This window comes from Leiobunum rupestre, chromosome 5 (genome assembly GCF_980474605.1).
Source record: "Leiobunum rupestre chromosome 5, qqLeiRupe1.1.hap1, whole genome shotgun sequence".
NCBI lineage: Eukaryota > Metazoa > Arthropoda > Arachnida > Opiliones > Sclerosomatidae > Leiobunum > Leiobunum rupestre.
The window spans coordinates 11,294,612-11,366,700 of NC_143388.1; the positions used below are offsets into that span (position 1 = coordinate 11,294,612).

Below are 72,089 nucleotides of genomic sequence, written 5' to 3' on the forward strand. Positions count from 1 at the left end.
CTATTTATAACTATTTACAATTCATTTCTTAACATGAAATACGTTATATTTCGACTTTATATAAATGCTATTTCGATTTCGTACATAGCATTCTCAATAATTTAAAAGGTACAGCGGTACGATTTCACTATTACTATTTTGTAAGCGTTATATTATATATGAATATAGAGTTAAAAATCCGGTCGGAAAGTAATTGGTACCACAGATAATTCATTTTGTAGAAATTTTTGTATTTCACGAATTAAATCTGGTTGGGATAAGCCTTAATTTGAAAATTTAACCTGATTTTTCCAAATAAGTGAGAAAAGCATTTATCCATTCTAGAATTGTTGTAATGATTGAAATAAGCAGTTGGTTTAAAAAGAAAAAAAACAATTAATATATACTATAAATTTAATTATTTAAAATTTAGGATGACCATAAATTCAAAATTATTTTTTTTTTATTTAAGATTGGTTTTTCCTATCGAACTATTTAAACTTTTATGTGAAAGTTAAACGAGTAAAAAATGGTAATACCTTTTTGCAGAAATTACTTTCGGACAAGTACTAACTTCATCGAAAACGAACAAAGAACAAATATACGGACCAAAATCGGTCTTTGTTGTAGTTATACACCGAATAGTGCTATCAAATATTAACTGTTGCATTCTTATAGATTTATAAATATTATTAATACTTTTGGTTTGAAGATATATTTACATAAATGGAGAAGGTTAATGGACCCCCGCGAAAGGATCGTTAATATTTATATTAAATGTTGTCCAGATGGATAAGGTAAATAAGCGCGAACGCGGCCCTTCTCTTCTCCAACGCGTTTCCAAAACTAATCACTCGGGAATAAACTTTGAGAAGAGGAGGAGCCAGTCAAACGAGCCGAAGAGCTCCAATCGAAGATCAACAATGCTCAACGGAGTTTGATACAAATCCAATCACTTTGTTGGGATTACGCGCAAAAGCGTCGAGGCAAAGCTAGACATTGTTAAATTGGGTTTGAGTTTCGCGAATAAAATTCTTGTACGTTGACTGGATTATACTCTCTTTCTTTAACTATAGTACATTTTACAAATTGGTAACATCTAGTTGACCGTAACCACCTCGTTCGGAACTACTTTGGTCAGTCGTGATGTCCTAAATATCACGAAACGCGAACTTGGAAAATTGAAATATTGATTAGAGTTCGGTTATCTTTGACACCTCGTTAAGAAGAATCAATTTGCCATGGATTTGCTACTAGCTTTAAACAAGTACAAGCTGAGATCATGTGTTTGTTTACACCGAGCTGTAGCGTCGGTTAGATTGATGACTTAATAGCTCTTCCCCGAGGAGAGTTATCATGAAAAGTTAAGATCATAAAAGAATACGTTTAACACGTTCGCAGCGGAACACGGATCGTAAGCGAAACTCCAAGAATATTTAGTGGTTATAGCTGCAGTCTGGTACTCTTAAGGTAGATGGATGATAGTTTCGGTGTTGGCCTATTGTAGTTTTTAACACGCGGGGTTAATGTTCACGGAGTTGTTACACACCGGCCCGCTGGATGGCCTAATTTCGGCGTGTTGAGTTTCTTTGTGTCGTCTTAAGTCCACTTTGCGTTGGAAAGCGCGGCCGCAAACTTCGCAAGAAAACGGTTTGAAACCCGTATGTTTCCGCGAATGCGTGATCAGGTTCGAAGACTGAGAAAACGCCTTCCCACATACTGTACACTTGTGCGGTTTCTCACCTGCCAACAAATAAAACATGATTTGTTAGAACATATACATATATGGTTTACTATTATAATTTTACCCTTAACTAGTTGGCATTAGCCAGGGTGACAAAGTTTGCGATCCTAAAGAACTTATTTTTGAAGGTCGAGATGACCATTCTCAAGGTCGAGATCGCCATATTTATTCTAGTTTATTTTTATTACTAGATTTTAAAATATAATTGACATAAGAATTTTGAATAATAATAATTAGTCAAATATTATAATCTTTATAACCAAAGAGTCAATTTTATGTACTGAATTTTGAATCTGAAGATGATTTTAGAAGTGTGAAACTGATTTTGAGATTTTAAAGCATGATTTTCATTATTATTTTGGTTTTTTAATGTTGATTTCGAAATTTTAAGATAGAATTTCAAAGTAATTTAAAAAAATTGGAAATTATTTTCTGTACCTGAGTTTTACGAATATCCGACCCCTCACTACATATTGCAAATTTTAATAACTCTTAAATATACATTGACAGTAAATTTCTTGGATTAATCAACACGATTAATATTTCAACAAACATCAACCACAACAGTGTGGATTTAATTAAATGACCATGAAGGTAAAGTAATGGCGGGAGTTACGAGTTTAAGCAAAAACAAGACAAGTGGCGCTGTGTTGTTTCATAATATTAAGCATCCACTTTGTCGCAAACAAGAGGACGAAGTCCCGCAACATTGGCGTTGGCCTAAACACTCGAAACTACAACAAAGAGGGGACGTACACTCTGGCTTCAACAATAGGCCCGAGACAAATCAAAACAATGCACCAATTATTAAAGCAAAACGAATAATTACATTACAAAACTGTGTATCTTACTGGGTCTGGTGTGTTTACAAGAGTTTTCCGCGTAATGCCCTAAGCATACAAAACCCCAACCAGGATAGATCCTGGGTCTTTAGTCCTAGGACCACAAAACCGACGTAGAAAATCGATACGCGAGGTATCTTTATGTTAAAGACCATGACGGTGGCGTGAGTCAAAGACCACAATGCTCCCTGTCGGATTTTATAGGCTAAAGGGCCAATGTAATTAAGTGCCAGTGTTTTATTTGCGAGTATCGAGCGTGGGTAATCACTCGCGCCGCATTCTCGGCCTCCATTGACAATCGCCGGTAGACGGATACGCAACCAGCGACGCGAGCGGACTTTTGTTTGCCAGTTGCCAAAGCCCGGCCATAGACTCGTCTGCCCTATTACCGGGTTTTATTGTGCCGAAATAACCACGCCATCTATGATCAAAAGGTTGACAATGCAAACCCCACAAGGTATACACCGTGCTTTTATCGTTCACATAGTGAGCGACAATGAGAAAATGGATTTATAACAGCTAATGGACTATGACGATAATCACCCATTCTTGTTATGTTACGCGTGAGTATTCAAACAGAAAATCATGTAATACCACCAAAACAGTACACACAAATATTAAATAATCTAGTATCGGGTCGGCGAAACTAGTCGTCTTATTTTAGTAATTAAAAACTTTTTATTATACAATCAGTAGAATTTCATTAAGTCTTATCTTAATCTAGTATCCATTTAAATTAAAACAAATTTAAATAAAGAAGATAGCGTTGGTATACCCCATCTTTAAATACCGAAAAATTAAATAACTAAACTCAAAAAGCAACTTTTTAGCTGAAAAAGGCTTACGTCTAATAATGATCGTACATTTTGCATATATTTAAACTAAAATAAAATGGATTTTTTTCAAACGGAAATGATTAATGATGTGTACCACCTCAATTCAATTAAGTCCTTTCCTCCAAGTATTCAATGCATTTTTGTGGTGAAAACATACTGTTCATATTTTAGGTAGCGCCATCTAGATATTGGTTTCTAAAAAGCGCACGAAATATCGAAAATAAAACAATGTGGCAGCAAATATTATAGAAGTAGGCGCGACAGGCTTAAATTACTTTTTAAAGTGACCAAATATTGAATATTAAAGTACAAATTTTCAAATAATATTAAAAATCAAAATTAGCCTACTTATTAAAAAAATATACTTTTTTGTATTGAAAATATGGTTTGAGTCTATTTGATCGATTCCCAAATGATCGAACGGGTCCCATTTGATCGAATTTCCATTTGATCGAATTTCCATTTGATCGAACGAAATTTGGTCGAAAGCTACTGTAGGGTAAAACTACTAGTTTTTGGGAGTAAATCGAAAAGGCAACATCTAGTCAGAATGAGATACAGTATACTCTATGAATAATAATTATTTCTTTAAACTGTACTAAAGAAAAATAACCATAGTACTTCTCCATAATAAGAAACTAAAACAAACAACAGAAATATGCATATTCAAATTTAATAAATTAATTAATTTGTTTACAATTTAACCACAAAAATTCAAAAAAAATACAGAAAAAAACCTGAGCGCAGTGACGTAGAAAACAAAATATTATCTCAGACATAATTAATAGAAAGACCTATTAAAAAAACGAACTCTGTACCTAATTTTTAGCAATAGAAGGGCCGTGAACGTGGTCAGACCACTCGTATACAACGGTGCATACGCGCCTACAGCGCGCGTACATCAACCTAACCTAACCTAACCTGACCCTATTTATATATATCAAAAACAACGGGCCGTTATCGTCGATGTCATAAAAAATTCCATCATATAGTGTATAAAGTAAAAATCTCTTCATCTTTGTGGCTTAATACAGTTAAAGCAATGGATTATTCCATCATTATTCCTTCTGCACTTAAGCAATGAATTATTCCATCATTATTCCTTCTGCACTTCATATTGACATTCGGTAAAATAAAAACATACCAACTGGTACTATAAATACTTTGGAATTCGATCAAATAATATTCGATCATTTGAAGGTTCGATCTTATGAAACAAATGACAAATGGGATTCGATCAAATGGAATTTCGATCAATTGCAACGTATAATGATCGACTGTCGATCACATATTTTTCGATCAAATGGACCAACACCGAAAATATCATAAAACTTATTTTTAAAAAATAATTTTTAAATTGAAATTTTTTTTAAAATTATTTAAAAAAATATTTGCTTTACTGAAAAAATTACAAAAATTATTTTAAAAAAATTAGTTTTTGTAATGAAGAAATCGTAAACGTACTAAAACGTTTAAATTTTTCCGAATCGTACTAAAAATATTCAATTTTACCGCCCAGAAAATTATCATACCCCCCCAAGGTAAATTATGAAAAGTAAACAATTAAATCGATTTTACGTGACATAAGGCGAAAGTAATTCTAACTCGAAATCACTAAAGCCAATGTTATTTTACGACGAAGTCAAAGTGTAATCGGCCCGAGTGACAAAATAAAGGAGTCGCGATGTCGTCTACAATAACAAATCGAATCAAACCCGACAACTGAACGAAGAGAAGGGCCCAAACAAATAAATTTCAACACGAAAAAATCCGGAGCCCTAGGAATGATTTTTAGAAATCTTGGACAGAGAGAAAGGAATTCAATATAAAAATCCCTCGATTCCAATACTCGAGCACTACAACTCGAGACTGACCGGACAATTTATCGAAGGCCAAAACGAGGGTACAATCGTCGACGAGCTTCGTCCGAACTAACGCGTCCTCTGGCCACTCGAGTCGACAGAAGCCGAGAATGGAAGCTCCTAAATCTTCCAAGGGTCCTAACTCTTGATGTTCCAATAAAACAAAGGCTCGTCCCAGGGATTGCAGCGCCCCCCAACGACCAAAAAAAACCCCGTAGCTTCTCTACAATATACGTACGTAGCCAGCAATTCCAATTTTTTGCAATCGTAAATAAATCAGACCCCTTTTGGGGGGGAGGAAGGGGAACCAACTACGACATAGTCGGGGCTAACGCGAATCGAAATTGGGCTTTCTAAATTTCATTAAAGTTCCCCCGAGACGTTTAGGAGGACGATTTGCCAATCTCTGGAACTTTTCGGGGAGACGCAACGACTGCACTTTCGCCCCCACATCGCGAGAACTCCCAGTTTCGAACTCGTAAAATAGGGGGGTCCCAGTTTCTCCGTACCTTATACCGGTACGTTACGCGGATATACGTTTGGCTCTTCTTTATATTTCCGAGATAAAAAAAAGCCTATTTGTAAGGAGTCCAAGATTGGCCTACAACGAAAGAGCTGAGACTGTAAAAAACAAAGTTTTGATTTTCTGTCGGACATTTCAACCTAGCTGTCCCGTGGAAAAACCTCGTAAATACCAATTTTGGGAATTTAGAGTTGGTAATAAATTCAAGTATCTAGGCGAATTGTACACTAAATGTAATTCAAATCAAAATAAAAAACGTAATTATAACGACTTTAAAAATGGCTATTACAAGGTTTCGTCATGGGACATTTTTGGGAATTGCTTAGCCCCTCGCAATTATCTTAAGCTACATGAGGTAAAATTAATAGAAATAAAATGTTAATATTATCTCAAACTCTTCATTTCTACAGAATATACGATTACCCCTTACTACAGAAGATAAAATTATCCCAAACTGCAGAATATAAAATTATTCCAAACTACAGAATATAAAATTATCATAAACTAAGGATACACAATTATCTAAAACTACAGAATTTAATTAAAATAAATTGTGAATTTTAAAACCGTTTTAAGTCTCTTTTATTTTAGTTTTTTCACAATGTGATTCTCTTCACTTCTACAGAATATACGATTACCCCTTACTACAGAAGATAAAATTATCCCAAACTGCAGAAGATAAAATTATCATAAACTAGGGGATACACAATTATCTGAAACTAGGGGATACACAATTATCTGAAACTACAGAATATACGATTATCCCAAACTACAGAATATACGATTATCCCTAACTACAAAATATACGATTATCCCAAACTACAGAATATACGATTATCCCAAACTACAGAATATACGATTATCCCAAACTACAGAATATACGATTATCTCAAACTACAGAATATACGATTATCCCTTACTACAGAATATACAATTATCCCTTACTACAGAATATACAATTATCCCTAACTACAGTATATACGATTATCCCTAACTACAGAATATACGATTTTCCCTAACTACAGAATATAAAATTATACCAAACTACCCAAGATAAAATGGCTAGATGACTTGGGCCTAAAGTTGTAGCTGATTATTATTTTATTATTAAAATTACGGATATACAACTACCCGAAACAACATGAGATACAATTATTCCAATTATATTCTAAATTATTTAAATCTACAAGAATTAAAGTTTTTTAAACGACCTTTCTATACTGCTTGAGCGTGGCGTTAATATTTGACTGTTAAGATGCTCGCAAAATCTGCCTATAGACGTCCAACAAGGGCTATCAGGGTAAACCCTATAAAATCAGAAATGAGGGAAAGTAAAAATGAAGAAATATTTGGGATTCCAGAGGCGCAGTGCGGGGCTAAAATTCGCTGGCGAGGGTTTTGCCATAGGCCGAGATTCCTGCCGTTTCTTAAGATTCCCGCCATCATTGGATCCGCTGGAAATTGCTTCCGCCAAAGGAATTATGTCGCCGAAAAATCCCGTTCTCTCTTATTGCCAGCCAGCTTGCCAGGAAGAGTGATTTTGCAGTTGGCCCAACGTATACCCCTTCCCCTTTCTTCGCTGCAATACCCCTTCAATTCCCGAATTTAATCTGCAGCGTCGATTTGTCTCGCGCCCGGAGAAATCCCATTGAACACGCCCGGATATAGGGACAGAAAATGGAAAGCGAATTCTTTGAGATTCGAGCGACAATACCTATCTCGTTATTAGCCTCAACCTTTTTCGTCCGCTGTTCTTGTAAGCCGTACGCTTTAGGATTCGGTACTATGGATTTATATTTAGGGAGTGTGACTATTTTGAGTTTATTTTTAGAGTGGCACCTAGGAGCAACAAACACAACACCCCACACAAGGAGAACGCAACCCGTCAAAAGTCGTGGATTTTCTTGCGTACATTTTTCATTGGCTAGACGCTTTAGCGCCTGCTGCCGTCGGAAGGGGAAAATTCGGAAATTGTCTTCCCCCTGCCCGTAAAACGTTCAGCGTAAAGGCTCGTGACGCTCGTCCAATGAAATTCGTACACAACCCTTCGTTAGCGTGTTTAAAGGTGAGCTGCGTTCTCCTTGTGTTTGTAGCTCCTAGATGCTCGAAAACTAAGCTCTTTTTCAGACCCGGACTGGTCAACTGGTCGGTGATCACCGAGGGCCCCAAAATTGCTTATAATAAAATATTCCTAAAGGTCCTTTTAGACGCGTTTGATGTTTCAAATTAATGCGCACGTAGAATATAGTACACTTTAAACGTTATTTGTTGTCGTAAAAGGGGGAAATTTGACCACAATGACCACGGACCCTTATTTACACGCGTTCTTGGACAATATTATAGTAATTCATTGGAGTTATAGTATCGTTGCAATTACAAAGATGAAAAACTAAGACTTAAAACGAAGTCTAGCTGTACTTTAGTCCAAACAGCGTATTTCGTCGTCGTGTACTCGGCTTTACTCAAAAATTAAACTTGCCAAACTAAATTGCTGTCAAGAACTGCTATAAGCAGACAGCGTGAAAGGATAGAAAAATAATCATTAGGAAATTATGAAAGCAGAAGCTATAGTTTTGGCCACATACTATCTGTTAATTCTAATACATTTTTTCAAAGCCTCAAATAATTTAAAAAATAACTATCAAATAAATCTAAGTACTTAATATCTGATAAAACCAGCTCCATTTACGGAAGATGCAAAAACAAAATTTCATTAATTTCGTTGTAAAATTAAGTTTTTTAAACGTTTTAAGCTAAAGTTATGAAACTTTTTCAATTAATGAGATAATTAATTATCAGGCGTATTTGAAATAAGCTCAAAAACATTAATCGTATCTCTATTATTTAACACTTATTCCAAGCATTCTATAAGTAACAACAGAATATTGGTAAGGTTTTCAGGTTGTAGGAAAATTTAGGTTGGAATTGAGCGTAGAAGCGATAAAAGCGTGGAACGCAAAAAGCTTGAAAAAGAAAATGCTCCGTAGAAAAAGCAAAAAATACTATTTATACGAAAATCTTTCTGGCTTCTAAAGTATAATCGACTTTCCCTAAAAAGGATGCAAAAGTCGGAGATTGGCCTCGGCCCAAAGCGGGGAAAAAGGTCGACCGGAGACCTCTCAAAGTATGGCTACAAAATCTACGAATTCAACTTTAACAGGGTATGCTAATGAAGTTGTGATTTCCTATGGGGGTGGGCCCCTCGTAAGATGAGAATGCGGGGGCCAAAAGCGAGGGGGGGGGGCTAGGTTGCGCCCCTTAAAATACAGAGGGGGGATGGGAAACGCTAAAGAAGCGAAGCAAAAAACCACAAGGGAATACGCGCTGACAACTTACTCGGAGCCCACGCTCGCCATTTTTGAAGAATGACTCTGCAAAAATCTTCAGCAGATTTTAGCCTTATAAAAGTAAAAGGCAAAGGCCTCATTTTTAGCTAACACGTTCGTCTAGTAAAGAATAATAATTTGAAGGGGGGAAGAGATGAAATACTCCAACGCTTTCCGCGGAACTTGCGGGAGAAGATGGGTTCCGGAGGAGTAGGATGAGTAGGCGACCGGGGATCGGAACGCGAAAGGGGCGAAAATATCGTTTCATTTTGCATAATTCGGGGGCCTTTTGGAGCTCGGGCAGTTCCCCAAATTTCCCGAAGGTGCTATTAAAGCTCAACGAATGGCGTTCAACTGCTAGAATCGTCTTTCGCTGGGGTTCGCGCTTTTTGACTTTAATACTCTGGCTCGCCTCTTTCTTGGGATAACACTTCTTTCTTTCGACGCGAACGTTTCTTCGCCGACGTTTCTTATCAAGGGCGACGATGAGGTAAAGTGTATATCGCTAACTTAATCCCCGACTGTAAGGTAACTCGTTGAGGGGTAGGTGACCCCTTCTTTCATTCAACCCCCTTTTCAAGATGAGCTTGGATTATATATATAAACATCAGTCTTTTAGATTTTTAGCCCGTCTTCTCGTTTCCCGTTGCGTAATAAAACTTTTTGAACCTTTTTGAAAGTATCGAAATGTCTATGGTAGTACTAGGGGGTTTAGAAGGGAAGCCGAAGAACGGGGGATGGAAGCCAGAGAATGGATCGTACTTTCGGGTACTCCCGTTTCATCACTTTGTTTTATAAATTGACCCTTCTGGGGGATATGTACGTGATCTGATCTAATTGGTCTGACCTTTGAGAGTCGTAAATAAAAATTCCTACATGATAGATTGTCTTTTATCGGAAGAACGGTCGTCGACTTACGTATTTTAACAAGGGAAAACTGACAAGCGAGAGTGTACGTAGTCCCCGATATTAGTTTTTGTTGCCTCGTTGAGATAAATTTCAGTCGGTTGCTTTCCGTGGTCAGATGAAAAGTGTCTGCGGTGAATTGTTTTATGGCTGGTAGAGTTCAACTAATTTGATTGACTGAAAATGATTTTTGTTTGTTGAATATTTCTTAAGGTCCTTTATCGTTCGTATTTGAGAAGTCTAACAATTTAATATTTTATAGGAATTATTTTGTTCTTTGAAACATTTATGAGGAGTTCGTTATAGTTGTTATATTCAACTTCGAAAGGCTTGTATGTACTGGAGTGGAGGAAACTTGTTTTTTTGACGTTGGCTTAAAGGTCACCGATCTTAATTTTGGCTAACATTCATTTTATCACGTTAAGTTAGGTAGCCCCATGGTAACGGGTAGATTTTTAAATAATATTTTAGCTTGAAGGTAATCACAACAGATGGCGCTTTCATGCAAATAATTTACATGACGAAATGATTTGATTAGTTTCCGTTTTTACACATTTCGACCTATTTCCGCTTGGTAGCTTACTTCATTGTCGTACTAGTAGACTTTTAGTCAAGCCAACTTCCAGAGTTTAAAGCCATTTAAGGTGGAACCAATAATCGAAATAAAATACAGGTAATATAAATATTTTTGAAATGTTACATTTTCATTTAATTAAAAATAAATAGGGTATTTCATTTGCGTGCGTATTTATAACAAATTCCGAAAACCCAAGCACTAGGGTGGCACGTGGGAACGATATCTTTCTCTGAATAAATTCATTTTATCAAAGTGGTGGTACATGTATTTTCCCCAAATCTATCCAGTGTTAAGTGTTATATTTGAATTGTACATGGTCGCAATATTACACTCAAAGAAACACGCTATTACATAATTCGAATACTATTTACAACACAGAGAAATCGTCTAGCAGTCTAATGACAGTAGAAAAAAACCATATCATAAACTCTGATTAGTAAAAAGGAAATTTTAGTCTATTTTTATCGTATCTTAACTTAGAGTTGAAATAGTAACGCTTGTAGAATTCGCTAGGTGAAAAAACAAGGCCCTACACTACGTAATTTGGGTCTCGCGGAGCATTTGCCGGACGGGGCGATTTGATGTTTGGAGGCGGCCGGTCGAGTGAAATGAGGCGATTCGAATGCCGTTTGGCGTGGCCGCAATAACTCCCCTTTGGTCATTTCGATCCCAGCGCGGCCTTCGAGCGCGAGCGACGCGCTTTCTCCTTCTTACGACCATTGACGGTCCGAGCGACGCCGCCGCTGCCAAGACACAGAGGGAGCCACGCTCGTAGCGAGCTTCGCCGTAAAACCTAAAGTACAGGCGTCTAGCAACACTAGCTAGTCTACTTTCCAGCGTTAAGGCTTCTTTAATAGGAGGACTATGGCCGTATACGCGACGGAGTTTGTATGGGAGGCCAACTCTTAATAGAATTAAGAGAGTTAGTGTCCGAGGAATCCCTTCTCTCAAATGAAATTTTTATGACTATGAAAAAGCACGGAAAGTTTGGATTTTTTGCAAACCTGCCGTTGCGGAACCAAGAGAGATTTTTAGAGTATGCTTGTAAAGCATCTTACGGGATTAAAGGGAGTTTGAGTACCAAAGCGAAGATCCGAAAGCCGTTACTAAAAGCCCTACGCGTACGGTTCTATATTTTTCATCAATTTCAAACTAATTTCTATAGTACTAGCGACTTTGCTCTACAACATTTTAATTCCGGGGTGGTAGTCTTCTCAATTAAATTTAATTACCCTTGTTCCTAGACGCGCCTAGGTAATAGCCTAATGGACGAAACCAGTCAGAAAAAAACAATGGCTTGTATGGGATATTCTCTAACTTTCTATAAGGTCAAGGTTACTTGTCATTTAGGTACCTTTATTTCTAAACAAAGCGCGGTGATTTAAAGGCCGAGTTATTCGGTTTACTCTGTCTTTCACTGGAAGCTGGCTCGCTGCACGACACGTATGCTATGCAAGCAGCCGACTGCCAGTGAGAAACAGTAAACCGAATAAATATGTAGTCGGCCTTTAATGTACCTGGATAATTCTCAAAATTTTGACAAAGTATATCTCAATCAAAATCAAGAGTTGTCTTACTTACTCAGGTAGATTATTTACATAAGTGTATAATATTGTTACATAAGTGTGACACTTCCTATTCTTCACATGCAAACGTTTTACTGAGAGTTATTAACAAGACAGACTGCATTACGGTTTTTTCACCGTTTTGCGTTCGCTTGCTAACGCGTTACACGTAGCCTTTGACAGCGCCTCACTAGGGGTAGATTTTCTTCTTAATGGCGTTACTCCGTTAGTAGCTCTCAGTAAAATATTCCCCAAAGTGACAAACTTATGGAACAATATTATAGACTTATGGTATTTACTATAGAACTTTCAATGTATTAATGTTTTACTTTTAGTATCACAACTCGCAATTATATTATCATCACACATTCGAACATACATTGAATGATCAAATCAACATAAGTCACACCAATATTCAATTAAATCTAGTATTTAGCTATGGCAACTTAAAACAAAATTATACGTGTATTTTCTGATGCAGCCTCCCCATTTGGAACAAATAATCTTTTTCCATGATTTTAATTTTAATCACCATTTTAGTATCTTATAATAGTCAATAATTTATCAAATCGCCTATTACTCGAAGGGCAAGAAATTGACACATTTTAAACCATTATTCCCGCCTTCGTTTGAAAAGGTTATTAGGTTATGTTGGGTTAGGTAACCTTATTTAGCTTGTTGTTTTCACTAAATGAAAAATATTGGTTTCCATGTATCATTCCAATATCCAAATTTGGATCCAACTGGAATCAAAACAAATCCAGTTTGAATACAATTCGGTTTGGATCAAATAATTTAGATCAAATTGGAATAAAGTTCCATTTCATACATTACAATCAAATGTAATTTTCTGCCAAATTTTTTTATATACTTTTGGAATCAAATTTGATCCATCATTTTTGTAAGGGTATTGCCTTACGAAAATGCAGAAAACTAATTAACTATCGGTGACTTATCAAATAAAATTTAACTTTTACTTTGATATAACATTTATAAAGTAATATAGAAAAGTGTTTTTTTTAATATCAAATCCTTTAAGCGAATTAATAAAAGACTTAATCATTATTTCACCAGAGGGCATTAAAACCGCGGCTTTTTGTCGTTCCATAAATAAACGATACGACAATCTTAATTTAACATTGTCAAGATTAAACCTCATTCTAAATAATGAAAATTCTAATTGAAAGCAAAATCCTATTTTCGGCTCGCAGAATGGGAAGAGAAACTTTACTTCGACACAAACAGCCGAGCGCAAAAAGGAAATTAGAAAAACATAATTTTCGAGTCGGGCCAGGCTGTTGCAATTCCTCCCGAGTACGCGGAGGAAAAATGGTTAAAAAAATCAGCCAAGGATGAAAGAAGGGCCTAGCGAAGTTGAACGCGTTGAGATTAGGGAAGAGCAAGAGGTTGGAAAGACGCGAAGAGCCGATAAGAGAAAAAAGCGGCTAGCGCGTAGTCTAATCTGACCTGAGGGGATTAAAAACCAGAGATGGATGGAAAAAGAGGCATTTATGCTTCTACGAGAGTTAGAATAGGAGAGCGCCATCTACCGACGCCATGCCGTGAGAGAGAGAGAGAGAGAGAGAGAGAGAGAGAGAGAGAGGAGAAAAAAAGCTTAAAGTCGTAATTCAATTAGTTGGGTCCTACAATAACAATCTGTTCAGCGCCGATGCCAGGATTAGAAAAACAATCTAAAGGATGGCGTCCGGCCTGCACCTACTGTAAATCTCCCGCGCTTAAGCCTTTGCCAGAGTGAGGCCTCGAGGTTAGCGGACAGCGGGCTCGAAGGAAGGGTAGACGTACTTCTCAATAGGGCGTCGACGGAGTGGGAATGTCCGGTGACGCGAGACGCCGATAGCAGACTTAATCAGGCATATCCGACTCTGGTAAAACGTCGGCCACTTCGGGAAGAATCAGGAGTATCGAGGACGGAGTCATGATTATTAGAGACAGATCGGAACGTGGCAGCCTCGGGCCCATCTGGCTTGGTCCACGGGCCTGGCACCGATGACCGAGGGTTCGGGACCCCGGGGATTACCTATTAGTTGAAAGAGCGAGAGATGGGCGGGATTGGGTGACGTTCTCTTCGTGGTAGCTTTGTTTTTGGTAACACGAGGTGACCCATTCGGGGTTGTTTACTTAGACGTTACAAAGGGCTTTATATACCCCGATTTTCCGTAGTTGAGGTTGAAGGGGAGTTTGGATCTCGATAGGAGTTGCCCGCTCTCTCTCGGATAGCCTACCTCCGCGACCTGCCGAGAGATTTAGTGGAAAGGGGAGATAAGAGGAGAGGCGAACGATAAACTAATAAAAGGATTTACATGTTCCGGCCGCGAGTTTGGTGCTCGCGGTTTTGTAACTAGCTCTCGCTTATGTCAACAAACGCTTTCCGCGGGTCCATACTTGATCTATTCCAGCGGGTACAATTTCGGGTTGACTCCAAGTTTTTGTACCTTCTATTCTAAATAATCCTTTGGATAATATAGGTTCTAAATAATACGTCGGATTATATAGGTTTTGTAAACCTGGCATTCTAAATAATACGTTTTGTAGTATAGGTTTTATAAACGTTGCATTCTAAATAATCCATCGGGTAATATAGGTTTTATAAACATTGCATTCTAAATAATACGTTTTGAAATATAGGTTTTATAAACGTTGCATTCTAAATAATCCGTCGGGTAATATAGGTTTTAAAAACCTTGCATTCTAAATAATACGTTGGGATATAGGTTTTATAAACATTGCATTCTAAATAATACGTTTTGAAATATAGGTTTTATAAACGTTGCATTCTAAATAATCCGTCGGGTAATATAGGTTTTATAAACCTTGCATTCTAAATAATACGTTGGGTAATATAGGTTTTATAAACCTTGCATTCTAAATAATTCATTGGATCATATAGGTTTTATAAACCTTGCATTCTAAATAATACGTCGGCTAATATAGATTTAATGAACCTTGCATTCTAAATAATACGTCGGCTAATATAGATTTAATGAACCTTGCATTCTAAATAATACGTCGGCTAATATAGATTTAATGAACCTTGCATTCTAAATAATACGTTGGGTAATATAGGCTTTATAAACCTTGCATTCTTAATAAAACGTTTTGTAATATAGGTTTTATAAACATTGCATTCTAAATAATCCGTCGGGTAATATAGGTTTTAAAAACCTTGCATTCTAAATAATACGTTGGGATATAGGTTTTATAAACATTGCATTCTAAATAATACGTTTTGAAATATAGGTTTTATAAACGTTGCATTCTAAATAATCCGTCGGGTAATATAGGTTTTATAAACCTTGCATTCTAAATAATACGTTGGGTAATATAGGTTTTATAAACCTTGCATTCTAAATAATTCATTGGATCATATAGGTTTTATAAACCTTGCATTCTAAATAATACGTCGGCTAATATAGATTTAATGAACCTTGCATTCTAAATAATACGTCGGCTAATATAGATTTAATGAACCTTGCATTCTAAATAATACGTCGGCTAATATAGATTTAATGAACCTTGCATTCTAAATAATACGTTGGGTAATATAGGCTTTATAAACCTTGCATTCTTAATAAAACGTTTTGTAATATAGGTTTTATAAACATTGCATTCTAAATAATCCGTCGGTTAATATAGGTTTTATAAACCTTGCATTCTAAATAATCCGTTGGGTAATATAGATTGTATAAACCTTGCATCCTAAATAATCCATTTGATCATATAGATTTGAAATACCTTGTTTTCTAAAATATCCATTGGTTCATATAGAGTTTAAATATCTTGTACTCTAAAAAATCCATTTGATCATATAAATTTTAAATACCTTATATTCTATATACACTTTTGGATAATTGAGATTTTAAACACCTTGTATTCTAAATAATATATCAGTTAATATGTATTTTAAATATATTCTAAATACATCTTCCGAAAATTTAGATTTGAAATACATTGTATTCTAAATGTAATATAAATTTTAAATACCTTGTATTCTAAATAAATCTTCAGATAATTGAGATTGGAAATATCTTGTTTTTCATATTACCCGTTGGGTAATATAGATTTTAAATATACCTCGTATTCTAAATATACCGTCGGATAATTTAGATTTTAAATACCTTTCATTCTAAATAGTCCATCGGATAATTTAAATTTTAAATACCTTTCATTTTAAATAGTCTATCAGATAATTTAGATTTTAAATACCTGGTTTTCTAAATAGTCAATCGGATAATTTAGATTTTAAATACACTATATTCTAAATAATCCATCGGATAATTTAGATTTTGAATACACTGTATTCTAAATAATCCATCTGATAATATAGACTATAACGACTTAAGTAGTTTTTGCCTAATTCTATAGATTATCTTCTAGACTTATTCCGAAGTCGTTGCAACGATATTAAGTTAAAATTATTCTATGAAAATGTAGTACTGTACCAGCACTTAAGCCAAGACGCTGTAAGTCGATTTCCTTCATTTGAAAAATTGTCAAATTGAACTGAACTCACCAGTATGTATGTAGGTGTGTTTCTTCATGTCGGATTTTTGATGAAAGCGCTTCCCGCAGTACTGGCAGGGGTAAGGTCGAGTGTCGGAATGAATGAGGAGGTGCGTGGACAACGTCGAGGACCTTTTGAAAGACTTTCCACATTGCTTGCATTCGAAGCTGCGTTCCGCGCTGTGCACCGCTCGATGTTGGCTCAGACTGACTTCGTGGCCGAACGTCTTGTTACATAACTCGCAGGCAAACGGTCGCTTTCCTGGAGAGGAAAAATACAAAGAAGACCCTTCTCTCACTCATTTCATCTACTCACGACAGATACAGTTTGCACGGATCACTTAGTAATCACTACAATTTACTCTCAAATTTAGTACAGCTCATTTCAATTATTCAGTCTGCACGCGCCTGTATACCACTGACCCGTAATATGCCAAGAATACGTGAAGAGTACGCGCAGGAAGATTACGTTAAGTACACGGATAACGCCAAGATAAGGCTAAGAGTACGAGCAGTAAGATTACGCTGAGATTTCGCTGAGATTACGCGAAGAGTACGCAAAGAGTACGGACAGAAAGATTACCCCAAGACTAGGCTAAGATTACGCGCAGACAGATTACCTCGAGATTAGGCTAAGAGTACGCGCAGTAAGATTACGCTGATATTAAGTGAAGAGTACGTGCAGTAAAATTACGTCAAGTACGAGGGTAATGCCGAGATTAGGCTAAGAGTACGCGCAATAAGATTACACTGAGATTTCGCTGAGAGTACGCGAAGAGTACGGGAAGAAAGATTACCAAAAAACTAGGCTAAGATTACGCGCAGAGAGATTACCCCAAGACTAGACTAAGATTACGCTCAGAAAGATTACCCCAAAATTAGGCTAAGAGTGCGAGAAGTAAGATTACGTTGAGATAAGTCTAAGAGTACGTGCAGAAAGATTACGCTGAGATTACATGAAGAATACGTGCAGAAAGATTACGTTAAGTACGCGAATTACACCGAGATTATGCTAAAAGAACGGGCAGTAAGAGTACGTTGAATTCCCCTCGCGTTGATTGGATCGTTTGCAAATTGGTGAATAACATAAATTACAGCAATTATAAACAATATTTTTACATGGGATATATAATTTAGGTTAAATCCCACTAAATAGAGTATGAGTTGTCTAACTATAATACTCTACAACGACTCTCTGACGACGTTATCATTTGGCTATTTTAAATTTTAGTTCCTTGACATAAATAGATGGCACCATGCTCTCCGGTGAAGTAACGTTTTTCGAAGAATCGGATAGATTCATGGCCATCTCTAATAACAGGGGCCTTTTCATAATACAGGTGGCAATGATAGAGCCAACGTAGATATAGTAAATAGAGAAAGTTGAATATGATATTTACCACTATGAGATCGTCGCGCGTGGACCTCCAATCCGTGCGGCGTGCTGAAAATCTTGTCGCATTTGACGCAAGAGTAGACGTCGCCGACGGGTCGAATCATGGCCTCGGCTGAAGAGCCACCCAGAAGTCCACCTCCGCCATTGGGTGAACCCAGAGGACCGTGCACTTTTAAACCAGGAAAGGGGCTATTTCCGGTTCCGGCGGATCCGGAACCTCCCAAGCCGTAAAGCGATAAGCCGAAACAACCGGTTAACGTCGTTGGGAAAGGTCTGAACAATTTATCAGGCGAATCCACGTACCCCAAATTCTAGACGAGAGACAAAAAATACACAGAAATAAGAGAAAAAAAAAACAATATATCGAAAGTGATTTTTCAGAGTGGTTTTTAGCTAAATTGATATGGACCACGGTACGAGTCCCTCCCAAAAGTAATTCCGTTATAATTGTTTTCGTCTATTTTTTGTCGCGTTTTTTGGTGGAAGCTATTATCAAAGGAAGATAAATATATCGCGAGGGTTTTTAGGAAATACAAGCTTAGGGTTTTTAATGGCTCGCTCCCCCCATAAATTTCGTTTGAAAGAAATTACCGCTTCACCGAGAAAAGCGCTTCTAGCCTCTATTAGCAAATCAGCACTTTTCCCTATGGACTACTTGTAACGCATTATGGTTAAATAATAGTAATTAAAACGCGATAATAATGTAGAAGAGCCTAGCTGCATTTTCCCGGGGTGTTTGCGTCGTTAAAAATAGCCCGTATGTAATCTGAGTTGCTTTGTTGCATTTCAATATTTTTACGAAGATTTAAAAGGATCGGAGTGAACGTGTTTTTCGGGGAAGGAAGGGATACTAGGAGTCAAACGCTGAAAATAGCTCACCGGATTCGGCCTGAAGAAGGGGTAGGCCGCGACAGTAGCCGGGTCTGGTAGAAAAAATGGCCTCCTTAAGTCCGCCGTCCACGACGTGTGAAGGGTCAAAGGTCGGTAGTCGTTGGAGGGAGGCAACCTGGTGTTATTGGAGAGTGACGTGGAGGTCGGACTAGAAAGGTCGCTACTGGAACGGGCCGGAGAATCTTTGCTCGAAATCGGTGACGTCCGTTGTCCGAATGTAACTGGACTAAGCGGTGATACTGGAGATCCTCTGGATGAATCCGCTTTTGTGCCTGAAATTAAAATAATTAATTTACCTTGGGAAGCTCTTTCCGCCACTGTTCGAAGGGTTTTTCTTGTCCATAAAAACTTGTTAGGGTTAACGGTAATAGTTAGTGTAGGCAGGGGCGTAGGAACCAGGGGGGCAGGGGAGGCAATGCCCCTCCCTAGTATTTTGCTGGGAGGGGCAACTAATGTTATTGCCCCCTCCAGATTTTTGGTCTGTGGAAATCTTCAAAAGGCTCAAATGCTCATTTTAAACGCATATAAAGCTTATAGAACCACAACTGTGTTTAAATTTCAGTTTTTTCCCACCAATTCACATAGTAGTAAAAAGTACATATGCACTCGGAGAAGCTACACTCCATTAAAAATTCAAAACCATTCTTCAGACCCCTATTCGATTTTCTTTGGCCCCTCCAACTTCTAGAACGTTCCTACGCCCCTGAGTGTAGGGAACTGTAGGCTCGCGTGGCATGAAGGGCCAGCAGATTTCAAAGGCATTAAAAGCAGGGTTCGAATTTAAAAAACCCGCTTAAAAAAACCCCCTTAAAAAGTTTCAAAAATGACGAAAAAAGTTTAAATGTATAGTTAAATAATTAAACTATATTAAACTATATTAAAGAATTTAAAGAATTAAACTTTAATTCTTTAAATTCTATAATATTACAAAAATATTGCTTTTTTATAAAACGTATTTACACAAAATACATTACCAGTGTTTTGGTAAACACTAATCTAACAGTAGCAAGTTAACAGTGTTAACTAAACAGTAAGTTTTAAACTTCTGCAACTTTCAATCAATATTTAGCAGAACATGGAGCAGGCGATACTTTACGTCTACGAAAGATAAGAATAAGGGCGAGAAATAAGTAGTGTTAAATTGAAAATAAAAATAAAAATGAAGTAAATCATCGATTTAGGGTATCATTTTAGGTAAAAAACCCAATAAAACCCAAAAAAGCCCAAAGGGCTGGTTTTATTTTTAAAAACCCTGGTTTTTTTAAACCCTGATTAAAAGTCACTAGATGACTTGGGTACTGACCTAGCTGATTATTAACTTATACATTTATAAGACAAATAAAAATAAAATGAACTTAATCCTGTTTTATTATTGGATTTATACGTTACATTATCTCAGAAACCCAAATTAAAATTTCCTTTGGAATAAACCAATTATATAGACAATAACTATTCAGTTTACTAATGGTAAGTAAGCGTAAAGTTTGGGAATAACCAACTTGGTATAATTCAGAAATACTATCGCTTATACAAAGCGAACGCAAATAAGGTCAAAAATTTGCTCGCATTCGGATACGTAATATATCCGTCCAACTAATCAGCGAAGCAAAGTATTTCCACATTTCGTCCTAAACTTCAACTCATTTAAAACTAACAAATGTTACCTAGAAACTACGAGGAAAGATATTGGGAGGTTGGGGCTGGGAGTGGAGCCAGGCTCGCTACTTTGTGTGGAATATAACTGGCGCATCGAACAGGGTGGAAAACTTAATATGAGGTCCCGGAAAACTTCAAATGCAAAACTTTTCCGCGAGAGAGAAAGCTAGCGTTTCCCGGGACTTTCATATTCTGTAAATTTGTAGATTAATGTTTGCAGGTGGCGCGTGTGAGGCCGGCGGAAAAGCCTTAATAGGAGATGATATAAGGCCCGAAACTCGCCAGGAATGCGAGCCCAAATCCCGAACTCATTTGCATATAGGAAAGGCCAAATGGAAAGGCAGAGAAAGAGGAGCCGAGGGTCCGGCGGGTATCTCTCTCTGGCAGCAACGGTGGTAGCGTCTCCGGCTGAGTTCAGCCACAAATCAAAGGGGAGAAGCGAGGCACGATCTCAACGCGTTTGACCTCTGTGGTCATAAATCAAGGTCCCCTTTTAGAGTTCTAATTATATTTTGCCGAATATTCGGGCCTTAAATGGGTTTGGAGCTGAAGCCTATTGAGAGAGATTATTGCCATTGGCGACGATGAACCACCCCTACTACCCCCCCCCCCCCCCCCCATCGCGTTCTCCGTAGACAAGCCTTTGCGGATTATAGACGACAGTTCAATTCTAAAGGCAAGGCAGACTTTACCATTCACCGTCGCTTTGATCACTCTGAAAGCGAGATCTCCCTCCTGAGCAATATGCTCGCGCTCGGAATTGATTTCGATATCATGACTTGCCCCGGAAAGATTTGCTATTCCCCAAATTAATCGCTGACACGCTTGATATTTCAACTATTTCAAACGCACGTCGCGTCAATCATCCACTACAGCGTGGAAGGACGTGAGTATCCAATTTGATCACGGTTTCGATAGGACAATCATAAGTACTTTTTATTAAAAAAATATAATGTAAAATTTATATATTTTATGTTAATTTTTAATTTTTTCTGATAACTGTGATTACCAAAAGAAGGGTGTCTTCATTTGATCGGCCCAGGCATGTTTCTCAAAAACTATATTTTATAGAAATGTGAAATTTTCGGAATGTACTCTCTCGGTGGAGATCGTTGTTATTTGTGAATTTCAGAAAAATCGTGAAATATGTCACGTTTTAGAATTTGTAGTTTTTGAACGCTAGGTGGTAGACGAAAAGTTTCAATGAGTAAGTTGTAGAGCATACTCGAAAACATTTAATGGAGTTGGTGTGGTCAAAATCGTACATTTTGTCACTGAAATAGTAGGTAAAGAAAAATAACAAGCTGGTACTACCCAAATGTTTTTACGCCTCAATTTATTGTAATGATTGTCTGTGAAAAATGAACATGTTTTGAGCTAAATCATTGTTTTACTTTTACAAATTAAGCGTTAGAACAAGTGAAATTTTATAAGGAATTACTGTAGGACCCCGCACACGTTCTCTAGGGACAAAATGTTGTTGTTTTTTATTAAACAAGAAAAAGTAGTTTTTAGGGTCTACAAAATGTCTAATTTATGCCAACTGAAATTCCGAAAGCTTTTTTTGCACTTATGGTTCGATTAAAATGTGTGTTTTTGAGAAAAATGCCTGGGCCGATCAAATAAATACACCCTGTATAAAGTGTATATGATAGCTAAACGCTAAAAAAATTATGCTTCAACCAGGACCATAAACATTAAATACTCATTTATATGAAACTAAATAATAAAGGATAATAGATTTAATTTTTTAAGGTATTAAAATCTACAAATTAACTTTCTCTATTAAATTTGGTTTTATTACATTGTCATAATTCATTTATCAGTCGTTTCAGGAATCCATACCTCTACTTGGAATGCTTATCCTGCCGTATCGTGTATGGTAAGATCACTCTGACGGCTTTGGCCCCGCCTACGATAGAAAAAATCCCCTCTGCGCGCGCTCCCCTTTCACGTTAGTGCCGTCAAAAAAACCGTCAGAAACATTGAGACGAAAATCGAGTGGATGATCACTATCCGTCATCGGTGTACAACCCTGTAGCTTTGACTGCACTAAAGTGATTACGTAATCGATTACAGAATTAGCACTACCAAAGACTGTACTCGCTGTAATCGGTGTACGAAATTTGAAGAAGTGGTTAGCACCTCGGTCGCGATAAGCATTCCAAGTAGAAGTATGGATTCCTGGTCGTTTTTGATAAATGAAATCATATTCTTCGGCTAATCATAAAATATTTATTTTAATTATTTATCTTATGACAAAAAATTTCTGAATTAATTTAAGTAACCCCCTGTTTAAATATTAATTAATTTACCAAATGATATTAAATTAATTACGCGCACTGTATCTTCAATATCAATCACGAGAGGGCGATGTCTACGTAAATTTACGTTTCGATAAAACTTGATAAAGAACGCTCTAAAATAAATATTCTCTTTCTGTATATATGGCCGGGCGCATTAACATTTCCTTCTATATAGAGAAATGGAAAATAGAGGATAATGTTATTGCTGTCGATAGAAGGAAACGGCTGCCAGCGCGAATCAGAAACGCCCGAGGCGCCAAAGTTCGCGCAACGAGCTCGAACCCATTGGCGCGCTCGGCCGAAGACGAAAAGCGTCGAAAGGTGCCCGTTTTCTCACGCTCTCATCCCAGCCTCTCGCATCCCAGCCTCTCACGTCCCACCCTCTCTCATTCCGGCCTTACTTTCCTTCTTAAACCCCACAGCCAACCATCGTCATTAAAACGCACATGATCCGAGCACCTAGTCTTCCAAAACCACGATATACGACACCAATTTTTCTTACCGCAACGAATCAGATAACTTCATAATTAATTAATTATTTAATTTTGATTTATTTGAAATAATAGTAATTATAATTATAATATTTATGTGTAAAATAAACAAAATTTTGCTGGTAATTATGAAAACACAAATTGCTAAAAATTTAAGTTTAAAAAAAATATAGGAATATTTCAAAATTTAAAACAATATTTGAAATAAAAATAAGATATTTTTAATTAAATTTAGAATAAATATATAATTAAATTAAATAATTAATTAAAACTGTCGGAAAGAAAAATGGAAACCAATTGTTTGTAGGTCCCGGTATTCTGCAATACCTTTGATTTGTATTATATTTAAAGTCCATTTAAAGGTCTGTGATACCGTGGAAACTGAATTTGCTTTAAATAATTCCTTTAAACATAAATATAATAATTCATTTAATATATTTTAATATTAAATAAGTTTATCGTGGTGGATTTAAAAATGTAATTTACCTTTTGGTACTAACGAAGCGCTATTGAAATTTAAAAATCCCTTACATTACAGTTTCCAATTTGTAAGGTATTTACCAGTGGTCGAAATTATTTAATTACTGTTTAAAAATATATTATTTAGAGATTGTCAAAGAAATTGCCCAGTTAAAATATAAAACCTAAATATGTTTTGCGGTGAAATCACTTAAAAAAATATAATAAATATATCCTGGTAATTTACAAGATTTCTTAATTTTATCAAAATATATTACTGATTTAACTTTTTAATTTATGTATAGTAATATTTTTTATTGAAATTTATATCCAGTATTTAATATATTAACGAAATTTTCTTATTCGACGTTAACGGAAAAATTAGTATTTTATCAAAATTATCGGTATATGACGTGATTAAGCTTCGATCATTTATCTTATGGTGGTTTTTTAAATTAAAATAAAATAAAATAAAATAACATTAAATAAATTAAAATTAAATAAAATTTAATAAATTCAAATTAAATAAAATTAAATAAAATTAAATAAATTAAAATTAAATAAAATTAAATAAATTAAAATTAAATAAATTAAAATTAAATAAATTAAAATTAAATAAATTAAAAATAAATAAATTAAAATTAAATAAATTAAAATTAAATAAAATTAAATAAAATTAAATAAATAAAATTAAATACATTTTTACACAGGATACCAGCCAGTAAATTGGATTTTAGAAAATTCAAAAATTATTTTATCTTTAAAGACCTGTGGTTAAGATACTGAAAAATATAAATATATCAATGGCAATTTACAAGATTTCTTACTTTTAACAAAATATATTATTTAATTTTTAATTTTTATATTGTAATATTTTTATTGATATTTAAATCAAGTATTAAATATATTTACGAAGTTTTCTTATTCAACGTTAACGGAAAATTAGTATTTTCTCGAAATCACGTGTTAAGTTAATTTATTTTTAAATTAATTTAATTGGCCTTTCTATAAAGTAACATTGGCCTTCTTGTTTAGATGTATCGGGCGCGTCACTCGTGACGTAGAAGTGACGTTTCACTATGATAGCCAATAGACGCTAGCATTAGCTCTATTTATGTCTTATTCAGCTTGTTTAAAGTTCCACGCGCGTCTTGATATTTTAGGGTAAACGGGCTCGAGCGATTTCGCTCGTGCTCCCTGAAATAAAATAAAAACGCACGAGCCTTTTACGCTAAAATATTAAAGAGCGCGTGGAACATTTTAACAAGGTGAACAAGACACGAATTAAAATTCAACGAGTCGCCCTTTTTATAAAGATCTAAACTTCGAGACTGAACTGAACTCCTACGTATCTCGTGACGAAAGCGATACATTAAAACAAGTTCGGCAAGCGTAATGACTTTATAGAAAGGCTTAATACGTTTTAGAATTGAACGATTCGCGGGCTGGTTGTCGAATCAATGTGCGTCTTAGCGTTTTCCATACACGCGTAAGGGAAGAGAGACGGATCGTTCTCGGAGAAACAGAAAAGCTCTGAATTTCGAACGAAGCGAAGAGACTGAAGCATCTGGAATCGGGATTTGCTCCGAAGCTTCCATTTAGAGGCTCGCAGCTATTGACACAAGATTTGAGATAGGAGAAGCTAGGAACCCCAAACCACCTTCCCACACGCTCAACGTGGTGCGAAACACCCGACACTTACGCCAAAGGCATTGACGACCTTACAATTTCCTAAAGCAACCTTCTCCAATTCGTATGTAGGTGTTAAAGCAATAGCGAAGGAAAGAATGGAGGGGGGTCGAAAGAATAAGATTGAAAGGTAGATTGTAAGGCCAGCAGAGAGACAGATCAGGGGGGGTTGCGGAAATAAGAAAGCGGATCCGGGTCTCTTGCCCTATGGGGTCAATCTATTCGCTTCTAATCTCGAAGAATGAATCTTTCTTGGGCAGAGCGAGAGCGAGATATCCCGAACCGTTTTCGAGCAAAGGGATAAGATTTCCCGAGCTGCAAGATTGATTCGAAGCCTGAGAAAATATTCGCTACATCAAGCATCGTATCAAAGATTGAACGGAGACCGTTTGCGAGTACGGAATTCCAAAATACCCGAGGATCAAAATTTCCCATTGGCGTCTTTTTCCATAGCTCTCTTTCGCCCCTGGAAGATTACTTCTCCCTGAACACCGAAGCGAGGTGGATGGAATACTTCTACAGGCGTTTTTAGACCAAAAATAGGCCGGATCGAGTTACGAAGGTGCGCGTGATTTCGGTGGTAAAAACGTATTCTTTTGATTTTACCGCGGAGGATAGCTACCATAGTTATTAGAAAACGTGCGAAAAGTTCCAAAACTTAGTTATATTAATATCAAAATGAAAAAAATTAAATATAACTGCGGAAATTTTCAGATTTCACCATAGCCTGGTAAACATACCATTGTTTCCACATACTGTAAATTCAATACTGATTGGATCAACCGTTGTACTAAACCACCACTATCTTTAGATTCGTTGCTGAAACACAATTTCAGTAAACAACAGTTTCTAGCTATGAATCTAAGTATGGTTCTACGTTTTAGGCTGCTGTACGATAGATATCAAACAATATGGAAATTTTATTTTAGGGTAGAATTTTATTCAATTCTATACCAAGAATATATTTAGTTATACTTACAAGGGGAGTACCCGAGGTGTTTATTTCCGATTTTGTTCAAAGTAAGGCGTAATGTAGACCTATATGAGATATGAAATTTCCCAAAAGGGGACGTTGTACTATCCATTAGATTTGCCATGGCAACTGAAAAGGTTTTTGACCACTTAAAACAAAAAAATCTCCATTTAAAAAAGCATGGGATTTTCTCGGTTTGAAAATCACGAAATGGGTAATTTGGGCCACATTTAGGTAAATTTCATCAAGTTTGGGTAAATTGTAACAATTTTTGGGTAAATTGGAACCTTTTTGGGGTAAAATAGTAACAATTTTTGGGTAAAATACAGAAATTGAGATTTTTTTGTTTTAAGCGGTCAAAATCATTTTCAGGTGCCATGGTAAATCGAATATGTAGTGCAACGTCTCCTTTTGGAAAATTTCATATCTCATATAGGTCTACATTACGCCCGACTTTGAACAAAATCGGCAATAAACACCTCGGGTACACCCCTTGTAAAAGGCTCTTTGTTGCGTAATAACTCTGGAAATCAGTTCGGTCACAATTTTTCCTAATTTTCATACCTATTTGTATTATGCTACTTGTGGTTATACCTAAAAGCCATTTTAAATATTTTATATTTATATCGGTATAAAAGGAACTTAAACAAGCAAGTTCTTTCCCCACTTGTTTAAGGGGCTTTCCCCCGAGCTCTTCGGTTTCCCCTTCCATAAAAACTTGTTGAGGTTAACGGTAATAGTTAGTGTAGGGAGCTGTTGGCTCGCGTGGCATGCAGGGCTTGCCACCACCCTCCTACGCGTTGTAACCCGGCCACCTGAATTAAAGGCTTCAAAAGTCGCTTGATGACTTAGGCCTAAGGTGGGGCCTTGGTTATTATTATTATTATTATTATGGTTATTATTACAATATTGGCTCTAAGTTCCCAAAAATATGAGAAGGAATTTGAAATGATCAGACAACAAAGCAATCAACTCTTGATGCCTGGTTTGCACTCTGCAGGCAAGGATTCCAACATTAACTGCAAGACTTTAAATAGTCCTTTCATTTTGTTTCAGACCGATAACTTTATGAATTTGACAAATCCCAACAGCTGCTCGGGTAAGTTGTTAGGTAGGATGACTATTTTGCGACCCGTGGGCAAAATGCTAGAATATTCCCTTGACTGAAGAGGGGGGAAGGAAAACCGGTACCAACGTATTCTTCAAACGCGTCGGAATACGTCATTTTTAGGCAACCAATGACATACCGAGCTGATTTGATTTAGGGGGAAGGGATCATTGAATTGGGAATAGTACCGCTTGAATGACATAAGCGCGTTCTGGAGTCGTGGTTTCGCGAAACAAACTCTGAAATTTCGAGTCGGCTCACTCAGCCGTCAACTCTACCATTATATAGTGCCATCTATAACTTTCAAAGTACACTAGTACTATTAATTCAATTGTATAGTATATAGTTCCCACCGCTAACAGCGGATGGCGCCACCGACAAATGATAGAGTTCTCAATTACGAAAAATTTGTTTCGCGGAAGGCAGATAGAAATTGTCATTCTAGCGGTACTTTCCCAATTCAACTTACTCTTCGAGCCCGAGGGGTATTAGCAGAAACGCTAAAAATCATGTCAAAATAGTTATTATCCCTAAATACAAATAAACATGGAAATTTTATAAAATCAATTGATTTAATTTAATTTTAAAGATCCAACAACGAAAGTAATGAAATACAAAGAACTTACCGGTGGGTGTGGTTGAGGGACTATCCAGCAAATGATGGTAAGCGGCGAGATGCGCCTGAGACGAAGAATTGGCGGCCACATGATGAGGAGAGACGAAGTAGGGATGATGGGGATGAGAAGATGATGAAGAGGAGGAGGGGGCAGGCAGGGGGCCGTGCGCCGAGGCGGGATGCGGCGGAGGGAACAGCGAGAATAGCGGGAAGGCAGCCGGCTCGAGGGTGCACGTGCGGAGGGCCAAAGAGCTGCACCAAATTGACGAGTAATAGGCCGGGAAATTCTCCGGACTTAACAAGGGCAGTTGGTGGTGAAGGGCCGACTGCGAGGCCGACAGGGCCCCGGCCGTTCTGACGGCGCCGCTCAAAGGGCTGCTCGCTCGAGACGGCGACTGGATTACCACGGATCCTTCCGACGAGTCTGGAAAAAACACCGTCCTCATTAGAATTGCAAATCAATGTAAATAGCCGTAATAAAATATAGTATATTTGATAAAATCGTTTGGAGTTCAAAAACTACACACTATGTAAATTTTTTTAAATTTCACATGAAATTTTTTTTTTTAAAAACCAGTTAAATTTAGCGGTTTATCGTTTTCAGAAAGGAATATTCGTAATATTTGAAATGATTTCTATTAATGAAAGATAATTTTTAAAAGTAGACATCTTAACGATAAACAAATACATTATTTAGTTTATATTATTGAAAAAAGGATGTATTTAAATTTTCTGGTTCATAAACCAATTTTCGTAATATTTGAAATGATTTCTATCGATAAAAGTTAATCTTTAAAAGTAGACATCTTAACGATAGACAAATACATTATTGAGTTTATATTATTGAAAAAAGGACATATTTAAATTTTTTGGTTTGTAAACCAATTTTCGTGATATTTGAAATGATTTTTATTCATAAAAGTTCATCTTTACTTTAGAAAAATACATAGTTGAGTTTACATTATTGAAAAGCAGACCTATTTAATTTTTCTGGTTCGTAAACCAATTTTCGTAATATTTGAAATGATTTCTATTCATAAGAGTTCATCTTAACTTTAGAAAAATACATTATTGAGTTTACATTATTGAAAAGCAGACCTATTTAATTTTTCTGGTTCGTAAACCAATTTTCGTGATATTTGAAATGATTTCTATCGATAAAAGTTAATCTTTAAAAGAAGACATCTTAACGATAGACAAATACATTATTGAGTTTAAATTATTGAAAAAAGGACATTTAAATTTTCTGGTTCGTAAACCAATTTTTCGGACACGAAATATCATTTGATCGTGATACATTATTTGTTGTTCCTTTTCAATCTGACACAGAAACCACAAGGGTCACTAGGTTTGGTCCTGAGGTTGGGAAGAAACACAGCTGGTAAGAATAATTCCAACGAAACGCGGGTGTCTATAGCGGGATCACGCGAAACCAACCACGATCTATTACAATATCATAAAAAAACCCCGCTTTTATACGAGCAATAAATCATTGACTGATATGCCCACTTGTATTGGGAGTCGGAGAGAGATTTTTTTATCCTATTTACGAAGCGCATTGATGTCGGAATAGCGTATGCAAAGTTATAAATTTTTAATGACCCTTCACGAACTAACGTGACCCCGGATCACGCTGATTTATTTTTAGTTTTTTTGCCTCATTTTAATATTTATAAAGTTTAGGTAAACACCGGTCTAAATTATTTTTCGAAGTTTATCCGTTCTTTGACGTGGGAAAAATGAAGTTTCAATTATATGGATATGAATTTGAAATGAAATTCTTTTGTAGAAATTTAAGAATTTTAGATTTAAAGCGAAATTTAGGGACATTTATTTGATAAATATTTTTACCATGCCTACACAAAATTAGGTGCTTCTTCACTTCAATTTAATAACGCACGCCCCGTGGTACGTTTCAATTAACACTTGACACCAAACGTACGTCGCGCGCCGTCACAAATAAATACTAGAGGGTAAGCCCCCCTCGTGAGACGGAGTAAATATCTTCCTCCTTGTATTTTATATTTTATTTTAATTATTTATAATTTTTTTATTATTTTTTATTTTATTTTGTTTTATATTTTAATTTTTTTAATTTTATTTAATTTTAAATTTAAATTATTTTTCATTTTATTTTATTTTGTTTATATTTTAATTTTTTCAATTTTATTTTATTTTAAATTTTAATTATTTTCCATTGTAATCTGTATTATATTTTAATTTTTTTTCAACTTTATTTTATTTCAAATTTTAATTATTTTCCATTGTAATCTGTATTATATTTTAATTTTTTTTTTATATTATTTTATATTTTAATTATTTTTCATTTTAATATAATGGTTATTTTAATTATGTTTTAATTTAATTTAATTTAATTTTTTAATTATTTTTTAATATAATTTTATTTTATATTTTAATTTTTTTTATATTATTTTATATTTTAATTTTTTTTATATTATTTTATATTTTAATTATTTTTCATTTTAATATAATGGTTATTTTAATTATGTTTTAATTTAATTTAATTTTATATTTTAATTATTTTTATTTTATTTTATTCTATTTTGTTTTAGTTATTTTTTAATTTTATTTTATTTAATATTTTAATTATTTTTTATTTTATTTTATTTTATTCTATTTTGTTTTAATTATTTTTTAATTTTATTTTATTTAATATTTTACTTTAATTTTTAATTTAATTTTATTTTTTATTAGGTTTTTATTTAAAACTTTAATCTAATTTTTTTAATGTTTTTATTTAAAACTTCAATATATTTTCTAATAATCGTAAAAACTACGGTTATATTCCAAATGAAAGAATACTATGTAGACTTTTATGTAAAAACATAATCCTAAAAATCAGCAGTGTGATTGATTAAGTGCTGGTTGTCAACATCATCCCAACCATAAACCCCTTCAATTTAAAAAAAAACACGAAGCCATCCTTTAATCTATAATAAAATAATAAATATCTCGGGGGAAAAAAATCCTAAACTATAAAGGTGGGCCAAAAAAAATGAAATCTACCCGTCCATTATTAATCAAAGTAGAACGTGTGTCTTTGGATTTGAAACCGCACACTTCGAACTGAACATCCCCCGCCTTCGAGGGAGCTACGAAGCTTCCAGCGCCGCGCGGTACACAAAGCCGAAGGAAGAGAGACGAGAGATCTAAAGAAAGGAGCTGAGGATCACGGGTAATATGATTAGAAACCGCGAAACGTTGGCTTCGGAGCGCCCCCTTTGATCCGGAAGGAAAGGCAAAACTCAATTAATTTGAGGAGAGGGCGCAATATTTCCTTTTTGCCGCCATTTCAAAGAGCGCGGCGTCCCCACCCAAATCGGCTTACCTTTCAATCTTGGGGAGCCCGGCGAATGGGCGGGCGCGAAGGAAAAAGGGGCGTGGCTCCCGAGCCCAGCTTTTAAAGCGAAACTCCGGCAAACTCCGAAGTCGCTGGCCGCTGTAGGAATTATAAAGCGGGCGCGCGGCGGGGGGCGCGTTGAGAGCCGCTCTCGACGGCTGAGAGGCGCTTATTACGATAGTTTCAACGCGCCAGAAAGAGCCCTTTCCCTCTTTAACAAGTCCTTCTAATTAATTACCACTTTTCCGTAACTCAAAACGCATTAGTATGCCAACGCCGAGATGGGAAAGAGAGGCAGCCAAATTTGCGAAAAATTGAAGAGGGGTTCTCGCAAACCAAACTTTTGAACTCAAATTATAGCAGTCGTTATCGCTAGGTTGACCGCGCTGTGGTTAGGAGATATTCTGAATTCTTAATAATTGGAAAATACATTTATCATTTGAAAGAGCAGTACGATACATTTTGCTAAGACAGTAAACGTCTATTACCTAATTGTAGTGGTTCCCAAGAAGAATTTTTAAAGTTTCGCAAACTTCACTCGGTCTAAGATATTCAGATCTTAGGCCTAAAAGTGTGGCTTGTCTGATCTCACCAAATTGACAGATATATTTGAAACGTGCTAATTAATTTACTTAATATTTTTCAAAGGGTCGTAGATTCCCATAGAACTTTAAATTTTAAACTCGAGTATCGCAAATGATTTAAAATTTGCATTCGCTGGTATATGGGATTGTGGAGTGGTTGACACTTTTGCCTCGCAGAGAAGTTAGACGGGTAATAACTCCTTCTTCGTTGAGTTTGTAAAGAGGTTTTCACTCGAGTTCCATAAAAATTTGTTAATATTAAAAGTAATAGTTAGTATAGCGTGGTATGCAGGGCATGATAACCCGGCCAGTTGAATATAAAAGGTATTAAAAGTCGCCAGGTGACCTGGATCTAAGGTGGTGCCTTTATTTACTATTATATAGTTATGTCCCAAATCTCATTAAAATCTGCTCACTAGGATGACTAAAATTTAGTCGATAGCTACGCCGCAAAATTTTCGTTTTGAAAACGAAAACATTTGAGAGAGTCGGCCGTTTTCGGTCTATCGAAATCTGGCAGCCTTACCTGCCTTCCAGCCTGTATCTCCATACCGAAAATGGCCGATGATTACACCGCCGAAAATATTTTACTAAACTAATCGGCGGCGTTTTTGACCGTTATTTTGAATTATCGACTAAGACTTTTGAGTAGGTAATTTAACTTATAAATATTATTTTTATTTCTGCTTTTCCGCTTTCAGCAGTTTATTCTATATAACAATTAATCGTTTTAACTACTTATAACGTAAATATTTTTAGCATCGCAACGCATTGGGTTATTTGAGGGAACTGATAAAATCCTTAATCACGTGAACCGTACAAAAAAGAAGGTAGTATCATTATAACAAAAAATAAGCGATAGTTCCTGACTTAATCCGGATATTGGTCTCACGCCTGGGTTTGTTTGATTTGCGCCGCTAGCGCCACAAATCGTCTCACTCACCCTCGTCTCGATATCTGACACACAATCAGGCGAGAGAGAGACTCGCTAGCCACAGTGCTAAATCCGATATTTCCCAATTTAATAGGCTTATGGTTGGAAGCTCTATTTCTGACTGGTGCCCTTTTCCCGCAATTCCTTTTTATCATTTTGATACCGCATGACCATCATTCTTACAGCGTGACCTTAAGCCGATTTGCCCGCGCCACCACAAGCTGGAAACTAACGAAATAGAAAATGTCTTTTATAAAATAAGCCTTCTTTAAGCTTACAGAAATCATGAATTATAATTTATTATTTTCGAGGTTATTAACATCGATAAACTAATGTTAATTAATAAAATTTTCAGACTTGGCTTGATTTTGGGTATTTGATGAAAAATTTAGTTGATTTAAATATTTAAGAATAATAATTATTAAAAAGAAACATTAATTAATTTATTTTTTATTTACTTATTAATTTATTTATTTGGACTATATATCACGACCAAGATCACAAACCAAATCAAAAATATGTGTATTCAGATTATTTATTAAAGAAAAAAGGATAAAGCTATATAGTTTATTTACATAAAAAGAAAAAAAATAATTAATAAAATATAAATAAACTATATTACAGTTCACTTTTATTAATTATAAATATGGTTTCAACTAAATAATCCAGTTGCTACGAAATTAATAAATTAATTAAAATGAAGCTTTTGATTGATATTTTTAAAAAATTTAATAATTAATTATAAAGCCATTAATTATAAAGCCATTAATTATAAAGCCATTAATTATAAATATTTTTATACATACTTCTGTGAAAATTCTCAGAAAAAAAAATGTACTAGAATTACCTACATAGTTATTTAGAGAAAAAATGTACTAGAATTACCTATATAGTTATTTAGAGAAAAAATGTACTAGAATTACCTACATAGTTATTTAGAGAAAAAATGTACTAGAATTACCTACATAGTTATTTAGAGAAAAAATGTACTAGAATTACCTACATAGTTATTTAGAGAAAAAATGTACTAGAATTACCTACATAGTTATTTAGAGAAAAAATGTACTAGAAAAAATGTACTAGAATTACCTACATAGTTATTTAGAGAAAAAATGTACTAGAAAAAATGTACTAGAATTACCTACATAGTTATTTAGAGAAAAAATGTACTAGAAAAAATGTACTAGAATTACCTACATAGTTATTTAGAGAAAAAATGTACTAGAAAAAATGTACTAGAATTACCTACATAGTTATTTAGAGAAAAAAAGATAAACTGTTGATTTCAATTCATTTTCAATTCCATATTGAAATTTGACCATTTGAGCTAACGCTTTGATTACTAAGCGCATAATTGTTTTATATTTAATATATATTAATATATTAATTGCTTTGAATTAATAATAATAATAATTAAAAAAAGCCTTGAGAAATCAAATGTTGATAATGAAGCTTTTTCTCGGAAATTCAATCTGCTTAAGTTGGAAATCCGAGAACAATAAATCTTGTAGCGTAGCATGCGCGTCGGAATAAAAAGTAATAATTGGCGGCGACTGCGAGGCGCCCGTCACTAATCCCGCTTGTAAAAAAGTAGAGTTTATCTTAGCCAGGAGCTATTAAACACCATTAAAAAGCACTTGCCGTCTGAGACTAATCCTGGCGGGGATTCGTCTATCGTTTCATTTTTCTCGCGCCGGTAGAACAAGTTTGATTTACTACCTTGATAAAACGCGCGTCCAATGCCTTCGACTATTAGATAGTGAAATAAACTACACCGCGTCGGCTAATCTTCGTCGTACACTTTGTTGGATTAATATTTTCTCACGTGAGAACGATCCAGCTTGTGACAAGATTGGGTAAAGAAAACACTTTAAATCTAATTTGTTCAAATGTAGGTCGCGTTTTGCCATCTTGGGTTATAAACGTTGTCGTACATCAAAGAGGCCGTGTTTATTGCTAACTGGCATGAGGTCCTTCCAGTTTGAGGTCCTAACGTCACCTTTTGTTTGTGCGGCAATATAATTAAATGTTAAACCGTTCGATTTACAGTTTAAAATTAATAATACAAATGCTTTAGTTGTCTCTAATGTGAGTTGAGGTTAGCTGGTGACTGCAGGGGCGAAGCCAAAGGAGGGCAAGGGGGGGGAGGGGACCTACCCCCGCCAACTGTTTTCCATAGCTGTCAAACTAGGCATTTCAATCTTAAAGATGACAAAATTATAATTTATTTTAGCGTTGTAAGTCGGAAAATTTTCCACGGAAAATGACCGAGTCCTTTTTTCCGGAACATTTTCCGTATTTTTCCGAAAAAAATAAAAAAGGTTTTAATTCCATGATTAGTCTAATATATTGTTTGAAAATTTAAATAAAGCGGCATTTTCGCCTCATTTTTTTAATCCAAAAGTAAAACTAAGCCTCTAGACTGGTTTAAACCGATTAACAATGTAACACTATTAATGATTTGTAGTATGGTTACTGATATTAGACATTTTATTTCGATAAAAAGTTAAAAACATTAAAAACCCTTAAAAATAAATTTATGTTTCATTTTTTTATTTTTCCAGAAACTTTTGATTTTTAGTGAAATTATTAAATCAAAGCCATTTACTATGAATTTAATTAGACAGTTGATAGTTGGCAATTTTTAGGCTTCGAGTTGGCAAAAATTGATCTTCTCCCTCCCCCCTTCCCCCAAACCTAAGTGCTTCGCTACGCCCCTGGGTGATAGGGAAGGTCATTGGGAAGGCGAAGTTAAAACAAAGGTTCATCACTGGGTCATATTTACCACACAATACAAATATCTGACCTTCGAAATGCCGATAATAATAACTCTAAAATAGGCTATCTACAGCGAAAGAAATTGCCTAATATCACGAAATGTAAAAAACAAAAATTAAAAAATTGTGTATTACGGTAAAATTAGTTATCCCTAACTCAATAACTTAATTTACATTGAAACAATAGCTCGAAACCAGTTTTCATATCGTTTTTCTCTCAAAACTGGCTGATTATTATTATTATTATTATTATTATTATTATAATAAATCACCCATCTTAAACCTATATTTCATTTTCAAATCTATTTAGTAGTTGGATTCTGTTAACAGAAATTATATTTTAACTTTAAAAAAATCATCCATGAACGTAATACACTTTAAATTAAATATATACTATGAAATTTAAAAATTTATTCCATTGGATAATTAATTAATTAATTCTCAATTAATTGACTAAAAATATAAATCATACGTTATGGGATTCCAATTTGTAAACATTAAAACTAGCATAACAATTTAAATTATAAGGATTTCCTTAATTAATGGCTTTAAAAAATGCTCCATGACCCAGGCCTAAGGTGGTGTTTTGGTTGTTAGCCTAGCAGATTATTATTATTATTATAAATCTAATAAATTACGAACATTGTTAGTACTGTCCCGAATGCCATAATTATACTCCCACAAAGTTAGAATTCTACAGATCCTTATATTAATATACTCCCACAAAGTCCAGATTGTACAGATCCTTATATTAATATACTCCCACCAAGTCCAGATTGTACAGATCCTTATATTAAAATACTCCCACCATGTCCAGATTGTATACAGATCCTAATATTAATATACTCCCACCAAGTCCAGATTGTACAGATATTTATATAAACATACTCCCGTAAAGTACTGATTTTATATCCCTTTATATTATCCAGATTGTACAAATCCATATAAATAAATATACTCCCTCAAAGTCTAGATTGTACAGATCCATATAATAATATACTCCTACAAAGTTCACATTGTACAGAAAATTATATAAATATACTAACATAAAGTCCAGAATGTACCGAACTTTTATATAAATATACTAACATAAAATCCAAATTATTCAGATCCTTATATAAATCTACACCCACAAAGTTCTATACACCTTATATTAATATACCCCCACAATATCCAGACTGTTCATATTCTTATATAAATCTATACTCTTACAAAATCCAGACTGTTCAGATTCTTATATAAATCTACTCTTACAAAATTCAGACTGTTCAAATCCTTATATAAATCTACTCTTACAAAATTCAGACTGTTCAAATCCTTATATAAATCTACTCTTACAAAATCCAGACAGTTCAGATCCTTATATAAATCTAATCTTTAAAATCCAGACCGTTCAGATCCTTATATAAATCTAATCTTACAAAATCCAGACTGTTCAAATCCTTATATAAATCTACTCTTACAAAATCCAGACCGTTCAGATCCTTATATAAATCTAATCTTTAAAATCCAGACCGTTCAGATCCTTATATAAATCTAATCTTACAAAATCCAGACTGTTCAGATCCTTATATAAATCTACTCTTACAAAATCCAGACTGTTCAGATCCTTATATAATACTACTCTTACAAAATCCAGACTGTTCAAATCCTTTTATAAATCTACTCTTACAAAATCCTGACTGTTCATATCCTTATATAAATCTACTCTTACAAAATCCAGACCGTTCAGATCCTTATATAAATCTAATCTTTAAAATCCAGACCGTTCAGATCCTTATATAAATCTAATCTTTAAAATCCAGACCGTTCAGATCCTTATATAAATCTAATCTTTAAAATCCAGACCGTTCCAATCCTTTTATAAATCTACTCTTACAAAATCCAGACTGTTCAGATCCTTATATAAATCTACTCTTACAAAATCCAGACTGTTCAGATCCTTATATAAATCTACTCTTACAAAATCCAGACTGTTCAGATCCTTATATAATACTACTCTTACAAAAGTCAAATTTAATAGGTCAAATTCGAACTAAGGCATATAGTAACCCGTTAAGGCTTCGTAGCAGAGATAAAAAGGAGAAACTCACCGAGATCTCGGGACCTCTTCGGCGTGACAGCCCGGAAAGCGCTCCCCATACTCTCGCCGATGATGTGAGCCCGATCCTGGGAAGCAGCTCTGCTCGGCGTCGGGTTTCCCGCTCTCGTCTGAGGATCGAAGCGACTGGAAGAGACGCGGCTTCTGGAGCCGCCGCCGCTGCTCAGCCTGATGCCGCCGGTACCCGAGCTTCCGCACGAATCGTCGTCAGTCATCGCCCAAATCTATCGCTCGATTCGCCCGTCCATGCTTCTATCTCGCTCCAACGCTCTCCCAGTGTTCCTATCTCTTCCTTTCTACCAAATGTAACTATGTTTCTCGTACAAGGGTTTATCAATTTCGTTGATTTTGCAGTGCCAATATAAATTATTCTTTTTGTGATCTCTGAACGATTTATTAAATCATTTTTAAGTTGTGTTGATTTCCTTAAGTTGTTTTCAGTATCTGAAATAGATATTTGTTGTTGAAATAAATGATATAGTTTAAAGATAAAATATAATATTTGTGTGAAATTGTTTTTCTTTAATGTTAATTGTAATACAATTCCTTTATATTAATTGTAATAAAATTCCTTTATATTAATTTTAATACAATTACTTTATATTTATTATAATAAAATTCCTTTACATTAATTGTAATAAAATTCCTTTATATTAATTGTAATAAAATTCCTTAATATTAATTGTAATAAAATTCCTATATATCAATTGTAATAAAATTCCTTCATATTAATTAATTAATTTTAGTTCCTTCAAATTAATTTTAATTTTAGTACCTTTATATTCATTTCAATTTGAATTCAATTTCTCTATGTTAATTTGAATTTGAATTTTAGTTCCTTTACATTCAATTCAATTTTAATTCAATTCATCTGTTAATTTGAATTTTAATTCAATTCCTCTATATTAGATTTATTTCAATTCCTCTATGTTAATTTTAACTAAATTCCTCTGTTAATTTTAACTAAATTCCTCTATGTTAATTTTAACTAAATTCCTCTGTTAATTTTAACTAAATTCCTCTATGTTAATTTTAACTAAATTCCTCTATGTTAATTTTAACTAAATTCCTCTATGTTAATTTTAACTTAATTCCTTTATATGGTTTTTAAGCAATAACTATTTGAATTAATCAAAACATGACAAAATTATCACCGTAAATTTTTTTAATTATTCAAATTTGTATGTGAAAAATGGGCAGTAAGAAAACTACCCAATAATTAATTAATTTTAGTCATTACAATTAAATATCTGGTTATCAATTTAGGTTACTCATAAATCTAAGGATTAGAACTACTATAACTAAAAATAGGCTATGGATAGTTAAATATATGACCCAAGTAATTAACCCATATTAAGAACCATTGTTCAAAGTAGGTCAATTTACATAGGATTACTATTCCTTCACGGTATATATGTAAATTAATAAGCTACTTAAATAACCGAAATAAAAGTGATGCAAGGGGCAGGGGGAAAACACCCCCTGTATGGCTATGAAAGTGACCCTGGCATGTTACCCTGTAGCATTATTTTCGCATGTCACTACTAAGTGGACATATCTTGAAAAATCTCAACCTAAAAAATAAAAAAATGATTGATCTATGGTGATAAGAAAAAACGATTAATTCAAAGAAAAACTTAATTGTGGCGTTTTTTACAATACATTTTTCTTAAACATTGAATAAAAAAAATTCTGAATAGTACGAAGAATTTAGAATAGTATGATGAATTTAGAATAGGTTGAGAAATTCAAAATAGTACAAGGAATTTATAATAGTATGAGGAATTTAGAATAGTACAAGGAATTTAGAATAGTATGAGGAATTTAGAATAGTATGAGGAATTTAGAATAGTATGAGGAATTTAGAATAGTATGATGAATTCAGAATAGTACAAGGAATTTAGAATAGTATGAGGAATTTAGAATAGTATGAGGAATTTAGAATAGTATGAGGAATTTAGAATAGTATGATGAATTCAGAATAGTACAAGGAATTTAGAATAGTATGAGGAATTTAGAATAGTATGATGAATTCAGAATAGTACAAGGAATTTAGAATAGTATGAGGAATTTAGAATAGAATGATGAATTCCGAATAGTACAAGGAATTTAGAATAGTATGAGGAATTTAGAATAGTATGATGAATTCAGAATAGTATTTATTTATAGAATTGTATTTATAATACTACTGAGGAATAAGAATGGTACTAGAGATTTAGAATAGTATTAGAGATTTAGAAAAGAACTAAAGCTTTAGAATAGTACTAAAGCTTTATAATAGTACTAAAGATTTAGTATAGTACTAAATTTTCTTAATAGTGCTAAAGATTTAAAATAGTACTAAAGCTTTAGTATAATACGAAATATTTAGAATAGTGCTAAAGATTTAAAATAGTATTAGAGATTTAGAATAGCATTCAAGCTTTAGAATAGCATTCAAGCTTTAGAATAGCATACAAGCTTTAGAATAGCTGAAATGTTTAGAATAATACGAAAAACATTAATATCATAGTTCAATAAAGAACGCCAACTGAAATGCATTTTATGACAGGACCAAATATTGACAAACATGCTCTTACCGGTTACAAAACGAGACGACAACGGTTTTCCTTTGATCTGATACGATAATATTGGCGCGGTCCGACTTGATAATGATTGGGAGGATCGTGAAAATGATACAGGCGGCTATAGTACGATGATAACGGAGCGCGCGAATACCTTCCTCGGATGATTTCCAAAGTTCCTCTCCGCGTTTATTTCAGCCTGACGTCGCTCTATCTCATCACTCGGTTGAATCTAGTATAACTCTCGGGTTCGTGGCTGGAGCCGCGCGGGATTGCGCCGAACGGGGGTGTCCGAAGGAAGAGGAAAACGGAAGACAGAGACGACGAATCAGAGCGCAGAGATGTATTAGAATCAAAAGGGGGCGCTCGAGATCGTCGCCCGCCCCCCTGTTTGCCCCTTTAAAGACGGAGGGCTTCCTTCCATAGTAATATTGTGGCGAGTAATTATGTTAATGATTTGAATTAAGTACCCTATCTGACGCCTCGGATTCCCCTCTATCCATATTCCACCCCCGCAGATTTTTATACGTGCCACGGAAAAAGAGTTGCTCCCTTTCGCCGCCAGAGGGAGCTCACTCTCTTTCTCTTCCAAGTTTGGTTTGGAGGAGTGAACCAGGATAGACGAACTGATCCTGAGGACGTGGCGATTGTGAAATGGAGAAAGAGACGGCATGGACTCTCGCTTGTGTTAGTGTTCTTTATAGGGGAGATGCGCGGTTCAAATAAATCCCGCTACGACAACAGAATGCTAGCGACACCTATAAACGCTCGTGGAAACTATTACCCTCGCTTTGTGTCAATTTCATAAGGGCTTTATCTAAATTACGAAGAACTTTCGATATGTTAAATTAAATATATATTATTTAATTTTGAATTTTAGTTTTTTATTTAAAACATTGTTTTTTAAATTATTTGTTAAAGAAAGTTTAAATTGTATAGGGCATTTTATGTTTTATTTATACTCATTTGCAGGTTAAGAAAGGCAAAATATCTAATACACTTCGCGGAAAGATCCTAGCTTGAATTTCCGGTAAATCGTTGGCGGAAATTTCGAAATTAGAACATTGGCGTAAATTAGGACTCCGCAATGCAGGAGGGCCACAGGGCTTCAGGGGGCCCCTAAATTCCTATCAGATAACATGCTAGATATCGACTAAAACCCAGAAATTCGTTAGTCTAATCTACGCCACTCTATTGGCCTGTTTCCGGTTTAATTTCAAAGTATTCCCGCGCGAGTTATATAATTTACCGTTTGTTGAGTTATATTTCAAAGTGATAATTAATTAAATAACATATATTATATTTAAAAACAGTTGTATTAATTTATTTTTAGTACTTCAAGTGAGACATTCCAAAAAAATTCCGTTTAACGATTCCAGGGTAAGTATAGAACGGGTAATGCCGAGATTACCACGGTGACGTACATAAACGTGCGATTTGATGATTGCTTAGGAGCATAATACTCAAAATACGGTATAATAAAGCTTAAAATTGACCATTTTTAAATTTACGCGATATACATTTCTAAAATGGATTAATATAACACGCGTAGGAACCTTTAGGAATTTAACAGAAAATGAGTCACATTCGAAATTCCAGCCGCCGATTTACCGGAAATTCGTGCTAGTATCTTTACGCCAAATGTACTAGATATTTTGCCTTTATTACCCTGGAACTGAGTATAAATCTTTGTTTTCCAAAGTTATTTGTTAATAATGGTTACATTTTATTTCGGTTTTAAGGTTTTATTTTTAACATTGTTGCCTAAAATTATTGTTTACAATTAAAGGTTTTAATATTTAAGGTTAAAAGTACTTAGCTCAGTTAACGAATTTATTTTTCCCTCTAACCACTTTAACGAATAAGAACTAATGGAAATAATTATTAATATTCAGCAAAAAATATCGGCTTTCGGATACGTATTCAAATAAAACTATTATAACAATTCCCTTTTGAATTTCAATTTTATGACTGCTTTATCGAAAAACTAATAAAGGAAAAACAATCTTTTGATGTTCAATTTTTCCGAATAAAATTATTATTTATTCAAAGTAAAAAAAAACATAATTTGATAAATCTTCGTAGTATGGTAAATTGAACAAATAAGTTATCATTAAAGTGAGTAAACAAAGCGGGACTATTTTCGTATAATCTTTGAAATAATCTTGGTATTCAAAGTCATAAACTTATTCCCAAACAAAGTAACATGATATTAAAAAAAATCGGCAGGGTCTATGTAAATCTTTAGCTTAATATTATTCCAATGCATTAATATAGCGGCTAAAAATCAATTAAGCCGCTGACCGCGCGTAGAAAAGGCTTATTCGTTACACGAGAATTTCGCTTGGTCAAATAACGAAAGTTAATGTTTACAAAGGAAATAGAAGGGGGTATAGTTACTCTCAGAAAGACTTTGACTTTCATTTGGCATATACGAAAAGCAATTAAATTTATTTCGTTTAGCCCTCTACTAAAAGGCCGCTTTCCGTGGTTTCGCTTATTGGTCTTTATTAACGGCAGATAGCGAAAATAATGATTATTTGCTCTATTAACGAGCTTTGAGTATGGACCCGCATACTAACGCTCTTTGAAAGGCATTCAGGAAGTTCAGTAAATAATGACCAGCCTTATACGCCTACGGATAGTATCGGAGGAAACAGGGGTAAAAAGAGTCCGGCGTACGCGTTAAGTCTTTCGTACACGCTTCAAATCTGTATCAACAAACTTTTCGCGAGACTCGACTCGTCTTCGGACATAGCTTTTGTAGTTTGCTCTCAATACAAACAAACATATAACGGCAGTCTTTTATCTTGACCAAGGCTTAGGCTCGAAGGTTAGGTACGAAGCGTGGATAAAAAAATCTAAACCACAGTTACTGACGAATAAATCGTTTATTGGAATAAATTTTGGGGCAAAATAGAAATATATAATAGAAGTTAGAAGCGTATAGAGCACGATTTGGTTTTCAAAGGGCCGGACACACGCGACGATAATTATAATATTCGAGATAATGATGTTATTGTTTGACTTAATTTTCTGGTCTGTCCAAATAGAAAAATTATTAACGGCAGATATAGAAAATGATAATGTCTGCTAGTTGGATAAAATTTAGTTTTCAATATGAGGTTTTAAAGTCGAAATAGATATAGGAAAAAAATAATTTTGTCCGTGAAAAAAATACACGGATAAAAATTAAATACGAATAATTAATAATGGAGATCCGAGAAAAACTTTAGCCGCTTGTGCATGGCGTCACTGTGCTGGAGGTCCTCTAAGCAGGACGGAGCCTGATTATTGGGAGTCTTGACAACAAGTAGTTTTTCCATTAGTAGTCTTGACACCACAAGTGTTTATTCCGTTGCTTGTCCTGAAAACATGTATTTACTCCGTTGTAAGTCATGTCAACATGTATTTATTCCGTTGCTTGTCATGACAACATGTATTTATTCCGTTGCTTGTGATGACAACATGTATTTATTCCGTTGCTTGTCATGACAACATGTATTTATTCCGTTGTTTGTAACGACAACATGTATTTATTCCGTTGCTTGTCATGACAACATGTATTTATTCCGTTGCTTGTCATGACAACATGTATTTATTCCGTTGCTTGTCATGGCAACATGTATTTATTCCGTTGCTTGAAAACATGTATTTATTCCGTTGCTTGTCATGACAACATGTATTTATTCCGTTGCTTGTGATGACAACATGTATTTATTCCGTTGCTTGTCATGACAACATGTATTTATTCCGTTGTTTGTAACGACAACATGTATTTATTCCGTTGCTTGTCATGACAACATGTATTTATTCCGTTGCTTGTCATGACAACATGTATTTATTCCGTTGCTTGTCATGACAACATGTATTTATTCCGTTGCTTGTCATGGCAACATGTATTTATTCCGTTGCTTGAAAACATGTATTTATTCCGTTGCTTGAAAACATGTATTTATTCCGTTGCTTTTCGTATGCTTAGAGGACCTTTATCTCGTTCACACCACTAGCGGCGAAAATTTCTTCTTAAGACCTCATTGCAAAATCGTGATGTCTTATCCGATTTGTGCTAGGATACTAAAAATTTTGTTATCATAGAGTGCTCAGGACAGTCCCTTTGAATATTTGTGCTGAAAATTATTAGGCTTCAAAATGTTAATATTATGAACACATACGCTGTCTTATGTTTATATTCATTCTTACGATAACAGACATTGCATGATGAATGTCCTAACCACATTAGGCAAGATTAGTTTTCAATACAGATTTGAGTTACAAAATATCCTATGATTTCGTTTCTTTTTGAAACGGGTTGCATCAGAAAATCCGGCTACAAACTGAAATATATGAAATCATCACTTCTAAAAGCGCAATACTTAACAGTTGATCAAATAATAAACACGCGAATGCACCACCTTTTATAACACCGGACACGGGTAAGTACCCAGATTGGCATGGCGTGATACAACCGTGATCACGCAAGCCAAAACGTATTTCATCTTGCGGTTCATGCGATGGAAAACCACAACATTTTTATGAGCTAGTGTTTTTACCCTATGCATTTACTGCCTTCACAATTTATTTCAAATTTTTAAATAATATTTCTGTTATACGTGTGCTTATTACCTTTTCCACTCATCTTAGGACGACTTTAAACAGTCAATTTTCAGTTAATATTTCTAAAACTAACCATAAAAAATCCTAGGATTTTGTTGGAACTACTGGACTGAGCGAAAATTTAGCGTATAGATGTATTTAAATTTAATGTTACACGTTTAACAAATGACGTGGAAAGATGCTACACTTTGATTTTAGCTTAACGAAGAAACATTTTCATAAATTTCAAAAACATTATTCTTATGAAGTATGCAATTTGGTGCAAAACAAAATAATTTATGTGTGTATCTGCATTTAAATTTCTTATTTAAGTTTTCAAAAAGGATATAACGGAATTAAACCAGAAACTATTACAGCAAAATAAGGTATTTCAATAATTGATGTTTTAGAAAAATGTCTAGCATTAGCTATCGCGTCAAAACCAAACGCGTCGAGTTTAAAAGCTTTATAACAGATCTATGCAGTATATATTGGAGAAAAACCAATAAGCTAAGGTCGTAACTCAAATAAAGCCGGATCATGACAAACTGACCACAGATTATTAGTGTTCTATTCAACGATGATAACAAGAATTAATAAGGTTAAGTAAAGGCTTATCATTGTACAACATAATAAAATAAACGGCGAAGCAAAGTATTCATTCACGATAAAGCATCGAAACTCAATGTTAGTCTCGGTCGCTCGAACGATTTCTGTGTTTGCCCTGTTCAAATAAAGTGTATTTCGGAATCACTGAATACGATTTAGAAAATGGGATTTATACGGACTTGCTACGAAAAAACAGCCGAAATTGCATTATGATTGCTATTTGGGTGCCTTGGCTGGACACACACGAAAAACGGCGACCGGTTGTTGATCCAACAAATACGATTGCTCCATGTATGAGTCAGTGTTTTTGTGATTTTTAAAGCAAAACGAAATACATTTCGCGTTTCAGAGATTTGGAAACATTCGCGTAATGAAATCACGTTTCGTGCATCGATTTGTAAATTTACCGAGCAATGAAATTCTTACGTTATCAGAATAAATAACAGTATAAAACTCTTCGCGGAACCAGAAGACAAAATCAAAATCCATATACACGTGAAAAGCATTTCTCGTAAATAAAACGAATACGAAGAGCCGTAATATCGAGTTAATGATTCGTGAAGTGTTTGATACGCCTTAAATGAGCACTTTGCGGCAAGTCATTCATGACACGCCGACGTAATGCCTGCCATTTTTCCCACATCTAACAAATGAAAATTGCGGTTATTTGCAGCATGAATATTTAAATATCGGAGAAACCTGGCTCTCTTCGCGAAACGTTTTGTGTTTGTAGTCGGATAATACCTACCTTCAACGTTTTTACGTAAGCCAAACGTTTACGCGATACTACCAGCGCCGCAAATCATCATTTTTTTGAAACCCACATAATAGACATTGATTTTATTTATAATATACGGCCTGTATTTCGCTACCACAAACTATAAATACCCATTATTTGTACAGATAAAACGCTATTTAATTTAAAAATTATATCATTCTATAATATTATTTTTTATTATATTGGAAAAAAGGTTTTTCCTTGGGCTCAATTGTAAATGCCCTAATTTACAACTTAACAGCTCAAAATTTTGAAGATCAAAATAGTTTATAGTAATAATTTTTTTGTTTAATATTTAAGTATATTTTCGAAATAAACTTTTTGAAGGTCACGAACGTCCATTTGAAACCGTTGGTTTTAGCCAGTAATTTACGCTTAAATAAATATTGAAAATTTAACACCAAAAACTGTTTTATAGTATATATTGGCTTTTATTCATATCAACTTTTAATATTTTTTTTATTTAAACTCATTCACCATATACATTATTATTATTATTATTATTTAATTTATTGATGCTCAAATATACAGTGAAAGTGTTACACATAGTATTGCATCTTCCCGTTGCCACATAAGCAAAATTGCTTGTGCGTGGCTGGGAACATAATTATACAATTACTAATATATAATAATTCCTATTAGCCCATTACTAATACATTTTCGTTGTTGAAGAATAGTTTTAACAATTACCAAAAAAAAACCTTTACAAATTACAAAGATTATGATTAGAAAATACCTAAGCGAATATGGATATTGTGCCCCATATTTTTAAATATACGATGGGTTTGATTATATTTTTCTAATTGTCCTAAGTCTGATTGCCAAAATTAATAAGAAGTCCTTTACCTGTAAAGAATAACGATATCTATAACTAACTTCCGTAACGAGAACATTAATCAATATTTGAAGAAGGGCATTTTTCAATAACAAGGACAAAATTCAATTTGGTCGTTAGAGTCGCTTTATCACTTATTTAGTTTTGTAAGAAAAAATCTTTCAAATTATCGGTAAGTGCTTTTCTCGGTGGCAAAGCAACCGTTTTTAGACAATATTTTCGAGCCAGAAAAATCGTTTTAGGTCAATTTGTAAGTTCTTAAGTCACAGGGTGCAGTCTAGGCGTGGTGTGACTCGCGTGGGCACTTTCGGAGTATTGAAATATTAATTTCACGTTCTGGTAGCGTGAACATCAACCCCTAAATTGGTCCGCGCTGCGTACAAGAGCGACCAAAAAGGGTGGATATTGAGATAATGTAACCGCGAGTTGTGTACAAGGGTATATGGCTTTTACACTTAATGAGAAATTGGGGAAGTACACGATTCAGCTGTTGGTGCTCCCGTAAAGTAGTCTTCCTCTTTGCTCTCCGTCGGGACAGCTACTCCTAAATCGCTCGCCCGATTTTGTGACGCTTTTTCGGGTCACGATTCGAGCCCAGACTTAATTTTTTAGAACGAAGCAAAAACAACGTGTTCAAAAAATAGCGAGAGCCATTAGGGAAAAAATGCTACGAAAGAGCTATTTGGTCGAGTTCGTACTACTGATGGTTTGGATATGTCATTTTTGAAGGGTTTTTCAGGTGTAAAACCAGGGTTGGCAAAAAATCGGATTTTTTCGGAAAAAATAAAAAAATCCGATTTATACGATAATTATCGTATTTTTTGATAATTATCCGATCATTTGATAATAATCCGATTATTTGGATAATTATCGGATTATTTGGATAAATATCTGATTTTTTTGATAATTATGAATATTTGGAATTTAAGTTGAAAAATGTTACGATGATTCCGATGAATTAACAACATTGCCTTTTCAAGTTTCAAAAAAATTTCAAATTTTAAAGTTTAAAATTTGATAAAATTCATTTTGGATAGTTGTAAACATTACATAAATGCGAGCATAAATGTCATAAATACTTAATACTGCTGTATATTGCTTTCAAAATTATTAAATTTAACTTTAAAAACTGTTTTCAGATATTTTAATTTAATTCGATAATTATCATGATTTTTTCATCGGATAAATATCGATAATTATCATGATAATTATCCATCGATAATTATCGACCAACCCTGTGCAAAACCCTATAAGCGAAAAAAATAATTAAATAATCTGTGTTACAGGGTTACCACAGAATATTTTAAAATCCTTTAAAGGAATTATCTAAGTGAAATATAGGTAAATATAGGAAGAAAATTGGTATAAAAAAGGAAAAAATAAGATTTAAAACCGTTTTATTTGTTCTATCCTTGCGCTATCAGATTATAAAATTACTAAAAAAGGTATGAATTATTGCGCAAGTTAAAAATAATTTTTTTATTACATAATTAAGGTTTTCATATAATAAAATTGGTCGACTAGTTTCGGCATTGTTAGTGCCATCTAGGAGCAACAAACACAAGGAGAACGCAGCTAGCCTTTAAACACGCTAACGAAGGGTTGTGTACGAATTTCATTGGACGAGCGTCACGAGCCTTTACGCTGAACGTTTTACGGGCGGGGGGAAGACAATTACCGAATTTTCCCCTTCCGACGGCAGCAGGCGCTAAAGCGTCTAGCCAATGAAAAACGTACACAAGAAATTCTACGACTTTTGACGGGTTGCGTTCTCCTTGTGTGGGGTGCTGTGTTTGTTGCTCCTAGGTGCCATTGTCAAGACTGAAAAATAGGAGTTAATTAATTATACGATAAGACAAAATGGTTGTCAAAATTGTTTAAAGGGGGTATAACCTTCAAAATCAAGTTGATAATCGAAAAAAATAATTAAAAGTAAGAACCATCTTTATTATTACATTATCGATTAAAAATTTAACTTTTTCGAAAATAATAAATTATCTTATGGTAAAATATCAACTATATTAATTTCTTCAGACTTTTGAGTTAAAATATATGCTATTATAGGAAATTTAATGAAATTATAGGATAAAAACGGAAGGACGTTAAATTATAGGAAAAAAATAGGAAATATAGGAACTGTAGTCACCCTGTTTGTTAATCTTTTAAGGATTATGCTCAACCTATCAAATACCCTAAGTTGTTTAATTAACACAATAAACTATTCAAAATGCAAGAATTTTTGGTAAATTGAAAAAAATAATCCTAATTTATAAATCCCACATCCATAATTTAATATTAAATATATTATTTCTTAAACTTTTAATTAAACGTTTTTCCTTAATCTTGTAGAGTGTATATCATTAACCATATCAGAAAATAACATCTCAATCAATGTTAATTTTATACAATATAGTTTTTTAGAATTAAAATTAGGAATACAATTTGGGTTTAATTTTACTGACCATAATTTATGTTTTTGCTAATAATAAACTTAGAAATTGTTTATTAAAACATACGTTTAATAGCTCTTCAGTCCATACATTAAATATATTAAACCTTTTAAATATAACCCAAGAATGTTTTTAAAAGGCTCGATATTTAGTATGTCAAATTAGGCATGTTAATTTTCCGGAAAAATAAAATGCGGAAAATTTTCCAGAAAAGTTTCCGGAAAGTTTTCCGAATTGCGGAAAATTTTCCGCAAATCGGGAAAATAAAAATTTGAAACATAAATTACCTTTTAAGGGTTTTTAATGTTTTTAACTTTTTATCGATATAAAATGTCTAATATCAGTAAACATACTACAAAACATTAATAGCGTTACATTGTTAATCGGTTTAAACTAGTCTAGAGGTTTAGTTTTACTTTCAGATTCGAAAAAATGAGGAGAAAATACCGCTTTATTTCAATTTGCAAACAATATATTAGACTAATCATGGAATGAAAACTTTTTTTTATTTTTTTCGGAAAAATACGGAAAATTTTCCGGAAAAAAGGCCTCGGTCATTTTCCGGAAAATTATCCGAGCCGGAAATTTTCCGACTTACAACACTATGTCAAATGTTATTATGTTTATCCATAAATGCTTTAATTTTAAATATTTTTCTCTAAATTCTTTTTAACGTTTAATTCAGCGTGTTTTCAATTCATACACTTTTTCATTTAAATTTCAAAAATTAACAAATATTTTCCAAATTAAGTAAATATACTTTCTATTACTATAGAGCTAATCGATTTTAAAATTTTATTAAACCATTCAACTTAACTTGATTATTTGACCCAAGATTATTTTTAAAAGATTGGATTTTTAATATCGCGATATAATCGTGATAATCTAAATATATTTTAAGTATTTAAACATAACCGACAAATAAATATTTCAATAGAGTTAACTTAATAAAAGTTAACTAGCGAATTAATCAATTATTATATTTTTAAATTGTCCTTCACCGGAAGCAAGCTCACACATTCGCTAATGGTAAATTTAAAAGAGGATTGATGATGAAAATGTGTTTAACGTAGTGTTGTAAGTCGGAAAATTTTCCGGAAAATGACCGAGGCCTTTTTTCTGGAAAATTTTCCGTATTTTTCCGCAAAAAATAAAAAAATGATTAGTCTAATATATTGTTTGCAAATTGAAATAAAGCGGTATTTTCGAATAATTTTTTCGAATCTAAAAGTAAAACTAAACCTCTAGACTAGTTTAAACTGATTAACAAGGTAACGCAATTAATCTTTTGTAGTATGTTTACTAATATTAAACATTTTATATCGATAAAAAGTTAAAAACGTTAAAAACCCTTAAAAAGTAATTTATGTTTAAATTTTTTATTTTTCCGATTTGCGGAAAATTTTCCGCATAATTTTCCGCATTTTATTTTTCCGGAAATTTAACAACACTAGTTTAAGACATGAATAACAAGAGAGCGACACGACTATGTTAATGTTTTGCCGAACTGGGCAAGAACTGACATTTCCTTCATTAAGACAAATAAACAGGGCTTTGAACAATCCCGGCGAAGGTCTGGAAAAAGGTAATTAACTTAGACACGCGGAACGGCGATAATTGAGGACCCATATATGCTAAAACGTCCGAATCAAAATCATTAAAAGCCACAAAAGGAGGAAATTATTATTATATTCGCGTGATTGTTTCCAAACACTGAAAAATCCTAAAAAAAAACCGCTAAAATTTCGTATTTACGCCTATACGATGCCGAACACGCCACGCGTCTGTGCCCCGCGGGGAAGCGGCCGTTGCAGGGGGGTACCGTCGCTCGCGACACCTCGACCGACTCTTGAGTCACGATCTCCCACGCTGCCCTCCACGGGCCACCGACCGCCGAGGCTCCTACCACAGCCGAAGACAGCTTGATGCTTTCCCACGTCACCAATCGCGACTCTACGGGCTTAAAGCACGCCAACTTCACCTTCCTTCGAGACTTGCACTTCACAGTTTACTCGATGAATGATGCCAATGATATGAAAGTACCTACATTTCCCACCTAACTGGTGATGGTGCGAAATATCAGCTAGCCGCTATATTATCGAAAGTGACCTTAGGTCATCGCGACGCGGATAATGGTGGTAAAATTGCGGTCTCCGTATAAAAAAAATGACACGTATCAAAGGAAAACTTGATAAGTGCCTAAATTTGATGTCTTTCGGGGTATCGTAAGAAATGCTAAACACCGCTCTTCTGTAAAATCGATAACTTTGTTTGCCAAAACCTTACACTTTCTTAATTGGGTTTCTTAACAAGAAATTCATCATTTTTAAACTTATGTTTTGTATAATATATATAGAAGTTATTAAGGACAATAAAATCGTACATGTACCTTCGAAGATGATTTTCAATGGAAACTAATTAAATTAGGTTATATTGACAATATTAAATACTTACATAATAAAATTTAACTACCTTCTGTAAAAGTTTGTCAGTTTTCAATTACTAAAGATTTCTTTCTAAATTCAATTTAATTATACATTTTAATGTTTTTTGATGTCACTTAATACCATATTTTTAAGTTATTGTTTTTAAGGTCAACATTTCCATGGTAATTTAATTTTTCTTTTAGACTAGAAATAATGCATTATAATAGTTATAATAGTAATGTTAAATGTTTACTATACAAGGTGTTTCAAAGGCAAAAAATTTAAGGAGTTGTAGGGGGTGAGTTGAGAAGTATGCCTGTTTTTCCCCATTGTCCTACGATGAGTAAAAATAGCGCCAGAGAGCTTCAAAGCGTGGACTACTAGCCCCTGGAAGTAAACTACAACAAGCGCCAAACCAAGCAGCAGGGACTTTAAATACTGTTTAAGTTTACTGTTTTACGCTGGTTACCTCGATTTGTTTACAAAGTCCTTTTTTACCTATCACACGAACCCAAACCTTAATGTTCGCGTTTTCCTGCTGCTTGATTTTGCGCTTGTTGCAGCCTACTTCCATGGGGTTAGTAGGCCACACTTTGAAGCTCTCTGGCGCTCTTTTTACTCATCGTAGGAAATTGGGGGAAAAACAGGCATACTTCTCAACTCACCTCCTACAACTCCTTAAAGGCCTAGGTTTTTTTCTGCCTGTCCCCCTTTAAATTAACTTACAAGGAGAGTACCCGAGGTGTTTATTGCCGATTTAGTCAGCCGTAATGTGGACCTATATGAGATATGAAATTTCACAAAAGGAGACGTTGCACTACCCATTCGATTTGCCATGGCAACCGAAAATGTTTTTGACCACTTACAACCAAAATAAGATTTTTCCCTTATTTTACCCAAAATTTGTTACAAATTTACCCTAAAATGTTTCAATTTACCCAAACTTGATGAAATTTACCTAAATGTGGTCCAAATTACACATTTCGTGATTTCCAAAATTTTTCAAAATTTTCGTAGAAACCGAGAAAATCCCATGCTTTTTTAAATGGAGATTTTATTGTTTTAAGTGATCAAAAACATTTTCGGTTGCTATAGCAAATCGAATGGGTAGTGCAACGTCTCCTTTTGGGAAATGTCATATATCATATAGGTCTACATTACGCCCGACTTTGAACAAAATCGGCAATAAACACCTCGGGTACTATCCTTGTTAGTGGAGCACAAATACCATGGCGGTAGGCCAACCGCTGAACATGTTGGCCTAATTTAAAGAGGGACAGGCAGAAGAAAACCTAGGTCTTTAAAATTTTTGCATAACTTTTGAAACACTATGTATAATCAATTTGAGTTAGAGTTAAAGAAACGACAAAATAACTATATAAGTCTATATAATAGAAAAAGTATACCCAAACCATATAATCCCGTTGATGGTCAATTATAGCGTTCTATACTTCCGGTGCAGTGTCAAAATAAGGGCATATCTTCCGTACAGCGCACCCTGGCGGGGAGATGAGGAAAAAGGGAGAGAGAGGCTCAAGCGCTAAGGCGTGTAATCCAGGGCACTTCTGCTTTATGTCAGTCTCGCAACAGCTCTTGACGTCTCAATGCCTCATCCGCGGGGCAAACGACGCCATACAGCAGTCCCCTTTGAAGCTCGCTTCTCCGCCGTAATCCCCGGGTCGGCCGCTACCCCGCAATATACCATTTTAAGTAACAAATCCGCTACAAATTCGCGCCTGACTGCGAAGAGAACGACGTAGGCGCCCCAGAACTGAGCGGCAAATCAAATGATCCATGGTTGGATGGCGCCCACACACCCACAACGAGGGACGCGTTGCGGAGTATAATCATACTAGGTTCCCAATAAAGAACCGCCTTCAACACCTACTACTCGAATAAATTGATTTTCCAATATCGTTACGATAGAAATATCAGTCGAGCTTGATTGAGTAGTACCTTCCTAATCATACCTTTTGGGAAGAATGTTTAAATTTTGCCATGATAAAAGTTCCGAGGTGGTTACGCGAAATTAAACGTAAAAGGGCAGTGAGCGGAGGTCGAAGCGGTCTTATTTGAAAGATATATTTTGTATAAGCGTAGCTAAATGATAGAGTTGTTAGGAGCACTTGTTACTGGGAGTGTAAAGTGTATGCCACAGACCAATAGGAACGGCGGAATCATAACGCTAGCCCAACATGTGTTTCGACAATGTCCCCTAATTAAGATATCAATGGTTGGAAATCGCATTTTTTTTAGAATTATTAGCATTGTCTATGAAAACTAGCAGCTTTTGGAATTGAATAGCTCAGGATCTGTCAATATAAAATAAGGTTATCAAAATTTTCCAATTTAAAAGATCATTGTTAATTTGTTATCAATTGTTTGTAACGTTTATTTGTCATTATCAGCTAGGCTAATACCCTAGGCACCACCTAAGGCCCAAGTCATTGAGTGACTTTTAGGCCATTAATTCCGGTGGCCGGGTTACAATGCGTAGGAGGGTGGTGGCAATCCCTTCATGCCTCGCGAGCCAACAGCTCCCTACATTCACTATTACCGTTAACCTCAATAAGTTTTCATTTAAAGGGAAACCGAAGAACTAGCTGGAAAGCCCCTTTAATCAGTAGGGAGATAATTTTCAAACTCAACGCGGAAGGAGTTGTTCCAAGATTATTTCGGTTTATTTTTTTCAAAATCATTTTGAAGGTTCATATCACCATTTTGAAAGTTGAAATCTCCATTTACTAAAGATTGTACAAACCTGACCAAAAAGAAAAAGCATTTCTATACGGCGCAATATAAAGTAATTTGTTAAATCTTTTATGAAATTATCGGTTATATCTGAGGAGGTACAGTTTATCGTCCCTCTCAATAGACAGTTCTTTAATCAATTCGACTACAATGATAAGAACATCGATAACACGTTGTTCTTGTTTGACCTATACGGTTTCTTTCAATAATAGTTCTACCTTTAATTGAATTAATTAAAATAACTGAATAATGACACCAGTGAATGTCGGGTACGTTAAATAATGTATATCAATAATAGGGCACGTCCAATCTCTGTAGCTAACAGGGAAAGGATCAAAAGACTAGACGAACCATAATCTAAAAGTAATGAAAGTTTCGCGAGACTCGGCGGGTAAGTGATCCCGCGCTCGAGATCTGTAGCGAATCGTGAGAGCAACGCCATCTGCGGGGAACTTTGTCAGCTTGATTCTTTTTCACTCGCTCCTCTGACCTCAGAGATGACGAGTTTGACAGCTTTCTGAGGTTATCAAGCGAGAAAAAAATTGCCCGTGTCACTATACAACATAGGTACAACTAGCGAAAGGTTATTAGCGGTAAAATAGCGACTCAGATGAGAAACGACCGCCCGTTTACCCTGGCCAAGGAAACTCAAACTGCGGAGGCGTTTCTGCAGAGGACAACCTCCTTTCCCCAAAACGAAATCACCTCTGGAGTTAAGTTGGCCGAAAATTCTTGAAGGAGAAATGTCTTGTCTAAATAATGTTTAAAATTAATAAAATAGAAATAATGTTGCACTTTCACCAACAAATCGTACGTACACTTTACCAAATAGGGAAAATAAAAAGATTGCTTAACACATTGCTTGTCTTATGTTTTCTATCTTTCTGGACATCGTAAAGTCTAATAAATGGTCTTGGATTTAGGTAAATCTAGTTTAATTTTCCAAAATAAAGGTTTTTGAATATTTCTGTAAGCAAGTACAGTACGTTCTAGAGTTGACCAGCAAGTTGGTTTTAATTTCATTCAGGCAGGAAGTTGGTTTTTAATTTCATTCAGGCAGCAAGTTGGTTTTAATTTCATTCAGGCAGCAAGTTGTTTTTAATTTCATTCAGGCATCAAGTTGGTTTTAAGTTCATTCAGGCAGCAAGTTGGTTTTATTTTCATTCGGGCAGTAAGTTGGTTTTAATTTCATTCAGGTAGCAGGTTGGTTTTAATTTCATTTCGGCAGAAAGTTGGTTTTAATTTCATTCAGGTAACAAGTTGGTTTTAATACCATTCAGACAGCAAGTTGGTTTTAATTTCATTCAGGCAGCAAGTTGGTTTTAATTTCATTCAGGCAGCAAGTTGATTTTAATTTCATTCAGGCAGCAAGTTGGTTTTAATACCATTCAGGCAGCAAGTTGGTTTTAATACCATTCAGGCAGCAAGTTGGTTTTAATTTCATTCAGGCAGCAAGTTGGTTTTAATACCATTCAGGCAGCAAGTTGATTTTATTAAAATTTAGGCAGCAAGTTGATTTTATTAAAATTTAGGCAGCAAGTTGATTTTATTAAAATTTAGGCAGCAAGTTGATTTTATTAAAATTTAGGCAGCAAGTTGATTTTATTAAAATTCTGGCAGCAGGTTGGTTTTAATTTCATTCGGGCAGCAAGTTGGTTTTTGTCTACTTAAAAGCGGAATTTTAATTTCTTACTGTCATCTGGCTCCTGCTTTTGTTGGAAGATTCTTTTACTGCGAAAAAATATATAATTTCTTATGGTTTATCTTCTACTTTCTGCTTTGAAAAATTGAAACCTTGCGTATCTAATTATAGTGTCATTTCATCCTTTGTAATTACTGTAGCTGTGCAATTCCACCACTGATCTGATCTCGTGCTCCACGGTCTCATCAGTTAATTGCATATTTTTGAGCCACATGACATTTGTCTCTAGTACTGACAAAAGACCATTAAGAATGCTATAAACAATAGTATTCCACTGATTTACTTAATACAAATCTAATGGTTTATCCTGATATACTTTGCGTAGGTGGCTAAAATATATAGTACCACCGAATACTATCAAAAAATGTGTTTAAATAAAACCTAAATCAGTTTCAAATTTTATTGGGAATTTTCTGTAGTATGTGGGCTAAGTCATTAATGTGAAACCTTTTGATGCTTCGATATTCAAAATTTTAATAATATAATGTATAATAATTTAATTATAAAACTAATTATTAAAAACGGAACTACTGGACTTTTAAGTATCAAATAATAAAATTTCCTTAAAATGCCGAGATAAAGTTAAACGCTTTTATTTGACCCAGTGTTGGGCATTTTTGTCAAAGAGCCGCCCACGCTCACGTCTTCTTGAGCGGTAAAATTTTCGCTCCTCTCTTACCGCTCTTTTTTGAGCGGTAAAATTTTCGCTTTTCTCTTTCCGCTCTTTTTTTGAGCGGTAAAATTTTCGCTCCTCTCTTTCCGCTCTTTATTGAGCGGTAAAATATTCGCTCCTCTCTTTCCGCTCTTTATTGAGCGGTAAAATTTCGCTCCTCTCTTTCCGCTCTTTTTTGAGCGGTATAATTTTCGCTCCTCTCTTTCCGCTCTTTTTTTGAGCGGTAAAACTTTCGCTCCTCTCTTTCCGCTCTTTTTTGAGCGGTATAATTTTCGCCCCTCTCTTTCCGCTCTTTTTGGAGCGGTAAAATTGGCACTCCTCTTTTTCCGCTCCAATTTTTGAGCGGTAAAATTGGTGCTCCTCTCTTTCCGCTCCTTTTTGAGCGGTAAAACTTTCACTCCTCTCTTTCCGCTCTTTTTAGAGCGGTAAAACTTTCACTCCTCTCTTTCCGCTCTTTTTAGAGCGGTAAAACTTTCACTCCTCTCTTTCCGCTCTTTTTTTGAGTGGTAAAATTGGCGCTACTTCATTTTTGTTTTGCGCTCTTTTAAAAAGATATTTTACCGCTCATTTTCGCTCATAATAACAAAACCGCTCACAATGAGATGAGCGGTGCCCAACACTGCATTTTGACCACGCATTCCGTGATTTTGACGAGACGATAGCGCCACCTTCCCAAATTTGTTGCTAGCGAAAATTTGACTAAATTATCTTTAGTTCTCGAATGTTAAATTATATATCTGTCTCAAAATGAATACGTTTTAGTTCTATTTCCGAAGAAATGTTATTCGGGGTTTTCTCCCCATCAAATTCACTTGAAATAGAAGGACAAGTGTCGAAAACTACCATAATCAACGACCGTAAAAATGTCTTTGGAAAGGGTCCAAAATATTCCGAGAAATATTAAAAATAATAATCAGGGTAGTGCATATAGACAGAAGTAAAAGCGAGACGTAGAATATTTATTAAAAGCAAAGATACAGTTTTGCGCGTGAGTGTTGGAAGGGGCTGAAATATGCGCGACAGGGCAATCAAGAGCCCGACGAATTGTAATCAGCGTTGGAATTCCTAAAAGTCGTCCCACGCCGTTGTTGATTTATCAAAATTGGACTAATGAAGAGTTCAGGGTTAATAATTAAGACGTACACACACACATACAGTTGGTAGAGAACGACAACGTTCGAAATGACGATGATATCATATTTATCCCTCCCTCTTCATTCGGAACAATCATTCGCTTATTAAAACACTTAACAACGCGGGGGGAACGCTGGGGTGAAAAGTTAGGAAATGCGGTCGAAGATTTCGTGGAGACACCTCATTAAGTGCTTTTGTCCAAATTAAAAATTGTGATCGTGTCGCAATGTGTCAAGACTAATCTATTACAATTAGAATAGTAGTATTCCAAAACTGTATGAATATATTATTGTGGTACATTTATAATATGATTTCACCCACGAAAGTTTTTTGCATAATTACCAACAGTTAAACTTATAAAGAATAACTGTTTAACCATTCATATATTCAATTTAAATTATTTCATTATTTGAATCGTGGGTGTAGTCAGAATGTTTCCGAAATTTCCATTTTTTCTCTGGATGTTCCTGTGATTTCCAAGGATGTCCCACAATTACTCTGTGATTTCCATGGATATCCCACAATTACTCTATGAGTTCCATGGATTTCCCTCTTTTACTTTGTGATTTCCAGGGATTTCCCACAATTAAACAGTGATTTCTATCGATTTCCCACCATTACTCGGTGCTTTACATGAATTGACAACAAAATACTCTGTGAGTTTCACGGATTTCCCACTTTTACTCTGTTATTTCCAAGGATTTACTGCAACTACTGTGTGAGTTCCATGGATTTCCCACTTTTACTTTGTGATTTCCATGTATTTCCCACAATTACTCTGCGATTTCCAAAGATTTCCCGCAATTAATCAGTGATTTCCATCGATTTCCCACCATTACTCTGTGATTTACAAGGATTTCCCACAATTAATCAGTGATTTCCTTCGATTTCCCAGCATAACTCTGTGATTTCCATGAATTGACAACAAATACTCTGTGAGTTTCGTGGATTTCCCACTTGTACTTTGTGATTTCCATGTATTTCCCACAATTACTCTGTGATTTCCAAGGATTTCCCGCAATTAATCAGATATTTCCATCGATTTCCCGCAATTAATCAATGATTTCCATCGATTTCCCGCCATTACTCTGTGATTTACATGAATTGACCACAAATACTCTGTGAGTTCCATAGATTTCCCACTTTTACTCTGTGATTACCAAGGATTTCCCGCAACTACTCTGTGAGTTCCGTGGATTTCCCACTTTAATTTTGTGATTTACATGTATTTCCCTTAACTACATTTTGATTTCTAAGGATTTCCAACAAATAATCTGTGATTTCCAAGGATGCCTCACAACTACTCTGTGATTTCTAAGGATTTCCCACAATGACTCTGTGATTTCCAAGGATTTCCCACAATTAATCGTTGATTTATATGTATTTCCCACATTTTCCTGCTCTCTCCATGAATTTCCGAGATTTCTAATAATTTATCATTATTTATGTGATTTTCAGTGACTTCTCACAATTTGTTTTGATTTTTTCAAAATGTTTATTACGATTATATAATAATTCGAAATTCGATATAATTATCGAATATTTGAAACTTTAATTCGGCATTAAATTTAATTAGAAAAATTATATACACATATACGCGCGATTTGTTTTGATTATCCCTCTTTAATTATTTGTAAAAAAAAATTAATAAATCTCATTAAAAATTGACATTTCCATAAGGTATATGAAAAGTACCGCCAGTCGGAACTGACATTTAGGAGTCAAAATATGATTAATCGGTTTACAGGGGAAAACTCGAATGGTTTTAATTCAAAAGAATCGATTATCTAGGCCTTTGTTCATTATTATACCTTCAAGATCAACGCAGAACCCTTCAAGGTCTAAAGAAAAGTTGCACCGTTCTTCTGTAAAGTTAATCTTCAATTGATTTTATATTATTTTTGGAATGAACATTAAAGTTATGTGAAATCTACAATGCATTGATAACGTAAAATCAACTACCTTTTTTGAAATTAGAGATAATCGAAGGACACAAACTATACTCACATTGTCAGTTGCAGGAAAAAAGGAAGGCAAAATAACAAGTACATTTGGCGAAAAGATACTAGCACGAAATTCCGGTAAATCGGCGGGGGGAATTTCGAATTTGGCCTGTTTACGGTTGAATTTCTAAGTAAACCTGCGCGCGTTATATAATTCAAAAAATACCGTCTAATGCGTTATTTTTCAAAGTCATAATTAATTAATTAACATAGATAAGAATTAAAAACAGTTAAATAATTTATTATTAGTACAAAAAAAAATTATGTTTGGCGAGTCCAGAGTAAGTATAGAACGGGTATTGCCGAGATTACCATGTTGACGTACAGAAAATTGCGATTTGATGATTGTTTAAAAGTATAATACTAAAAATACACTTTAATGAAGCTTAAAAATAATAATCTACGTTAAATATTTATGGATTACTTTGAAATTTACGCAATTGACCTTTAGGAATTCAACAGAAAATAGGCGAAATTCAAAAATCCCGCCGGCGATTAACTGGAAATTCGTGCTATCTTTCCATTCTTTACCAGCAACTGAGTTTAGTTCTGTATGTTTCCTGACATTGTAACCAAAGTATTTCATAAGACCGTCAGGAATTATAAAAAAAGCAAGAAAACCGAATGATTTGCGGTGGGGTCAAAGAAAAATGACCGATCGAAAATTACAGTTTGAGCTATTCTTCAATGTTATCTCTCAGATATTGTCACCTTTGGTACTTGGATAATTCGTCACGCCAATGCAATATTTGTTCTCACGTACTGTCCTGTAAGTCTAGCACTTCAAAAGAACCTTTTCATGGTCCTTTGATTGATTACAGCGTCGTACTTCGTAATAGATCAGCGTCATATTATATAGGTAAGTATTATTTATTTCGTGATTGATATCTTTATTAAGATATAATTTTACTTTGTTCTTTAATTTCTTTAAACCCTTCAATAAATAGAAAACATATAGAATAAGTATAAAGCATAATTTATCGTATTCTTAGGATCAATTTCTAAACATTTTTATCTTGGTTATATCATGTAGCAGAAGTGAAAATTTAAATTAATAATTATAGTAAGAATATAACTAAATTCAAATTCAATGAAATTTAAATTCAACTAAATTCAAATTCAATGAAATTTAAATTCAACTAAATTCAAATTCAATGAAATTTAAATTCAACTAAATTCAAATTCAACTAAATTCAAAATCAACTAAATTCAAATTCAACTAAATTCAGATTCAATGAAATTCAAATTCAACTAAATTCAAATTCAATGAAATTCAAATTCAACTAAATTTAAATTAAACTAAATTCAAATTCAATGAAATTTAAATTCAACTAAATTTAAATTCAATGAAATTTAAATTCAACTAAATTCAAATTAAATTAAATTCAAATTCAACTAAATTCAAATTCAACTAAATTCAAATTCAACTAAATTCAAATTCAACTAAATTCAAATTCAACTAAATTCAAATTCAACTAAATTCAAATTCAACTAAATTCAAATTCAAAGGAATTCAAATTCAATGAAATTCAAATTCAACTAATTTCAAATTCAATGAAATTTAAATTAAACTAAATTCAAATTCAACTAAATTCAAATTCAATGAAATTCAAATTCAACTAAATTCAAATTCAATGAAATTCAAATTCAATGAATTTTCTCTACGAACAAATTTTAAAATAGTTGGTATTTAAAACTCAAGGTAGGTTTTAGCCCTCAACAAATTAAATATTCGGATTCCTAAAAAATGACGATTTATATTAAGTTAAAAATCTAATATCAACTTAACTCTTTGGCACATATCCACTCATTCTTCCAGATTATAATTTTGTTTTGAAAAAGACTTTAAACCTAATTAATTAACGGATTGTCGTAGTGAGAAAAAAGCGCGGGTGGTCTAAGCTGACATTTATAAATCATCGTACTAATTAAGATTAAATTAACCAGTAATAAAACACCATTGTATTTCTTCAAGGATAATTCAACAATGGATTTTAATAAACCATGACCAATATTTTCGGGCCCGTTACAAATAGCCCCCTCGTCGTTGAAGGGAGGGGTGTAAATCGTTATAAAAAATATCTGTGATGGGAAAATTGTAGTTCCATAAACGGACCCGAGGTGGCGTCCTGGCGCCGTTGCTGTATATTACGTTACTCACTTCCTGGAACACACACACATATAAATATGGACTACGTAGACCCATAAATTACCCGTTTAGAAATGATAGAATATCGCGATGGGGGTTGCTTGAAGCAACATCAAGTGTAATTTGAGTGGGTACAACTTAAGAGGCGACTCAAGTAGATGTTTTCTAAATTTTCATTGAGAGATAATTTTCATTGACGAGATGAAAGTTCTCGTTTACTGAAAATTGATGCGAATTTAATTTGTGTGTTCAGAAATAGCCTAGATTTTGTTTGTAAAGTAAAACTTCTATTTAATGTTGCGCTTGTATATAGTTATAAATAAAAATTACAAAGAAATATTTAAATCTATATTAATCGAAACCTGATTTTATTTTTCTAAACAAAAATTAAGAATAAAAATTATCATAGTTCTACAGTAAATAGAAGATTTTGAAAAGGGAAATATTTTCAAAGTGACACTTGTAATCACTTTAATTATTCAATTTTTATAATTTAGTTTGCGGTACCTCAGAATGCAATAATTAGAGAGGATAAAGATATATTTTTGTGTCTTTTGGCGCTTTTTTAAAAGCCTACGCACTTTAGTTAAGAAATATTTAATCAAATTGGACTTCAAAAGACACGCGTTTAAACTAAATTAGCCCTTGAATAAAAATCCCAAAAAGCAATCTCACGTTAAACATATCAGCCACCCACACTCGAAATTCCACAACCCGAAAAACCTTGATACTAATACGAGTAATTCACGAAAAAATCCCTTAAAAACAAATACACTTCAGGAGACTAGAAATGATAGTTGGTAATGCATACTAGTCCTGTCCATTCGCCAGATCCATTCAGCACCCGATGCCAAACGATAGAGTCAGTGTAGCGAAAAGCGAATGGTCGCGCACCCCCGTGAAAACGATGTCCTTGTTAAGGAGAAACGTAAAACGAGCTCTTATTAGGCGAAAACAATCAGTACCCTTAAATTCCTATGAATTAAGAACGCGCTAAATTCTGCCTTCGTCGCGCTGTCGCGGAGAAGGACCTCGGATTAACCTAATGAAAGTGACGGGCTCGCCGGCGCCCGGCCTATCAGAGTGTCAGCGAATTAGCGTGCCTACTTGGACGCCCATTTCCGAGCCCTCTACGTAGCGTGGCCCTCCGCGCTTGTCAATTCTTTTAGCAGCGGGACAGACTGACGCCATCCTCATTACGTAAGACTAGGGATGTTCAACGGGATTTTTTTTTACTCCTACACTCATTCGAGAGATGGCGCGACGAGAGTCTCCGGTCCTCGAGTGCGAATCTCGAACGGTGGCGTTGAGGAAGTAGGCTCCGATTGACGACAGTCGCGAGACATCTTCGTGAGGATTTCAAGTTTGTTTCTTCCGCAGATTGGGGGTAACGAGATGGTTCCGGAATAGCGTTAAAGGAACGATTTAAAAGACCGTGAGTCAGATCCAGGGTGGCGAGCTAAGAACCACCCAACGGTGGGAATAGAACGCGTTGATTTGCATAGGCGTCAATGACAATTGAGAATCAGACAATGTTTTTACGTATGACAATGAGGAGGTTATCATTTAAAATACGTTGAAAGATAAACGAACGTTTTAATTGTTTAGACACGAATGACTATGAAACATTTGTTTACAATTATGTATGAAAATAAAATACGTCATTTATGTGGCAAACTATGCTAACTATATAGTTAGGACTATATTTTCCTCCACTTCTCCCTCACTATGTGTATTGATTGTAGCCGTTGATTTGGTAAAATTCTTCCCGTTTTTCAAAATAATTCTACAAGATTTCTGCTTAGTTTTTGGTATCTAGGAGCAACCAACACAAGGAGAACGCAGCTAACCTTTAAACACGCTAAAGCAGTGTTGCGTACAAATTTCATTGGACAAGCCTTTTCACTGTACGTTTTACGGAAAGGGTTGAAGTCAATTTCCGAATTTTCCCCTTCCAACGACAGCAGGCGCTAAAGCGTCTAACCAATGAAAAATGTACACGAGAAAATGCACGACTTTTGTCAGATTGCGTTCTCCTTGCGTGGTGTGCTGTGGTTGTTGGTATGAAGGGGCAAAGGTTTAAATATGTTAAATTAGCTATATAAAAAATATCGACCTTCTAGCAGGTGATTTTGGAAATACCAAATATAATAAGAACATGTATTTCGTGCTAATGAAAAACCAATATAATAGTGTAGATAGTCATATAGTTTGCTCAAAATAGCGTTGTCCATATTTTCGCGCTAAACAATGTCTGTTCTGTTTTAGTTCTTTTCTTGCTGAAATTGGAAGAGCTATTATCAGATAATGATGTCTATGTACAATATTGTTTCCAACGCGCTACCTTAGAGCGAGAGTCAAGCAAGTCTGAAAACCCCTATTTGAGAAAAACCAGTTTTAAGTTCGAAATCTAGCATAATAACAATGATAATCTAATAATGAAAATTGATAAAAAATGGAATGAAAATATATATTGAAAATTTTGTACTAACTTGTAAGTCACCTTAATTTAAAAACACTCAAGGATTTTTTTCTCTCCATAGTCACGTATCTCGACTTACTTGACTTTTGCTCTCAGGTAGTACTGGCCGATGGTGAAAAAAAGCTGATTTCATATTGCGTAACTATTTAAATCATTTACAAAGTTAGTTACGCCAAATGACAAGAAGTGTTTTTTTTTTAAATTGTGTTAAAATAAATTCAATAGGTTTTTCTATAAAATACGGCAGGTCACGTGTAAGTGTTGGTTTCTACGTCACTAGCTAGAGTTATAGAAGATAGCGAGCTTTGGAATTTGAAGACCCACTTACGAAACGCGCGTGTCAGAAAAATACATTTTATACATTAATTTTTTAATGTTTTATTTTATGGAAACACCTATAATAATAATAATAATAATAATAATAATAATAATAATTAGCTAAGCTAATACCCAAGTCATCTAGCGACTTTTATTGCTTTTAATTCAAGTGGCCGGGTTAAAATGCGTATAGGAGGGTGGCGGAATATTCAAACGGTAATATTAATTGAAGGGAGCTGTTGGCTCGCGTGGCATGCAGGGCTTGCCACCACCCTTCTACGCATTGTAAGTAACCCGGCCACCTGTTTAAAGGCATTAAAAGTAACTCGATGACTTAGGCCTAAGGTGGTGCCTTGGGTATTAGCCTAGCAGATTATTATTATTTTCTAGCAACCAGTTAGTTCTACTTTATGGGAAATTAGCAATAATCACTGTTTGACAATCCGCCATAATTAACAAACTCTACAAACATTTAATTGTTTTAAATGTTACATAACGTCATTTCCTGTCAGGCATTGCAAAGCTCAATGGAATTTCATGAATGAGATTAAAGGGTCTCAAACTTGTTTTTAAAACTTCTAAATACTACGAATGGAAGAGGAGGGCAGAGCGGGAGAAGGAACGGCGCTGTTAGTAAAAACTGACTATCAGAATGAGAAAATGGATTTCCTCTTCAGACTTTGTGTCGCCCCGAACCGATCTTCTTTAAGAGCCCCCGAAGTCGCGCGCTACCAGTTAAGCAATAATTCTCATCACGGATAGAATTTCGGTCGACAGGTCTTCTCAAATAGTCCGGAATGCGTACTCGGATCCAATACAGTTATTGTTTCGTTATAAACTCCCGCGTGACTGCCAACAAAGATTGACTTACCCACCGGAATACGTTGTAATAGCGGTACATAAATAGTTCACGGAAACGACGCGGGGCTGATAGTGGCGCTGCTTGGCACGGGGAAGTAGACTCTCTCATACTTAGACGTCGCCGGCCTGATATTAAATGATTGTCGGCGAACACTACGAATTATCTCCGCCATTTTAAAGAAGTTCCTTTGTTATTTGGGTTAAAAACTCTCTCGGAAATGTTTGCTTCAACGTAATCGGACACGCTTTTAGAGACTCAATTGCTTAATTGTATTTTTGAGGTTTTCCACAAAGAAACCGACGCGATGCCTCAGACAGACGTTTGATCAAACCTGGCGCGGCATTCATTCCAGGCACTTATTTCAGGCGTCGCGAGAGATTAAAGGAATTTAGGAGTTTCTCATTTGCTAATTACGCCCCAGATAATTCGTCCGCTAATTATACAAAAGCGGATATATTTTCTATGACTGAATAATTTATAAAATCGACTTTCCACGAATAAAAACATCAATATATTGATTTATACCAAAAATAGCAAATATATGTACAGCTATATTTAATCAATAAAGTTTTCAATTCATTATTTAAAAAATACTTTAGATTCCATTAAAATATTGAATTTCGGTATCGGAAGAGAACATCACTTGTTTTGTTAACCGTTCCAACTAGGAGCCACAAACACAGCACCCCACACAAGGAGAACGCAGCTAGCCTTTAAAAACTCTAACGCAGTGTTGTGTACAAATTTCATTGGACGAAACTATTCGTTGAACGTTTTACGGAAAGGGGGAAGACAATTTCCGAATTTTCCCCTTCCGTCGGCAGCAGGCGCTGAAGCGTCTAACCAATGAAAATTGTACGCAAGAAAATAGAATACTTTTGACGGTTTGCGTTCTCCTTGTGTGGGATGCTGTGTTTGTTGCTCCTAGGTTCCAAGGACATGAAGAATTTCATATTATTAATCTTCATTTACCATATGTCGTATTTTCATTGTTAATTGGTTTGCAATCAATTATATCTTTTATAATGCATACCATATTAATATTAATATATTACATTATTATATACGTTAAGTAAAATTATATATAATTAATTTATACATTTAATATCGGCGATTCTTTGGAAGGCAACATGCAATGAACCCGATCACATTAATTTGCAGTCATCGAGTCACCCTCTCAATTTAACGTACTTTCTAAACGTCGAATTTATTTAAACAGCGTGAGATTAAATGAACTCGAAAGTATATTCGAATAACAATCGCCCATCAAATTATATTTAATCATCATTAATATTTAAATTAACGACGATCGCGTTTCAGCGCACCATTAGAGCCATTAAATCAACAGTAATTATTATTCCTGAAGCATAATCTCGCATTTTCAGTCGCTAAGGGTAAAAATAACATTTCGGGCGTTTGATCAACTGTTTTATCGGAAAAAATCTTTCCGAGCAAGTATAGCAAAACACACGGAACAGCGGATAAACAAGCCAGTAGGAGGAACCCGGCGATTAAACCGACATACAGATTACACAGCTTTAAATTTTGATTCGGAATTTCGACGAGTTTACCGCGCAATTCAGTTAAAAGCCTGGAAAGGGGTAATGTCCGCGTATCGAGAAGGTAGCCAGTGTTACGTCAAAGCGTAGTGCGAAGAAAAACCGTGACAGTACTGCCCACCAACGACACCGCGAATCGTGCACATGCACTAATGTAGCCGCGGAAATTACTTTAGGCACGGTTTTAGAAGGAACCCAAATTGAATTAATTTAAACAGCTGCGATTTATATAATCTTTATTATATCCTACGAATATTTTTCCAAGTAGAACATTTCGCAAACTACCTATAATGAATATTAATATTAATGGTTTCATTGTACGGTATTGAGGTCGAAGGACTTACGGATGAAATCAAAGTTTACTTCGTAATTTAAAGATCAGTGTAATATTTAATGAAAGGAAGCACACACCGAAGTTTCCCTTTTGTTAAAAACATTTCCTTCAGTTTTTAACGAAATCGATCATGTGTAATTCCTTCAATAAATGTAAAATTTTTTAAATGAAACTATGGAAAATATTTAATTAAACTTTAACATCAATTAATGATCACTACTGACTTGCTAAGCCTTGCCAATGAATTAAATGATTTACCCAACATAAAAGTAATCATAAAGGAATACCATTTTGTTCTTTTAAAACACAAAAACGGTTTTGTTTCAGGATCGATTAGGCCTTTTCTTATTCTTATATCGTAAAATAACTTGGAGAACCGTAAGAATTTGCTTGGCGAGTTTATCGATATAAGTAAATCAATACATATTCTTATAAAAAAATAACCCTTGTAAAACGTGGAAACTCAAACTGTGATATACAAAAGGTCAAATCCATACGGTATCGGAAAAGTCCAAATAATTTATTATTTCTGCAGTTTGGAAGTATTTCTACGGAGAAAGCTATAATATTTAATATTAACTATAGTTTACAAACTATTATAAATATAGTATCGAGAAAAAATCATGACAAGAGCCTGTGTATCGGATACGTAGCGTTTCTTTTGACATTTTCGGTCAAAATAGATTTTCAATGGCCTAGTCTTCGTAAATGTGTCAGTGATAAGAATCCGTTAATATTTCACGTGATAGCTATCTGATACTAGGATAAAAGTTTCAAAAATGCCTTGTTCGCAGTTAAGATATGTCATGAAATTAATAAAGACATGACCAAAATAATGTTTTAAAGTGTGGATAAATTATTTTATTTGTGTTCTTTAGAGTTTAAATTGGCGCTCTTTAATGTTCAAATTTGTGTTCTTTAGAGTTTAAATTGGCGCTCTTTATTGTTCAAATTTGTGTTTTTTAGGGTTTAAATTTGCGCTCTTTAGTGCTCAAATTGGTGTTCTTAAGAGTTTAAATTTGCGCTCTTTAGTGCTCAAATTTGTGTTCTTAAGAGTTTAAATTTGCGCTCTTTAGTGCTCAAATTTGTGTTCCTTAGAGTTTAAATTAGCGCTCTTTTTTGTTCCAATTTGTGTTCTTAAGAGTTTAAATTGGCGCATTTAGTGTTCAAATTTGTGTTTTATAGAGTTTAAATTTGCGCTATTTAGTGCTCAAATTGGTGTTCTTTAGAGTTTAAATTAGCGCTCTTTAATGTTCAAATTTGTGTTTTTTAGAGTTTACATTGGCACTCTTTAGTGTTCAAATTTGTGTTCTTTAGATTTGAAATTGGCGCACTTTAAAGATAAAATTTGTATTCTTTAGAGTTTAAATTGGCGTTCTTTAGTGCTCAAATTTGTGTTCTTTAGAATTTAAATTGGCGCTCTTTAATGCTCAAATTTGTGTTCTTAAGAGTTTAAATTTGCGCTCTTTAGTGCTCAAATTTGTGTTCTTAAGAGTTTAAATTTGCGCTCTTTGGTGCTCAAATTTGTGTTCTTAAGAGTTTAAATTTGCGCTCTTTAGTGCTCAAATTTGTGTTCCTTGGAGTTTAAATTAGCGCTCTTTTTTGTTCAAATTTGTGTTCTTAAGAGTTTAAATTGGCGCATTTAGTGTTAAAATTTGTGTTTTATAGAGTTTAAATTTGCGCTATTTAGTGCTCAAATTGGTGTTCTTTAGAGTTTAAATTAGCGCTCTTTAATGTTCAAATTTGTGTTTTTTAGAGTTTACATTGGCACTCTTTAGTGTTCAAATTTGTGTTCTTTAGATTTGAAATTGGCGCACTTTAAAGATAAAATTTGTATTCTTTAGAGTTTAAATTGGCGTTCTTTAGTGCTCAAATTTGTGTTCTTTAGAATTTAAATTGGCGCTCTTTAATGCTCAAATTTGTGTTCTTAAGAGTTTAAATTTGCGCTCTTTAGTGCTCAAATTTGTGTTCTTAAGAGTTTAAATTTGCGCTCTTTAGTGCTCAAATTTGTGTTCTTAAGAGTTTAAATTTGCGCTCTTTAGTGCTCAAATTTGTGTTCCTTAGAGTTTAAATTAGCGCTCTTTTTTGTTCAAATTTGTGTTCTTAAGAGTTTAAATTGGCGCATTTAGTGTTCAAATTTGTGTTTTATAGAGTTTAAATTTGCGCTATTTAGTGCTCAAATTGGTGTTCTTTAGAGTTTAAATTAGCGCTCTTTAATGTTCAAATTTGTGTTTTTTAGAGTTTACATTGGCACTCTTTAGTGTTCAAATTTGTGTTCTTTAGATTTGAAATTGGCGCACTTTAAAGATAAAATTTGTATTCTTTAGAGTTTAAATTGGCGTTCTTTAGTGCTCAAATTTGTGTTCTTTAGAATTTAAATTGGCGCTCTTTAATGCTCAAATTTGTGTTCTTAAGAGTTTAAATTGGCGTTCTTTAGTGCTCAAATTTGTGTACTTTAGAATTTAAATTGGCGCTCTTTAATGCTCAAATTTGTGTTCTTAAGAGTTTAAATTGGCGCTCTTTAGTGCTCAAATTTGTGTTCCTTAGAGTTTAAATTAGCGCTCTTTTTTGTTCAAATTTGTGTTCTTAAGAGTTTAAATTGGCGCTCTTTAGTTTTAAAATTTGTGTTCTTAAGAGTTTAAATTGGCGCTCTTTAGTTTTAAAATTTGTGTTCTTAAGAGTTTAAAATGGCGCATTTAGTGTTCAAATTTGTGTTCTTTAGGGTTTAAATTGGTGCATTTAGTGTTCAAATTTGTGTTTTTTAGAGTTTAAATTTGCGCTCTTTAGTGCTGAAATTTGTGTTGTTTCGAGTTTAAATTTGTGTTCTTTAGAGTTAAAACTTTTGTTCGTTAGACTTTAAATTTGCGTTTTTCTATACAGCTTAAATTTTGGTTCTTTACCACTAAAAATCCAAATAAAATTAAATATATATTAGTTTATTTAGTCTTAATTAAAAATGATGAGCTTATGCGGCACATCATGTGTGGTTGGCTTGACATAATTAAACCTTGGCAGCGTCCAAATGTTCATTTGTAAACCCATTTTTCATTTTTTTTTACAATTTTTTTCGCTTTTTACTCACAACTGCGGGGCAGAAAACCGAAGAATTTCATAGCTGATATTAAGTCGGCCCAACTTGATATCTACCCAGGGTACCATTTTTCAAAAGGGACATCTCTAACGGAAAACTAGGGAAATTTACCCACACGTAGTCTTTCTATCATCCAGAAAAACGTGTCAAGAATTTCGAAGTTTCTGTGAAAAACCTTCGAAGAATGTATAGTGGAAGATCCACCCTAAAGACGTTCTATCAAGTCAGCTCGAATTTCTTCGCACTCTCGCCAACCCAGTAAAACTATTTTCAAACTCCCAATAGAACATTTGATTTATTTAAACCCAAGATTAAATTTGCACGCCTCAAAACTTTAATCCATTTTTCTTTCAACCCGTTGAAACTGATGTATATTACCAAGAATGTATTCAGGTACACTGAGAATATGTGAGCGTAACACCATGATTCCCGGAAGAAAAACCACGCCCATCTGCCTTTTCTCTGTAAGGGGGAAGATACTCCTTTCTCTCAGTGTAGGTGGAGAACAACTTCGAGGAATCATAAAAAACGTTGCTACAGTTGCGGTAAATTCCTAAGGGGGCACTCAAAAAGACCTATGACTACTTTAAAATGACCATATAGATCCAAACGGGCCAAACTGGCGTTTGACATTGGAACACGTGGTTTAAATTTATATAAAAGGTAAATCAAAGTTGAATTTCCAATTAGATTAGTTTGGTCTTAATTTCTTTGTGCTTTTACCACAAATTTATCCGTACTTGGACTAAC

The 72,089-nt window shown here is 34.5% G+C and overlaps 1 protein-coding gene across 1 annotated transcript; it reads right to left on the bottom strand.

Moving 5' to 3' along the window:
* Nucleotides 1-521: 521 nt before the first annotated feature.
* LOC149943535 (uncharacterized) lies at nucleotides 522-40,858 on the bottom strand. The gene is made up of 7 exons (XM_090175348.1): nucleotides 40,603-40,858; nucleotides 38,016-38,467; nucleotides 28,277-28,690; nucleotides 18,957-19,240; nucleotides 18,082-18,388; nucleotides 16,692-16,943; nucleotides 522-1,722 (listed from the first exon to the last, which is right to left on the bottom strand). Exons 2-7 carry the CDS (start codon nucleotides 38,236-38,238, stop codon nucleotides 1,490-1,492), a joined length of 1,713 nt encoding a protein of 570 aa, XP_090031474.1. The 5' UTR covers nucleotides 38,239-38,467; nucleotides 40,603-40,858; the 3' UTR covers nucleotides 522-1,489.
* Nucleotides 40,859-72,089: the final 31,231 nt, after the last annotated feature.

Coding starts and splice junctions, on each gene's coding strand:
- LOC149943535 (XM_090175348.1), bottom strand. CDS start 38,238: ATGACTGACGACGATTCGTGCGGAAGCTCGGGTACCGGCGGCATCAGG. Junction 19,241..28,276: donor TCCCTCAACCACACCCACCG/GTAAGTTCTTTG, acceptor TTTTAATTTCAG/GCACAAAAGCGGATTCATCC. Junction 16,944..18,081: donor CGCGCGACGATCTCATAGTG/GTAAATATCATA, acceptor TTTCCTCTCCAG/GAAAGCGACCGTTTGCCTGC.